Source organism: Pongo pygmaeus, chromosome 13, assembly GCF_028885625.2.
Source record: "Pongo pygmaeus isolate AG05252 chromosome 13, NHGRI_mPonPyg2-v2.0_pri, whole genome shotgun sequence".
In the NCBI taxonomy this organism is placed as follows: Eukaryota; Metazoa; Chordata; class Mammalia; order Primates; family Hominidae; genus Pongo; species Pongo pygmaeus.
In genome coordinates, this window is record NC_072386.2 from 83,322,464 (window position 1) to 83,379,534 (window position 57,071).

Sequence of the window (57,071 nt, forward strand, 5' to 3'; positions counted from 1 at the left end):
GCTCCAGCTCCCAGTAGCTGACAGTTACAGAAATGGGTGTCCGAATGGCCATGGAGGGGCTGCACTGGGCAGGGGGGCCAGAGGGGAGGAACTGATATGGGGCGTGGCAGGGCAGAGTCATTGCCCAGGAGAGCTGTGGGGCATAAGCCCCTCACAGTGCAGCATGCTGGATCCCCCCACATCTGCGCCATGGCCTGGGGTCTCAGCTGGACCGAGAGATGATACAGCTAGGGAGCAGAGAGCCGAGTACTCCCGCAGGCATGGTCTGACAATGCGTGTAAGAGGACTCGGCTCTTTGGGCCTCTAGGATTTTTCTGGGGAGATTTGGGGCCAGCTCCCCCTTCACCTTGCTCCCAAGGCAAGCAGCTGGCCCCAAATCTCCCCAAAATACCCTAGAGGCCCAATTCCCACTAGTACTGGGAACAAAGAAAAGGGACCACCAACCGCTCTGAATTTCCCGGACACACCCAGCTCACTCCCACTGAAGGCCTTAGCACACGCTATTCCCTCTGCCTGGAATGCTTGGCCCTTGCTGGCCACATGGCACATTCCCACACTCACCTTCTCAGCTCAAAAACCAGTAACTTCTGTCCATCAGGACTAGTGAGGTTGTGCTACTGAAACGAACAATCCCCTGAATCTCGGGGGTCAGACCACCAAGTTTATTTCCCGCTTGCACTCTGTGTCCCGGCTGGATCGGCAGGGGCAGGCTCCACTCAGTACAGTCACCAGGGACCCCGGCTGGTGGAGGAGCCCCCATTCCAGCGTGGGAGTCCACAGTCTCGTGGCAGGGGAAGAGGATACAATCCACAGTCTCATGGCCTCTGTGCTAGGCCCAGGATGAAAGAGGATACAAGGGTAGGGGGTGCTTGCACCAGCGATAAAATGCTCTGGCCTGGAGGGAGGACACATCACTTCTGTTCATAATGTGTTGATCAGACTAAGCCACACCACAAAGTCACCAGGGGGTCACTCTCCAGGGGTGGTAAAGGAGTGGGGAAACAGCCATGAGCAACATCCAGGCTATGATGGCATCCTTCTTGTCGCTTCAAGACCACTGAGGCCTGGTTCAGCTGTCTTTCAAATTTGGTGTTGGTGAGACCCGTGTTTTTCAGTTGAGATGAAAGCTAAGTTGTCAAAGAAACATGAGTCAGCCTTAAATACAGGAATAGTGCCATTCTGATAACCAGAAGTGGCTGAAAAGTTAGAGAATTGGCTTAAGGTGTCAAAAGGAGACATCTTTATTCAGTAGAATGTAAGTGATTGGGGAAAAAAAGTCGTGTCTCCTGAACCAATTCCTGAGCAACCTGGTTACTTATGTGTTTCATTTTTCTATTGCTGTATAGTGAATCACTACAAAACTCTGGCTTAAAGCGGCAGCCGCTGCCATGTTATCCTGCTTGCTCCTGATTCTGTGGGCTTGCTTTCTCCTTAGCTAGGTGGTTCTGGCTTGTGCCTCTCACATCCGGTTGCAGTCAGACAGTAGCCAGGGCAGAATCTCCCAGACGCATGTTCACTCACTGGGTTTCAAGAGTAAGCAGCCCAAGAGACAGCAAGTGGGAGCTGCCAGCTCCTTAAGGCCTGGGCCTAACACGATGTTCTATTGGTCAGGCACTCCCAGAGCTCAGATTTGGATGCCCCTAGACATCTCACACTCAGCATGGACAGAGCAGAACTCAGTTTTCCTCCCTCCTTCCCTGCCCCCAGGCCAGAGCCCTTCCGTTTCTCTCAGGCCCCACAGCCAATCCTCCGGCAAGTCCTTTGGCGCATCCTCAAACTTCATCCAGAATCCGCACCTCCTCCCCACCTCAGAGCTGTGGGAGGGAGAAGCACCCTCGCCCCGGTTCAGGCCTCTCACCTGGACCATGAAAGTAGCCTCCTCATGGTCTCCCTGCCTCCAGTCAAGCCCCCGACCAGAGTCAACTTACACACAGCTGCCAGAAGGTTTGTTTTGTAAATTATGGCAAAATACACAAAAAGTTCACCTTTTCCTTTGAGACAGTCTTGCTCTGTCACTCAGGCTGGAGTACAGTGGCATGATCATAGCTCACTGCCACCTTGACCTCCATGGCTCAAGGGATCCCACCTCAGCCTCCCAAGTAGCTAGGACTACAGACAAGTGCCACCATGCCCAGCTAACTTTTTTACTTTTTTTTTTTTTTGGTACACACAGGGTCTCACTATGTTGCCCAGGATGGTCTTGAACTCCTGGCCTCAAGTGATCCTCCTGCTTTGGCCTTGCACAGTGCTGAGGTTACAGGTATGATTACCATTGTAATCATTTTAGGTAAACAGGTCAGTGGCATTAAGTGCATTCGCGTTGCTGTGCAACTGTAACCACCGTCGATCTCTAGAACTTTTTCATCTTCCCAGACTGAAACTCTGTCCCCATGGAACACTAATTCCCCATTCCCTCCTCCCTCCAGTGCCTGGCAGCCACCATCCAGTCTTCTGTTTCTATGAATTTGACTAATTTAGATATCTCACATAGGTGGAGTCCCGCAGTATTTGTCTTTTTGTAACTGGACTATTTCACTTTGCATGATGTCCTCCAGATTCACCCTTGTTGTAGAATGGGTCAGAATTTCCTTCCTTTTTAAGGCTGATTAAGGCCACATTTTGTGTATCCTTTCACCTGTTCTTTTTTTTTTTTTTTTTTTTGAGATGGAGTCTCACTCCATCGCCCAGGCTTGAGTGCAGTGGCATGATCTTGGCTCACTGCAACCTCTGCCTCCCAGGTTCAAGTGATCCTCCTTCCTCAGCCTCCTGAATAGCTGGGACTACAGGCACCTGCCACCACACCTGGCTAGTTTTTGTATTTTTACTAGAGATAGGGTTTCACCATGTTGGCCAGGCTGGTCTCAAACTCCTGACCTCAAGTGATCCACTCACCTCGGCCTCCCAAAGTGCTGGGATTACAGACATGAGCCACTTCGCCCAGCCTATCTGTTCATCTCTTGATGGACACTTGGGTTGTATCCACCTCTTGGCTACTGTGAATCAGTGTACAGATAACCTCTTTTGAGACCTTGCTTTTAGTTATTTTGTGTATACAGAGGGTTGTTAAAATATGTAAATCAGAGCAAATCACCATGTCCTTCCCCCAGCTTACAGCCCCCAAACCATGGGCTCCCAGCCGCCTGGCCTGCATGACCCTGCCTAATATGCCCAGTCACTCCCTGTTATTGTTCCCCTTACTCCACTCCAGCCACAATATCACATTGGCTGTCTCTCAGGCACAGCAAGTTCATTTCTGCCTCGGGGCTCTTGCCTGCCCTGTTTTATCTGGAACACTTCCCCAGCTATCATCTAGCTTCCGCAGTGCAGCAAGGCCTCTGCTCAGATGTCTAGTACATTAGTTATTTATTGCCGTGGAACTGATTACCCCAAAACATGGGAGTTCAAACACAACAATAGTCATTTATTCTCTTTCACTTGGTGGGTCAAGAATTTGGGCTTTGCAGGGTGATTCTGACTCAGGGTTTCTTATGCCACTGCAGTCAGATGTCAGCCAGGGTTGCAGTCTCATCTGAAGTCTCTATTGGGGCTTAGGATCCACTTCCAAGATGATTCACTCTCTCACAGTGAGTCACTGCTGGTTGTTGGCTGGGGGCCTAGTTCCTCTCCACACAGGGCTCTCTGCAAGGCAGGTTGAGCATCCTTACAATATGGTAGCTGATTCGCACCAGAACAAGCTATCTGAAGATGCAAGGCTGAAACCATGATGCCTCTGTGACCCAGCCTCAGAAGTCACACCGTCACCCCTGCCACACTTCACTGGCCACACAGACCAGCCTGATTGACTGTGGGAGGAGACTACACAACGGCATGACCTGGAATGTGAGGATTGCTGGGGCCACCTTGGAGGCTGGCCACCTCACAGGCATCCTCTGCCTCTTTCTTTGCCTGACTCACCTCCCTAGCTCTTACCAGATCAACATGCAGATGTATGTTTGTGTCCTCTTGTAACAGGGAAGCTCCATGGGGGGGGAGGGTGGAGCTTCCAGTCTTCCTTGTGATCCAGCTCTGGGTTGGGCATATGTCTAGGAGATATTTGTTGAACAAATTAATGAGTGACTGAATGGATAAATGATGGCCCCTGGCCACGTGAGAATGTGGGAGGAGAATGTCCTTGCTCCTCGGTGTTCAGGCCCTTCATCACCTACCATCACCTCTTGGCCTGGTTACAGTCAGCTTCAGCCATGAAGGTCTCCCACAGCCCATGGGGGCCTCATGCCTCCTGCCCTGGCCTAGGAACACCCTGTCTTCAGCATCAGCCTCTCGGGGAGGCCACCCCGTCATCTTTATAGCATCTGTCCTTGCCCTCCTATCCTTAATCCTAATCATCAACAGATCTGTGTGCATTCATTAAGTGCCTCCTGCATGCCAGCCTTTGTGGAGTGAACACTGCAGCACAGATGATGGTCAGTGGGGAAGCCATCATAGGGCAAGGCTAGCGCTCTGAAGAACAGAGATGGGGGGTGGGGTGCGGTGGTGAGTGACATGGTCCAGAAGGGCCAGACTCCAAGGGGGGGCAAGGATGCTAGGCACAGAGCTGGGAAGAGCATTCTGGGTGGTCACAGCACACACGAAGATCTGTAAATGGCAGAGGTGGCTGCTGGAGGAACTGGAAGGCTATGAGCCCGGGGTGAGGGAGGAGGACGGTCAGACTTAGTGTTATGACCCCTGTAGCCACTATGTGGGTACTGGGCCGTGGGGACAAGGACGGGGCAGGGAACCAGTGAGACGTGAGAAGGCAGCTGCCACCTTCCAGGCAAGAGATAACAGGGATGGTGGTCACTGAGGTAGGAGCAGGGCTGGGCTTGGAAGGCAGAGCCCACAGGGGCAGGTGAGCAGAGGCCTGAGAAACGGCTGGCCCTATGAAAACCAGGGGGAGGTGCCCCCACCCAACCCAGTGCAAAGAACCCCTGTGGAAATTAGCTTTGCCTGTATAATTTTAAAATTGTGCCTGCTTTCTAATGAGATCAAGCATGTAATGGCAAGAAAATCTGAAAGAAACAAATAGTAAGGTGGAGGCCGTTCAGAGGAGTGGGGGTGTGTGTGTGTCAGGGCCCTGGCTTCTGTGACGTTGACAAAGATTCTCTGCTTGACAAACTTTAGCCAGGGTCCTGAACTTTCTCCTTGGCCCATCTATGAACTTCCTTGTAAAATCCAGTTTCAACAAAGAATCCTCCTAATGAGTTTGGCAAGAACTCCCCACCCTGGATACTTGATCACCCTTGATACCCACATCAGGGTCTTCACCCCCATCTTCCCCTGGGTGAGGTCTCGTCAGCCCAGGCTGTCTTTGCAAGAATTCTGTCAGCCGGAATCCCCTTCACCCCGATGTTTCCTCTTCCTAATTTTCCATCCTCAAAGCCCCCTCCCGTCCCAAGTGTCCTTGCTGTATTTGGAATTGAGCCCAGTTCTCTGCCGATGTCTCTCTTCCCCTATCACAAGAGTCCCGAATAAAAATCTGTTTCTACATCTGTAACCACAGTCCAGCTCTGGTTTTTCTTTGACAGTGTCCAAGGGCGGGGCTTCCTGTCACACCTCAGTTCACTCCTTCTAAGGGCCCCCCCCCACCTTCCCAGGAACTCACTTTCCATCTGGGGTCCAGGCAGCCACAGCTGGCAAGAGCTAGCCAGGAGGAAGGATGCATGTGCTATGCCTGGGGGAGGGGGAATGCCCAGGACCTGCCCTTTGACCATGGGGTGTCCGTGCCTGCTTGCAGCCCCCGTGGTGGGCATACAGGCTGTACAGCCCTGGCTGCACCAGCAGCTGTCCTGCTTTCTGCCGTGGCCTTCCATCCCATAGGGTTGGAGGGCACATCCCAGAGGGCACAGGGCTTTCAGTTCCTGCATGCAGGCTTGGGTTCCTTTAAGTAAATCCTTTTCAAACCCTCAGGTGGCTGAGGAGCAGCGACCTGTACTTGGGAGGCCACATCTGGCTGCTAGACTTTGGGCAAGGGGCTTCATGCTCCAAACCTCAGTTTCCCTGTTCATCACATGGCCAGGGGCAGTCCTGAGGGTGCAGGAGTGGATGTGAAGGTGGGATGCTACCTTTCCCAAAAGGGGCCGGGGTCAGGGTTCCCTGAAGGTGGGCAGTGCCTGGAGCCCCTGCAGTCCCCACTGTGTCCCCCTTCCACTCCGTCACCACCCTTATGGCTCTGACATCACTCAGGGGCAGGAGTGTGTGCAAAATAAACCCAGAGAAGTAAGTACTAGACGCCATAACAGTGTGATGGATGCAGAAGAATTGGGGTCAGGCTGCATCCCACTGGGGCAAAAGAGGCCCTCTGGGGAAGGGCCCTCTGGGGAAGCCCCCTCTGGGTCCTCCAGGGGAGCACCTGGAGCCCAGAGCCAGCCTGGACTCACCCAGGCACACAAGCAGATGATAGGCCTGGAGGGACCCACAGGCTGGGCTACTACCCTCCTGCCCTGGGACTGGCCCTGTACATGGGCCTGGGGCAGGCTGGGTCTGATGGCAGCCTGGCCTCCTGGGGAGCATGGACGGGGCTCACCTTCAGTGTTTGGGGACAGGGGTGGCTGCTGTATAGTGGCCATGACTGGGCCCCAAGAATTTTGAGGTTTCCAGGTGACAACTGCACCCATTCTCCTGATGCCCCCTATGCCGGCCCTGATGGGAGGTCATGGCACAGGGGAGAGCTGAGGCACAGAGACAGACGGCGCATGGACTGCAGGGACCACTGTGCTGTCCGAGAAGGGGACATTGAGTTGGGCCCCCATTCCGGGTCAGGCTCTGGCATCTCAAATTAGAGCTGCTATGGGGGAACGGCCAACACAGGCAGGGAAGGAAACGGGAAGGGAAACTGCTGCTGCTAGCTGGAAGAGTGCTGCTATTCCTCCCTTCACCGGTCTCCACTTCCTGGCTGGGGCCCAATGCATTCACATTATGTGGGGCTAGGGGCTTCTTGTGGTGGGCTCCGGAGCTGGAAAGGCCAGGCCTACGAGAGAGGGAAAGCAGGGGGGAAAGCTGGAGGGAAGTGGAGTCGGCCCAAGGTCACTCATTTTACAGTCCAGGAAACTGAGGCTCAGGCAAGTTAAGCGACCTCTCTAGTTCGGGTCACACTGCCAAGCTAGTGTGTTCTTTTGAAGGTGGGGGGCTGGGGTCCCCCAAGAAGGCGTTGCCCCCCCCCCGCCGCCGAGCGAGGTCACACCGTTGAGTCCTTCTCCCCTGGATTTGGGAAAGCATCACTGGGCACTGCCTCCTTTGGCTGGTCCCTGTGGCGTACTGGACGCCCACCGGCCTTTTGCCCCAGGCCTGGCCCTGTACTCCCCAGGGCCTGACTTTCTGTATGACCTTGGATCAATCACGTCCCCTCTCAGTTTCAGTTTCCTCATCCAAGGGGTGGGGCGCGAGGCCGGGGGCGGGGCGGTGGACTGAGCCGGCCGCCGGGCCACCTGGATCCCGACTCCGCCACTCAACGCGGCAGGGCCCGGAAGGGCGGGCCCAAGACGGGCGGGGCTCCGGGCAGGAGCGGGTGCGTCCAGGGAGGCGCGCGGCCGCCGTAGCTGAGGCCGCCTTGAGGGCGGGACTTGGACGCGGGCAGGGCTCGAGTGAGAGGCGGGGTTTAAGGCCGCTGCGACGGCGTTATAGACGCCGGCGGGACCGGGGCCTAACGAGGGGAGGGACTCCGGGCTCCTCGCGGCGTCTTAACTGACGCTGGGAGGGGCAGGAGTCCGGTGGCGTCCGTCCACGCCCGCAGTGGCAGGGTAGAGCAGGAAGGGGCGGGGCTCAGGGCCCCTGGAGGCGCGGAGGCCGTCGCCGGAGGGGGGCGGGGCTCGAGTAAGGGGCGGGGCCCAGGGCTCCTGGAGGCTCGGAAGCCGACGCCGGAGGAGGCAGGGCCCGAGTGAGGGGCGGGGCCCAGGGTGGTTCCTTGAGGCTCGGAAGCCGTCGTCGGAGGGGGCGGGGTTCAGGTGCAGGGCGGGGCTCAGAACTCCGGGAGGTGCGGAAGCCGACACCGGGGGGGCGGGGCTCGAGTGAGGGGCAAGGCTCAAGGGTCCTCGCAGCGGCCTATCCCAGCACGGCAAGGGGGCGGGACTCGAGTGAGGGGCCGAGTTTAGAGCCCTGGTGGAGCCGTAGCGGGCGCGGCAGGGGCGGGGCCTAGCGGTAGGGGACGGGGCTCGTCGAAGGGCGGGGTTTAGAGCCCCAGAGGCTACACAGCCAAAGTCGGGGGGTTGGCCTACCCAAAAGGGGCGGGCGAGCACGGCCCGCGGGCGGTGTTCGCTGGAGCTGGTGGACCGGGCGGCTGACCGAGGGGCGGGTGCGCGGCGGGGCAGACCGCTGGGGACTGCGGGCGGCGCTGTGTCCGTCGCCATGACAGGTGGGCACGGGGCCGGTTGGGCGGCAGGGATGCGGGCGCCCTGGATGGGTGGCCCGGCCCGGGGGTCCGGCTGCCTTGCGAGTCGCCTGCAGGCCGCGCCTGGGCTGCGAGGGCCGAGTGACCTTGGCCCGTCAGCTGCCGGTGGTGCGCGACTGCACCCCCTCGAAGTGGTGGGTGTCCTGGGGCTTCTACCCGGCGGGGCCGTGCCAGCCGAGGCAGTGCCGGGCACGGTGGGTGGTGGCCAGGTGCGGGGCCCGAAGAGGGCGGGGCCTACAAGGCAGCTCCAGGGTGGGGCTGCACAGCCGCGGTCTGTGCTCGGCCACCGCGGTCTGTGCTCGGACACTGTGTGTCCCGTGGTGGGGAATTTGGTCTGAAAGTGTAGGAGGTGGTAGAAATGACACCGGAGAGAATTCACAGCGGTCCTGCTGTGATTCTGGCCACGGAAACAACGCTCCATCCTTGCAACCACCCCAACGAGGTCACGGGACAGGCGATGCGTTCCTCGGCGGCATGTGATTCCTGTGGGACTCTTGGAGTCTCCCAGACTCCTTCGGTGGTCCACGACGCTCTTGCCCCTGTTTAGTTCTAAGGGAATCAGGGAAAGCGACTGGACCCCCCAAGGTTGTTGTGCTCCACGTTAGTGGCCCCAGCCCAGCCTTCCTCCCCAGGGCCTCTCTGGTCTGGGGACCTGCTCACCATCCTCTTGATCCCAAACAGGGTGACTCTGCTCTGTGGACCTTCCCCTGTTGGAGAAGCCCCATGAGGGTGATGGGCTGGTAAAGGACCCCATGGCAGCCCGGCCAGGGAGTATGGGGGTTCCCAGAAGCTACAGTTCATTCTCACTGTTCTGTTTCATGGAGCAGAATTGGCTCAGGGGCTCAGGGTAGCCCCAGAAGTCGCTAGTCCTCTCTCGGTGCTCGCTCTCTTGAGTCTCAGCCTAGGTCCTGCCCACAAATAGGATCTCATGGGCTGGAAACTGATGACTTCCAGAACACCAGGCCAGAAGAGACCCCAGCTGCCACCTGCTCCCCTTTGTCCTCCCTTCTAACTCTTCTTATTTGTGGCTCTCATTTCTGAGCACTTACTGTGCATTGGACCCTGTGTTGGGTGATTCCTGTCTGAAAATGATCAGATGGGGACACGTGGAATATCTCGTCTGTGTACAGATGGGGAAACAAAGTCTTAAATTGTGCCCTTCCCAGGCTGGGATTCCCTAATTCCCTTAGTGAGTTCATCAGAATGCGTGGGACACAACTCAGAGCTGTGTTGGTCTCCAGGGAGCCCTGTCCCAGGGACTGGGTGTTGGCAGAGCCTGAGGCCTTGCTGTCCATTAAGGAGCCTTCCTGCACAAAGGGACCTTGTCCCTTGCTGCCTGTCAGGGAAGCTTCCTTGCATAAGGGGACCCTGGAGCTGGGAGACCACATCAGGCAGGGGTCCTTGAAGGCTCTGACTGTAGGCCTCACCTTGTCCAGTGTATGCTTCCTACCTGCTATGTCTACTCACTGGGCCTGGAGACATTCCCTCACAACCCTTAGTTTTTGGGATGGGGAACCAAGGCCCATGGAGCACAGCTCTGGGAGGGTCATATGGACAGCCCTGCGAGGCTGCAGACCCATAGTCCCAGGCTCACTGCCTCCGTGCACCAATTGGGGTCCTGCCTTGCGCCAGCCCTCGCTGTGAGCAGCGCATGTGAGCCAGTGCCTGCAGAACGCTGAGGAGGTGTCTGCGTGGGGCAGGTGCTTGACAAGTTATCCCCTGGGCTGTGCCGGGGAGTGAGCAGTTTTAGTTGGGCTGAGCACTGAGAGTAGGGGTTTCCTGGAAGAAATTCAGGAGGGGAGGTTGATGCCCAAGTGTCCGGACTCCAATTGGTTGGGGATGACAGGAACTCAGGAAGGCCTTTTGCATGTAGGACAGCAAGGTGAACATGAATTAACCAGGTGGAAACCAAGGAACAGGTATTCTCAGCCTGGGGCGAAGGTCCCAGACAGGATGGTGCTGTTGGGGACTGCCAGGCAGGAAGTCTTGTGGGCTTAGAGGGCCGGGTGAGAGTGGGTGGGGCCAGCTCCCACGGGGCCTTGAATGCCAGGCTGAGGGCATCAGTCTGGGCTGGTAAGAAGGTTCATATTGGGGTGGTAGAGTGGGGGTCCATAGTCCTGGTGCCAGCCTGGCAAGAAGGAAGGGGATGTAGGGCGTGGTGAAGGCTTGCCGGGTCTGTGCCAGAGCGAGCCATCTTCCTTTGTCTTGTAAAAACAGTTCGGGGACTTGTTTATCGGGAGCTGGCACTGAGATGGTTTCCCTTCTTGTGCCTTTTCTGGCTTCCAAGTGCTGCCTGTTTGTGTGCATAACTCGCAACCACAGGAAGCACAGGGCCCCCAAGCCGCAGAGCCCGGCTTCAGCCCCCGGACCGTGTGGCCTGTGCCAGCTGACTCATGGCTCATGGTGACTCATGGCTCTGCAGCAGCGGAGGCTCCGCCTGGTTAGCGGCTTGCAGGGCAGGAGGAGGCCGCTACACGATGCTGGCCACGGTCCACCTACAGCCCTTGCCCCTGGGCCTTGGACCATACATTGCAGAACTCTTTTTTTTTTTTTTTCTTTTTGAGACATAGTCTCACTCTGTCACCCAGGCTGGAGTGCAGTGGCGCAATCTCGGCTCACTGCAACCTCTGCCTCCCGGGTTCAAGGAATTCTTCTGCCTCAGCCTCCTGAGTAGCCTTCTGAGTAGTTGGGACTACAGGCGTGCACCAGCACGACCAGCTAATTTTTTTTGTATTTTTAGTAGAGATGGGGTTTCACCATGTTGGCCAGTCTGGTCTTGAACTGCTGACCTCATGATCCACCTGCCTCGGCCTCCCAAAGTGCTGGGATTATAGGCTTGAGCCACCGTGTCTGGCCTGCAGAACTCTTTAGTGAGCACCTACTGTGTGCTCAGCCAAGTGGGCAGTGCTGGAGAAGACAGCCCTTGGGCGTGCTCTTGGTCTGGCAGGGAGTAGACTGCTGTAGCTGATTATAGTGAATTTCCATGTTAATTAGAGAGGCAGAACGTCTGAATGTCAAGAGGTGGTTCTCAACACGGCTGTGCGTGGGCCCAGATCTTGATCTGTCACTTCATATCTGGTTGCAGTCTTGGGCAGGTACCTTATCTTCTCACTGTGCCTTAGTTTCCGTATCTGAAAATGGGGCTGGTGGTTGTCCTTAAATGTTGCAGAGCTGTTGGAAGGATGAAGGTTGTAGGTGACGTAGGGCTCCCAGAGTGCCAGACATATGGGATTGCTCTGTGAATTTGGGCCAATTCATCTTAGTTCTTTAACGAGAGGGCTGCAGGCGCTGGACCCAGACTGCCCAGCTGGGCCTGTCCGTGTGGCCTTGGCAGGTCACTTGATGTCCCTGTGCTCAACCTCCTCACCATGATGGGGCTGCTGGCAAGTCCACATAGGCTGCTGGGGGACTCAGTGCAGGTGAGGGCTGAGCCAGCCTTTCCAGCCCCCAGCCATCTGCCTCCCTGCGCGGCCCATGGCGAGTGGCTTCAGCCAGATGATGGAGTGGCTGACGGCCTCAATGTGGGCATCATCAGGGGCCTGTGAACCAGGATGGCCTCCCTATTGTTCTCTGGAGGGCAGGTATCTGGGGGGTTAAGGATACGTTTGTGGGGTTGCTTGGTGAATGCCAGCCCGCACCCCTACACTATGAGCCCCTGGAGGATGGATCTGCCCATCACCGTGGTCCCCAGCCCCGCACAGGGCGAGTGTACTGAGACGGGCTGCCTCACCTGGGCCTCAGTCTGTAGGGTCTGCACAGGGCCTCACGGAGCATGGCTGCTTTTGGGGCGGGTGCACATTCTGGGGTACAGAAAGGCCAGCCAGGAGGAAGTGGCAACTGGAAAGAGACATGACAAAGTAAAACAGTCCGTTGAGTCTGTGCCTCAAGGAGGAAACCCAAGAGGGGGCCCCACTGTGTTCAATATGGTGACACTGTTTTTGTTTTTGGTTTTTTCTTTGAGACAGAGTCTCACTGTTGCCCGGGCTGGAGTGCAGTGGCGCACTCTCGGCTCACTGCGTCCTCCGCCTCCCAGGTTAAACGATTCACCTGCCTTGGCCTCCCAAAGTGCTGGGATGACAGGCGTGAGCCACCGCGCCCAGCCTTCATTTCTTTTTAGCACTGAATAATATTCGTTGTATGGATAAACCAGAGTTTATTTATCCATTTACTTTTTTTTGTGAGAAAATACACAGAAACATAACATTTACCTTCTTACCCATTTTTCAGTGTACACTTCAGTGATACTAAATACACTCACAGTGTTGTGTAGTCATCACCACTGGCCATTTCCAGAACTTCTTTATCATCCCAAACAGAAATTTTATACCCGTTGAACAATAACTCCCCTTTCTCCTTCTGCCCACACCTCCTGGTAATCTCTATTCTATTTTCTGTCTCTATGAATTTGACCCCTCTAAGTACTTCATATAATTGGAATCATATAATATTTGTCCGTTTGTGCCTTGTTTATTGCACTTAGCATAATGTTTTCAAGGTTCATCCGTGTTGTAACATCCATGTATCATAATTTCCTTCCTTTTTAGGGCTGAGTAATATTCCATTGTACATAGGTACCATGTATCATAATTTCCTTCCTTTTTAGGGCTGAGTAATATTCCATTGTACATAGGTAAATACCACATTTTGATAATTCATTCATCTTTTGGTGAACATTTGCACTATTTCCATCTTTTGGCTATTTTGAATAGTGCTGCTATGAAAACCAGTGTGCAAGTATCCATTTGAGTTCCTGCATTTATTTATTTATTTATTTATTTATTTATTTATTTATTTGAGACAGAGTCTCACTTTGTTGCCTAGGCTGGAGTACAGTGGTGTGTTCTTGGCTTAGTGCAACCTCCGCCTCCTGGGTTCAAGTGATTCTCGTGCCTCAGCCCCCTGAGAAGCTGGCACTACCGGCGAGTGCCACCACGCCTGGCTAGCTTTTTGTATTTTTAGTAGAGACAGGGCTTCGCCATGTTGGCCATGCTGGTCTTGAGCTTCTGACCCCAAGCAATCTGCCCACCTTGGCCTCCCAAAGTGCTGGGATGACAGGTGTGAGTCACCACCCCCGACTGAGTTCCTGCTTTTTGTTGTCTAGGGTACATACCTAGAAGTAGAATTTCTGGACCACACGGTAATTCTTTTTTTTTTTTGAGACGGAGTCTCACTGTCGCCCAGGCTGGAGTGCAGTGGCATGATCTTGGCTCACTGCAACCTCTACTGCCCGGGTTGAAGCGATTCTCCTGCCTCAGCCTCCCAAGTAGCTGAGATTACAGGCGCCCGCTATCACGCCTGGCTAATTTTTGTATTTTTAGTAGAGACCGAGTTTCACCATGTTAGCCAGGATGGTTTCGATCTCCTGACTGCATGATCTGCCTGCCTCTGCCTCCCAAAGTGCTGGGATTACAGGTGTGAGCCACTGTGCCTGGCCATCACACAATAATTCTATGTTTAGATTTTTGAGGACCTGCCATACTGTTTTTTTCCACAGTGGCTGCACTATTTTACATTTTCACCACTAATGCCGAAGAGTTTGAATTTCTCCATATCCTCACCAACATTTGTTATATTAATATGTAGCTATCCTAATGAGTATTAAGTGATATCTCATTGTGGTTTTTATTTGAATTTCCTTAATGACTAATGATGAGCATTTTTTCTTTTTTTTTTTTTTTTTTTTTTTTTTATTTGAGACCAAGTCTCAGTCTGTTTCCCAGACTGGAGTGCAGTGGCGTGATCTTGGCTAACTGCAACTTCCACCTCCTGGGTTCAAGCGATTCTCCTGCCTCAGCCTCCCAAGTAGTTGGGATTACAGGCACGCACCACCATGCCCGACTAATTTTTGTATTTTTAGTAGAGACAGGGTTTCTCCATGTTGGCCAGGCTGGTCTCGAACTCCTGACCTTAGGTGACCTCAGGTGATCTGCCCGCCTTAGCCTCCCAAAGTGCTGGGATTACAGGTGTGAGCCACTGTGCCTGGCCTGATGAGCATTTTTTTTGTGTGCTTGATGGCTAGTTGTGTATTTTCTTTAGAGAAATGTCTATTCAAGTTCTTTGCCTATTTTTGAATTGGGTTCTCTGTGTCTTTTGCTGTTCAGTTGTAGGAGTTCTTTATGGAGTATGGATACTAATCCCTTATGAGATATATGCATTGCAAATATTTCTTCCATTTATGTGAACTGTTTTTTCACTCTCTTTTTTTCCACGCTTTTAATTAAAAATAGGGTTTAATTCTAGACTCTTATTCTATGCCAGTGACCCATATGTCTGTCTTTATGATAGTACCACATTGTTTTCATTATTGTATATTTTTACACTAAGTTTGGAAAGCAGGAAATATGAGTCCTCCAACCCTGTTTTGTTTTTTTTTTTTAAGATTTTTGTTGTTGGCTATACAGGTATCTTGAAATTCTATATGAATTTTAGGGTGGGTTTTTCTATTTCTGCAAAAAACACTTAAGATTTTGATAGGGATTGCATTGAATCTGTTGATTGCTTTGGGTAGTGCTTGCAGCAATGTTTTGTGGCTTTTAGTGTACAAGATTTTTGCCTTCTTGATTAAATTTTTTCCTAAGTATTTTATTCTTTTCAATGCTATTATAAATTGAGTCGTTTTCTTAATTTTTGGATTGTTCATTGTTAGTATGTAGAGATGAAATATTTTTGTGTGTTGATTTCATATCTTGCAACCTTGCTGCATGCTTTTAATTAGCTCTAACTTTAAAGAAAAAGATTTTAGGGTTTTCTATATATAAAATCATGTCATCTAGGAACAGAGAAAATTTTATTTCTTCCTTTACAATTTGGATGCCTTTTATTCCCTTTTCCTTTTCTTGCCTAATTGCTCTGGTTACAACTGCTAGTACTATGTTGAATAGAAGTGGTAAGAGCAGACATCTTTATCTTGTTCCTGATCTTAAAGAAGAAGCTTTTGGTCTTTCACCGTTAAGGTATGATGTTAGCTGTGGGCTTTTCATGTAAAAATGTCCTTCAATATATGAGGTGGGATGGTTCCAGGAATCCCCTCAAAATAATCTGAGGATGTTCAAATCCCTTATATAAAGTGCTATAATATTTGCACCTATACACATCCTTCCATATATTTTAAATTGTCTCTAGGTTACTTATAATACCTAACACAATGTAAATGCTATGTAAATCGTTGTTGTACTGTATTTTTAAAACTTGTATTTTTTTGGTTGTATTGTTATTTTGTATTGCTTTTCCCCAAATATTTTATATCTGCTGTTGATTTAATCCCTGGATATGGAAACTGCAGAGACAGAGTGCCAACTCTATGGCCTTTATCATGTTGATGAAATTTCCTTCTGTATTAGTCCATTTTGTGCTGCTATAACAGAACACTTGAAACTGGGGAGTTTATAATGAGCAGAAATTTATAGGCTCATGCTTCTAGAGTTTTGGAAGTCCAAGATTAGGGAGCCAGCATCTGGTGAGGGTCTTCTTGCTGTGTTATCCCATGGTGGAAGGCAGAAGGGCTAGACAGAATGAGAGGGAGCAAGAGAGGAAGAAAACAAATTTGAAACTTCAAGCCCTTTTATAATTGGCATTAATCCCTTCATGACGGTAGAGCCCTCATGACCTACACACCTCCCATTAGGTTCTATCTCTCAGTACTGTTACTTTGGGGATTAGGTTTCCAATACATGCTTGTTGACACATTCAAACCATAGCATCTTCTAGACCTAATTAATTGAATATTTATATCAAGAAAGGATGATGACATTTATCAAATGCTTTTTCTATGTCAACTGAAATGGCCATGTATTTTTTCCTTCATTCTATTAATGTGGTATATTTCATTGATTGATTTTTGATTTGTACATGTTAAACCATCCTTGTATTCCAGGAATAAATCAATGTATACTTCTTTTAATATGCTGCTGAATTTGATTTGCTGGATTTTATTGATTTTTCCATTAATATTCGTAAGGAGTATTGGTCTGTAGTGTTCTTTTCCGTTTTTCTTTTTTCACAGAGACAAGGTCTTGCTGTATTGCCCAAGTGTGGTCTTGAATTCCTGGCATCAAGTGACTCTTCTGCCTCTGTCTCCCAAAGTGGTTTTCTTTTCTTGAAGCGACTTTGTCTGATTTTGTTATCAGGGTAAAGCTGACCTCATAGAATTAGTTATGAAGTGTTCTGTCCTCTTCAGTTTTTTTTGTAAGTTTGAGAAGGATTGGTATTAGTTCTTCTTTAAATGTATGATAGAATTAACCAGCAAAGCTATCTGGTCCTGAGCTTTTCTTTCTTGGGACATTTTTGATTACTGATTTAATCTTACTAGTTATTGGTCAGATTTTCTGTTTCTTCACGGTTTAGTTTTGGTAGATTGTGTTCTTAGGAATGTTTTCATTTTATTTAGGTTATCCAATTTGTTGGTATAAAATGTTCGTAGTATTCTCTTATATTCCTTTTTATTTCTGTAAAGTTCATGGTAATGTCCTCACTTTTATTCCTGATACTAGTAATTTGAGTCTTCTCTTGTTTTTCTTTGTCAGTCTAGCTAGTTTTGTCATTTTTATTGATGTTATCAAAGAATCAACTTTGGTTTTCTTGATTTTTCTCCACTGTTTTTCGATTCTCTATTTTATTTGTCTTCACTCTAATCTTGATTATATCCTTCCTTCTGTGAGCTTTGGGTTTAGTTTGTTCTTCAAGCTCTCTGGTCTTTACTTTTTCCTTTTCTCATTCCTTAAGGTGTAATGTTAGGTTACTGATTTAAGATTTTTTTAATATATGCATTTGCAACTATACTTTTCCCTCTCAGCATTGTTTTTGCTGCATCTCTTAGGTTTTAGCGTGGTGTAGGGGGTTTGTGTGTGTGTGTGTGTGTGTGTGTGTGTGTGTGTGTGTGTGTGTTTCCGCCTTTCTCATGTTACTTCCTAATTTACCTCATGATTTCTCTTTTGACCCACTGGTTTTTTGTTTGTTTGTTTGTTTGAGACAGAGTCTTGCTCTGTCACCCAGGCTGGAGTGCAGTGGCACAAATTCAGCTCACTACAACCTCCACCTCCCAGGTTCAAGGAATTCTCGTGCCTCAGCCTCCCAGGTAGCTGGGATTGCAAGTGTGTGCCAACATGCCCGGCTAAGTTTTGTATTTTTAGTAGAGATGGGGTTTTGCCATGTTGGCCAGGCTGGTCTCAAACTCCTGGCCTCAAGTGATCTGCCTGCCTCAGCTTCCCAAAGTGCTGTGATTATAGGTGTGAGCCACCATGCCTGGCCCCATTGGCTATTTAATTTTCACATATTTGTGAGTTTTTTTAGTTTTCTATTATTGATTTCTGGCTTCATTCTATGTGATCAGAAAATATTTTTTATATGATTTCAACCTTCTTGAATATATTAAAGCTTATTTTGTGGCTAAAAACTTGTTTTGCGGCCTATCTTGGGGAATGTTTCATGTGCACTTGAGAAAAATATCTCTTCTCTATTGTGGGATGGAGTGTTCTGTGTATGTCTGCCAGGTATAATTGGCTTATGGTGTTGTTGAAGTCCTCTGTTTCCTCATTTATCTTCTGTCTGGTGGTTCTATCTCTTACTGAAAGTGGTGTTTTGAAGTCTCCAAATATTATTATAGAGATATCTATTTCTCCCTTCAATTCTGCCAGTGTTTGCTTCATATATTTTGAAGCTCTGATATTTGGTGCATATATGTTTATAACTGTTACATATTCTTGATGAATTTATCCTTTTATTAATACATAATGTACTTTTTAATCTCTTGTAATAGTTTTTGACTTATAGTCTATTTTGTCTGATATTAGTATAGTTACCTCATCTCTCTTTTGTTACTATTTGTATGGGATTTTTTTTACATCCTTTCATTTTCAACTTCTTTGTGTCGTTAGATCTAAAGTGAGTCTTTTGTAGACAGCACTTAGTTGTATCATATTTTAAAAATCCACTCTGCCAATCTATGCCTTTTGATAGGAAAATTTGGCTGGGCACGGTGGCTTACACCTGTATTCCCAGCACTTTGGGAGGCTGAGGCAGGCAGATCACCTGAGGTCAGGAGTTTGACACCAGCCTGGCCAACATAGTGAAACCCCGTCTCTACTGAAGAAAAAAAAAAAAATACAAAAACCAGCTGGGTGTCGTGGCACATGCCTGTAATCCCAGGGAGAATTGCTTGAACCGAGGAGGCGGAGGTTGCAGTGAGCCGAGATTGGGCCACTGCACTCCAGCTTGGGTGACAGAGCAAGACTCTATCTCAAAAAAAAAAAAAAAAAAAAAGAAAGTTTAACCTATTTGCATTTGAAGTAATTGCTGATAAGGAATGTATTACTACTGCCATTTTGCTATTTGTTTCCTGTATGTCTTGTAGCTTTTTTGACCCTCATTTATTCTATTACTGCCTTCTTTTGTGTTTTGTTGATTTTCTATAGTAACACATTTAGAGTCCCTTCTCAGTTTCTTTTGTGTTATATTCTATAAATATTTTCTTTGTGTACATGGGGAAACAGGACAAGCTGCCACAAGTATGTAAGATGATGCACTTGTTCAGTCCCTGTGGGGGTCCTGTGCCCCATCCTCTCCATGCCCTTCCGTCATCACTCCACCGCTCAGCCTTAAACATCTGCCATTCTAAGAAACATTCTTAATGGAAAAGGTGGTACAATGATATTTTAATGGTGATTCTGGAAAAAAAAAAGGCAAATGAAAAGCATTTCTAGCCCTCTGGGAGAACTCACTGGTTTACTGTTGGTAGAAGCTTCTTAAAGCCTTGCAGACACACTGCATCCCATGGTGATCCCAGCACGGGCCACCCTGAGCCCTGTGTCCCTAAGTCTGTGCCACTGTGAAGATCTGCAGAGCCCACATCTGGGCATTCTTGATCTCAAACTCCTGAGCTCAAGTGATCCACCCACCTCGGCCTCCCAAAATGTTGGTATTACAGGTGTGAGCCATCGCACCTGGTCTGAGCCACCGTGCCTGGCCCTGGGCATTCTGAGCCACCTGTGCCACCTGTACCTTCCCCAGACCCCAGCTATTTCCTGATGGCCCTGCAGGTGGCCCATGAAAAGTAGATTCTTTGCCCCTCTGAGTTTGTTTTCTGTGATAAGCTCTGTGAAAGTGGGTTTCCACCACAACCCCTCACTTCCATCTTCTGGAGAGGCAGGTTGGCAGGCCAGGAGCAGCTCTCAGCTGGGCAACGCTCACCACACAGGCTGGGATGGCTGGGATTCTGTGGGTGCACCCTCCTGCTGGGCACCCACCTCGGGAGTGATGCCTTCCTGTGGTCATTGTCAGTACGAGGCTGTCGCCTCTGGTCCCCTTGGGCTGTGCTGGCTCATGCCCCTGTGCTATCTGTTTTAGATCAGACCTATTGTGACCGCCTGGTGCAGGACATGCCTTTCCTGACAGGCCACGGGCGCTTGAGTGAGCAGCAGGTGGACAGGATCATCCTCCAGCTGAACCGTTACTACCCACAGATCCTTACCAACAAGGAGGCGGAAAAGGTGCTGAGGAGGTGAGGGGGGTGCCCGAGACACTGCTCAGTTTCCCTTCCTTTCTGGGCTGGGAGAAGCTGGTGACCAGCCCTGGGTCATTCTCTCATGGGATGACACACTAGGTATGTCAGGATTCAGAGGTGACACATCTGGACCTGGCTACTAAGGCTGCCTGAGCTACAAACTGGCCCTTCGGGGTGAGCCCAAACAGGCCTGGAACATCAGCTCTCTGTGCCTCGGTTTCTTCATATGTCATTGGGTCTGCCTGCTGTCCCCTTCCCGAGTTGCTGGGAGGTTACAGGAGATAACACATGACAATACATGAAGCACACGACGGTATAAGACATGGAGGGAGGCAAGAAAGAGGGCAGGAGGGAGGGGTGAGGAGGGAGGAGGCAGAGGGAGAGCCGAAGTGGGATGGGGAACAGAGGTTGGGCCTGGCCCACCCCAGTGCCACAGGGCTTTGCACTCTCCATCTTCCGAAGGTTCAAAGCGGGCAAACAATTGCTTCCTTTTCTCTAATTTCTATATTACTGTACGAGGCTGGAAAGCCCAGCATGTCACAGGTAGGCAGCCGAGCTTCTAGGAAGGCAGATGCTGACCCACCCCACAGCCGTGCCCCAGTCTGCCCCTCTCAGCAGTGCTGAGCGGGCTGGTCCCCTTGGAACCCCAGCCTCCCCATGTGTGGAGTGGACACCGAGAGCCCCTGCCTGGCAGGTGTGGTGAGGACTGACTGAGCTGAGCTGGGTAAACGCCTGCCCGAGAGCCCTTGTCACCAGATGGCCCTGCAGCCCTGTGGGCAGCCACGCTCATCACCCCATCTCACAGAGGTAGTCCGAAGACTCAAGAGGCAGCCACTTGCCCAGGGCCACTCATTTCAGGAGTGTCAGGCCACATCTTGAGTTCATCCTATTATTTGGGAAAGTGCCCAGGGCCAGTGGCTGTCGCTCTGTCACATGGCCCTGGCCTCTCAGAGCTGGGCACACCAGGGTGGCTCTGCCGGAGATGGCATTTAAGATACAGTTCCTGGGCTCTGTCTTGGGAGGTCTGTTCTGCTCCATCACCCCAGTGCCAGGTGGCCCTGAGGGGACATTGGATGAGAGAGTTAGCCACACCCTGCTGACCCCACCCACACCTGTGGCTCTGGCTCCCCCACTGAGCCACCTGTTCCTTGACAGCCATCACCAAGACCTGAGGGATGGGCAGTGAGTGCCGGAGACCGCTAGGCCTTCGGGGTACAGGTCCTGCCAGCCTCCCTCCCCTCTGGGTGACCCCAATTGAGTCCCTTCTCCTCTTGGAGCTATCGTTTCCTCACTTGGCAAGGGGTCATGATGCCACGTGCAGGGCTATCCTGAGGGTTGGGGCATCTCCTAGAACAATGAGATTGGCCCACAACAGAACAGGAGTCAACACGGGCCCTGCTACTGGCTCAGGTGCTTCTTCCGTTTTGAAGGTGGTACAGTAATTTTAAAAGTTAGGAGCTCAAATCCATCTCTTATTATTGCAATTGAAGTCTAATGCATGTTCACTTTTAAAAAGTTTAGAAAGTTTCAGATGTTTATACAAGAAAAAGCACAGATTCCTTCCTCACAGACACCATAGCTCCTGCCACCCATCTGCCTGCCATTTTTACGCTGCCATGGTTTAACTCCAGTTCCCTGTGGCCATGTAGAATGGTATGCTGCCACCAGGTGGCAGCACCAGGCCACAGACTCCAGGTCCTGGAGGTCAAGGCCCGGTGGCCTGTCCACTGACCTTGAGAACCACACATTTCTCTGTCATACACATCAGAAGAGCCAATACTTTTGTCTTTTTTTTTTTTTTCTTTGAGATGGAGTCTCTGTCGCCCAGGCTGGAGTGCAGTGGTGTGATCTCGGCTCAGTGCAACTTCTGCCTCCCAGTTTCAAGCCATCCTCTGGCCTGAGCCTCCCAAGAAGCTGGGATTAAACATGTACCATCATGCCCAGTTAATTTTTTGTACTTTTAGTAGAGATGGGGTTTCACCATGTTGGCCAGGCTGGTATCAAACTCCTGACCTGGAACTCCTGATCCGCCTGCCTCGGCCTCCCAAAGTGCTGGGATTATAGGCATGAGCCATCATGCCCAGCTTCAACTTACTTTTTTAAAACTTGAATCACATTCTGTAGACTGCAAAGTAACAGAATTAGCACTTATACCATCACTTCATTAATTCCCTGTCACAGCCTACCATGAGGGTTCATTATCCCTTTTTTACAAATGAAGAAACCAAGTCTCAGAGGCGTGGAGTAGCTGGCTAAGGTCACACAGGAAGCCACACTATGTCCCAACACTTGGAATGATGTCACCAGCCCTGTGCTTTCTGTTTTTTGAGACGGAGTCTTGCTCTGTCGCCCAGGCTGGAGTGCAGTGGCACGATCTTAGCTCACTGCAAGCTCCACCTCCCGGGTTCACACCATTCTCGTGCCTCAGCCTCCCGAGTAGCTGGGACTACAGGTGCCCACCACCACACCCGGCTAAGTTTTTTGTATTTTTAGTAGAGTCGGGGTTTCACCGTGTTAGCCAGGTTGGTCTTGATCTCCTGACCTCGTGATCTGCCTGCCTCGGCCTCCCAAAGTGCTGGGATTACAGGCATGAGCCACCGCACCCGGCCAGCCCTGTGCTTTCTTTGTGACCGCTCCCAGCCTGTTTCCCAACCTCCCACCCCACAGGGAGTATTAGGAGTAGCAGTGATGCCTGTGACAGAGGCAATGCCAGGCACTATGTGGTGTGGGTAACAGGCAGGTTGTCACAGGAGCTGCCATCCAGCAGGTGTCCTGACACCCAGTGGGGAAGCTGAGGCTGGGGGCCTGACCTTGGTGCCCTGCCCTGACCCACAGCCAGCCCCCCTGGCCTGATCTTCCCTGGCACCCCCTTGTATCCTCAGTTCCGTAACCCCAAGGCATCCTTGCGTGTGCGGCTCTGTGACCTCCTGAGCCACCTGCAGCGGAGCGGTGAGCGGGACTGCCAGGAGTTCTACCGAGCCCTGTATATCCATGCCCAGCCCCTGCACAGCCGCCTGCCCAGCCGCCACGCTCTGCGTAAGTTCCACGTCCCCAACCATGCATGCTTGGTGCTGGCCCAGGGAGGGCACCCCAGCCTGCTGTTGATGGCATGGATGTCCTCCATGACCACCCAAGTCTGCTGCAGCCCAGGCCTGGCATCCCCTCTCGCCTCAGCCCCTCCCCAGAGGCCACCCACTGGCCCCGAGGGGAGAGTGTGGCAGGCACAGGCAGTGCAGATGTTGGTCTCTGTCTCCCACTTTCTCCCCCTTCCTCCATCTCTCTCTCTCATGGCAGTTTTCACACAGCATGGGGCATCTTGTACGTCCGCTCTTGCCCTTCCTTTTCTAACCTCATTCCACGGGGATCCCTTCATGTCTGTGTGGACAGCAGCCTTGTTCCCACAGCTGCATGGCGCTCCTAGGTGGTCCCAGCTGGAATTACCCAACCCCATGACGGACCCTTTCATTGCAGCGATCTGCACACGTGTGGGTGTTTCCATAGGGCATTGTCAGGCACGGATGGCTGGTCCGAAGCACGTGCATTTCAGTTTTGAGGCTCCTGTCCTCAGGCAGTGTGCACTCAGGCCCTGGGAGTCATGTGGATGCCAGTAGCCTGGGCCCACAGAGCTGCTGGGATGTGGGAGGCACATCAAGTTGAAGATGGCAACTCTGATCTGACACCTCTGTGCTCAGGGCCCCTGGAGGAGGGGCTACTGCCCCTTGGCCCTTAGACAACAGGACAGAGACCAGAGGGACTGGGCGGCTTGTCCCAGGCTACTGGGCTGGGGTCTCTGACCCCCTGGAGGCCTCCCCAGGCCTCACAGAACACAGTGCAGACAGGCGGAGAGAGCTCGAGGGGAGGCCCAGCCCTGCAGGTGGGACTGGCTCTCCCTCCCCAGCCACGAGTATGCCACAGGGGGCTTTCAAAACCAGGCAGGGCCAAGCCTTGGCCCCACTGGAGGTAGAGCACCTTCTGTGGCTCCCGGGTGCCTTTAGGCCCATCCAGGAGCTGGACCAGAGGAGAAGACCCAGACTGTGCATAGTTCCCTGAGGAGGGCTAGCCTCAGGTGCCACGGCCTGGTTCGGCCTAGCGGCCCCAGGAGGCAGCAACAACCTTGGGTTTCCTGCGGGGTGATTACCTTGCTCTCCGGCCCTGCCCGTTGACTAACCATGCTCTGTGGTTTTGTTTCCAGAGAACTCAGATTGCACAGAGCTAGACTCGGGCAGCCAGAGCGGCGAGCTGAGTAACAGGGGTAACACCTCCCTGCTGCCCCTCCCTCTCTCTCCCTCTCTTTCCCTCTCTCTTTACCCTCCCCAGGGCTCCATCTCCACCTCAGGGGCTTCTCCACCCCAAGTCTGGCTCCATTCCTGGCCTTCTGTTGATGACAGACCCCCTAAGGTGCTTGTTTGGGGGCTCTTCAGGCAGCACCTCAGCCTGGCACCCCCACTCCCCTGCGCAGCCCCCGGGCCTCAGGACCCCACCCCTCTGAGGCCCAGGGGAGCCCTGTTCACGCTGGTTTCTCCCCAGGACCCATGAGCTTCCTGGCTGGCCTGGGCCTTGCTGTGGGACTGGCCCTGCTCCTGTACTGCTATCCGCCAGGTGGGTGCAAGCGGATCCTCATGGGGCTGGGCCTGCTTCCCCTCTGCCACCAAGCCAGGGCCCCAGACCCTGCCCAATTTGGGACCCCTTGGCCTCTCCATACCTCGGTGTCCACACTTGTGCAGTGGGATGGTGTCATCTTGCAGGGCTCCTGAGAAAGGGGATGTGAGGAGGCTCGCAGCGTCCACTGGCCCCTGCCACCCTTGGGAACCAGAGAACGATGACCTCTAGCGGGAGGAGGGGTGCAGCCAGGACTCTGGGTGTTACAAAGCCCTGCCACATCTGTGACCTTGAACCACGTGGGGCCCTTGAGCAGGTCACGTGCCCCAGGGCCTTGGGTCTCTCCAGCAGCCACAGGCCTGATGCACAGGAACCTTCCAGGGCCCCTCTACTGGCACCCAGCCTGGCCTGCCCCATCTCCCTTTTCTGTGATGCCTGAGTTTGTCGTGCTGGGAGGCTTACTGGGTGCGGGGACACAGGCACACATGGCGGGACTCAAAGGCCCGTGGGTCACTCGGGTGGGAGCTGGGGGCTCTGGAATCTGCCCCAATTCTTGTCTTTTCAACTCAAGCCGAGACCATGACCGGGGGGGAGCACCCTGTCCCAGTGCCCACTCCCACCCACCCCCGCAGGAGGGATGGAAACACAGAATTCACCTCTGGGACTGGTTCTTGAGCTTTTGCCTCCCGTTTTGTCTTCTAGACCCCAAGGGCCTGCCAGGGACCAGGCGCGTCCTCGGTTTCTCGCCTGTCATCATCGACAGACATGTCAGCCGCTACCTGCTGGCCTTCCTGGCAGATGACCTAGGGGTGCTCTGACAGACCCCGGACCCAGGGCCTCCCCTGCCACTCAACCAAAGAGTCCTCCAGCCGGCCCGCCAAGGGGACTGCTGCTTCTTTTTCTAAATGCGTATTTTTCATTATTTATAATTTGTGTAAAAAACACACCTTCACCTTACAAGGTGCTGACCGTATTAAATGTTCGAGTTCTCTCAGCCTGCCTCGTTCCTCCGTCTCAGGGGTGTTTCAGAGATGACTGCAGCTATGGCTGCTGCAGCTGGGGCTGGCCCTGGTATTCCCGGCATCCCCACATCCAGCTGCTGGCACAGACCCCCAGACAGGACGCCCTCCACATGGACTCACCTGCCTCGGATAAGCCCCCAGGCACTGCCTCCCCACCTCAGATGTCCCCCACACTGCCCCCTCCTCACACCTCATGTGCCTCTCTCTCTCACACACACACACACACACACACACACACACACACACACCCTCCGGCTGCTGAGCCTGGGCCGGAGACCTGATTCCCTCCCCTTGTCAGCTCCTCCCCCAAGCCTTTTTGTGGGGAAATGAGAATGTTTGTCAACCCACAGAATCATCATGAGTTTGCATTTTCCAGGGGGTTTCTGGAGGCACCCAGGCTTTGCCCCAGAAGGTGGTGGGAACCCCTAATGCTGTGGCGATGCCACTGGCAGGGCGAGGCTATGGGTGCGGCTCCTGTAGGGACCCCACTCAGTCGCAGGGTCCCAGCGCACATGACAGTGGGAACCAGGCTGCCGGTGGAGTATGGAGCTCCAGGACATGACGTCCCATTACCATGCGACCCTGCTGCTTGGGTCATCACAGTGCCTGCCCCTTCAGGGAACTGAGGGCCAGGGGCAAGGAAAGCCAGCGCCTCAGAGCCCTCCCACCTGCCAGGCTGCCACGTGCCCACTGAGTGGGGTGGCCGGGGGACAGCCCTAGCTGCCCTCTCCTTCCTCCACCTTGAGCCGTGGGGCCAGGGCCTGTGCTCCAGTCTCAGCCCCTTTGCCCACCTGTGAAATGGGATCCCTCCCTCGGGACTCCTCCTTGAGCCTGGGCTCTGTCACAGTACCCCCTCCCCCTCAGAAATCCTTTTAGGAATTTACCACCTTGCTCTAGATGCCTCTAATGCCTGGGTAAAGGAGACACACACTTAGTGAAGGTGACTGGTGTCTGGGTGAAGGGTGTAGACAGTTGTGACTTGCCCCTGGAGGGTGAAGGAGGGGTCTCCAGGGACAGTAACATTCTATGACTGCGTCAGCTGAAGGCAGAAAACCTCCGAGGCAGGCAGGGCACAGGCCAGTGTGTGGCCTGGGCAAGTCCTAGGTGGCCCCGCCTGAGGCCGTGGAGGACACACCCACCTCCTCAGGGCTGCCTGAGACGACCTGAGGCCCTGACTCCCCAGGCCGTGTGGGCAGGGTGTCACTCCTCAGTGAGGGGCTGCCTGGCCCGAGGACTGCTGACTCCCCTGTCCATCTGTGTGCACCCCCCGCCCTGTCCTGAGGCCCACATCAGCCAGGTCCTGAGCCCCACTGTCCTTGGACTGCCCTCCCAGCGCCCAGCTACCCCCAGCTCCATCCCTGAGCAACTGGACTCAAGCCTGGGGCTGGGTCTGTGACATCCTCGACCACCAGCCAGGCCCACTCTTGCATCTGCCGCCTTCCACCTGGTGGTTGCCCCACCCTTTGAGGCTGGAACCTGGGGAGGGAGAATGATAGGCGCCCATGTCTGGGCCTCAGCCGCCCATCAGGCCCAGCTCTGCTAACCACCGGGCGAACCAGTTCCTGTGACCAGCAGTGAACTAGGTCCCCAGGGGAGGGGAAGGCACCCTTGGGCACATGAGGCCCTCCTGGCTGCCCTGAGTCCCTGCTTCCACACTACACCCACAGATGGCCATGTCCTGCGCCTCCACACCTGTGCTGCAGGTGTTCAGGCAAAAACTGTGCTGCTCCCTCAGCCTGGGACTCCTTACCAGCCCCTCCCATCAACTCATCCTTCAGGAATGCCACTTCCTCCAGGAAGCCCTCATGATACCCCAGTAAGAAGAGCAGTTTCCTCCAAGCTACCACACCTGAACCTGGGATGTTGTTCTCACATCCAGAACTGTGCAGGAGCTGGTAGGAGATGCTGGGGTCAAGGGAACTCCCATTACCAAAGCTTTGGTGTGAGGGAAGGGTTGTGGGAGAGCTGGAGGTGAAATGCAGAGGGTTGTGAGGGAGAGTGAGTGAAGGAAAGAGGGGTAGTGAGGAAGGGGGTGTGGATGAGGGAGGGAGATGAAGGAGGGGAATGAGGGGGTGTGTGAGGTAGGTGAGGAAGGAGATAAGGGAGGGGGTGAGGTAGGGGTGAGGGAGGGGGTGAGGGAGGGGTGAGGGAGGGGTGAGGGAGGGGGTGAGGGAGGGGTGAGGGAGGGGTGAGGGGGTGAAGGAGATAGGTGAAAGGGGGTGAGGGAGAGGTGAGGGAAAGAGTTGGGGGGAGGGAGGGGTGAGAGGGAGCGAGGGAGAAGGTGAGGAGGGGTGAGAGAGGGTTAGGGAGAGGTAAGGGAGGGGTAAGGGAGGGGGTGAGGGAGGAGGTAAGGGAGGTGATGAGGGAGGAGTGAGGGATGGGATGAGGGAGGAGTGAGGGAGGGGATAGGGAGGGGTGAGAGGGGGTGAAGGAGGGGTGAGGGAGGGGTAAGGGAGGGGGTGAGGGAGGGGTGAGGGAGGGGTGAGAGACGGGTGAAGTAGGGAGGTGGAAGTCGGTGAGGGAGAGGTGAGGGAAGGAGTTGGGGGGAGGGAGGGGTGAGAGAGGGAGCGAGGGAGAAGGTGAGGAGGGGTGAGAGAGGGTTAGGGAGAGGTAAGGGAGGGGTAAGGGAGGGGGTGAGGGAGGAGGTAAGGGAGGTGATGAGGGAGGAGTGAGGGAGGGGATGAGGGAGGAGTGAGGGAGGGGATGAGGGAGGAGTGAGGGAGGGGATGAGGGAGGGGTGAGAGGGGGTGAAGGAGGGGTGAGGGAGGGGGTGAGGGAGGGGTGAGGGAGGGGTGAGGGAGGGGGTGAGGGATGGGTGAGGGAGGGGGTGAGGGAGGGGTGAGGGAGGGGGTGAGGGAGGGGTGAGGGAGGGGATGAGGGAGGGGTGAGGGAGGGGTGAGGGAGGGGGTGAGGGAGGGGTGAGGGAGGGGTGAGGGGTGAGGGAGGGGTGAGGGAGGGGGTGAGGGAGGAGTGGGGGGGTGAGAGACAGGTGAGGGAGAGGTGAGGGAGGGGTGAGAGACGGGTGAGGGAGGGGTGAGGGAGGGGTGAGAGACGGGTGAAGGAGGGAGGTGGAAGTCGGTGAGGGAGGGGTGAGGGAGGGGTGAGGGAGGGGGTGAGGGAGGGGTGAGGGAGGGGTGAGGGAGGGGTGAGGGGGGGTGAGAGACGGGTGAAGGAGGGAGGTGGAAGTTGGTGAGGGAGGGGTGAGGGAGGGGTGAGGGAGGGGTGAGGGAGGGGGTGAGGGAGGGGTGAGGGGGTGAGGGAGGGGTGAGAGGGGGTGAGGGAGGGGGTGAGGGAGGGGTGAGAGACGGGTGAGGGGGGTGAGGGAGGGGTGAGGGAGGGATGAGGGAGGGGTGAGAGACGGGTGAAGGAGGGAGGTGGAAGTCGGTGAGGGAGAGGTGAGGGAAGGAGTTGAGGGAGGAGAGAGAGAGTGAAGGAGAGGGTGAAGGAGGGCATGGGGGGGTGAGGGAGGGGTGAAGGAGGGAGGTGAAAGGGGGTGAGGGAGAGGTGAGGGAATGAACTGAGGGAGGAGGGAGGGAGTGAGGGAGGGGTGAGGGTGGGGGTGAGGGAGGTGAAAGGGGTTGAGGGAGAGGTGAGGGAATGAACTGAGGGAGGAGGGAGGGAGTGAGGGAGGGGTGAGGGTGGGGGTGAGGAAGGGGTGAGGGAGGGGTGTTGGGGGGCCTAGTATGGAACCCAGGAGTATATTTGTCACAGGTCAGCAAGGACACAGGGCACTTGAGCTCAGAGCCCGGAAGTATAGCTGGTCTTGCACAATCCATGGTAGCGGTCTGGGAGAAATGACCCTGCTGACTACAAACACAGGCTGGGTTTTGGGGGTGCTGACGCAGCTTTGTTGTGCTGCTGCTTCCAGTTCTGCCGGCTCAGTGCCTTGTGACCGGGGCCAGCGGCTCCTCCATAGAGGGCTCACAGGGGTCCTGCCCACTCAGTGCCTCTCACACCTCTGCACGAACCCTGGGTCTCAGCACCCGCAGGGTTCTGGCCTTCCTTGGGTGAGCCCTGGACACCCACCCTCATGCAGACAGGTTCAGAATCTGGGAGGGGGTCCAGCCTCCTGTGCTCCCTACTGTCCCCCACACCTGAGGAGCACTCGGGAGAGGGAGTACTGGGGGCATGCTGTTGTCACCACGGCCTGCTGGGGTTATGTCATGGTCATGCTGGGTCATGCTGGGACCAAGGACCCAGCATGAGCCTTGGTCATGCTGGGACCAAGGCTCAGAGCCTTGGTCCCCCCAGCTGTAACGTTAGCATGAGAATGGGGACTCTGGCAGGCGAGGAACACCCACCCTCCCGCAGCCTGGCTGGGCAAGTGCTGGATGGGGGTCGCAGTGGGACCCCAAATCTTGATCAGATCTGGGGAGGGGATCCTAGCACTACCTTGCAGGGGGGCGAGGGACCAGGGGTGGGTCTCCACAGACCAGACTGCAGCCACAGGTGTGGAGGGAGTGGGCTACACTGGCCTAAAACTGGCCTGAAGACAGCTGGTGGGAGAACCCGGCTGTTCACTGGCTGCAAGGACGAGGACGTGCTGGGCTGGGGGCCACAGAGGCTGCAGCTGGTGGGGCAGCTTCCTGCGGTCACAACAGATCAACAGCACCTGGAGTTAGTGTTTCCTCTAAAGTAAAGTATTTGAGAGAAAGAGAAGAAAAATATGAAAGCATTCGGACCTCTAATTTATTATTATTATTTTTTGAGATGGAGTCTGGCTCTTGTCAGCCAGGCTGGAGTACAGTGGCGCGATCTTGGCTCATGCAAGCTCCACCTCCCGGGTTCATGCCATTCTCCTGCCTCAGCCTCCCGAGTAGCTGGGACTACAGGCACCTGCCACCACGGCCAGCTAATTTTTTTTGTTTTTTTTTGTATTTTTAGTAAAGAAGGGGTTTCACCGTGTTAGCCAGGGATGGTCTCGATCTCCTGACCTGACCTAGTGATCTGCCCATCTCGGCCTCCCAAAATGGTGGGATTACAGGCATGAGCCACCACGCCTGGCCTTTTTTTTTTTTTTTTTTTTTTGAGTCTCACCCTGTCTCCCAGGCTGGAGTGCAGTGGTGCAATCTTGGCTCACTGCAACCTCCGCCTCCCAGGTTCAAATGATTCTCCTGCCTCAGCTTCCTGAGTAGCTGGGATTACAGGCGCCCACCACCACACCTGGCTTATTTTTGTATTTTAATAGAGACGGGGTTTCACCATGTTGGCCAGGCTGGTCTCGAACTCCTGACCTCGTGATCCATCCACCTTGGCCCAAAGTGCTGGGATTACAGGCATGAGCCACCGTGCCTGACTTTATTTATTTATTTTTTTTTGATACAGAAATCTCTCACTCTGCAGTGCCAAGGCTGCACTGCAGTGGTGCGATCTCAGCTTGCTGCAACCTGCACCTCCCAGGTTCAAGCAATTCTCGTGCCTCAGCCTCCTGAGTAGCTGGGATTACAGGCATGTGCCACCATGCCCAGCTAATTTTTTTGTATTTTTAGTAGAGACAGGGTTTTGCCATGTTGTCCAGGCTGGTCATGAACTCCTGAGCTCAGGTGATCCACCTGTCTTGGCATCCCAAAGTGCTAGGATTACAGGCGTGAGCCACCACGCTGGGCCCAGTCCTCTGATTGTTAAGAGTAATGCAGTGCCAAAAAAAAAAAAAAAGAAAAAGAAAAAGAATAATGCAGTGAAGAAACAGGCACTCCACTCTGATTGAACACAGGTGGAAGAGGAGGCCCTAAGAAATGGAGGGGCGGGCTGGGCATAAGGTGTGGCATGGGTTCTGTCACAAATGGCCAATACACCCAGAATCAGATGCTCCTCCCTGCCTGGCCCTACCAGGCCTGGGCCCAGCACCTTGCATGGAGGCCTAGTTGCCTCCCCACTCATCTGACATGAGCTGCCCTCGTCCTTCCTCTGCACATGTGGAATGAATGGGCCAGGTCCTTCAAGGATGAACCAGACAGAAAGCACTGCCCTGGGAGAGGGAGCCTGTAGATCTAACAAGACTTAGAAGACACCTCCAGTGCTTTTAGGTGGGCAGGAATAAGCAGTGTCAAGGACACGCACAGGGCACCTAAGCCATGAAGAGACCTGAGCAAGGGATCCCTGTAAGGGAGTGAGGGGCCGAGACTGGGCTTCGGGCTGGCACAGCGGTACCTCTTCACCTTGGAACAACCCACTGAGATCTATGCCTGCCTACATATCTATCTTCTATCCATCATCTATCAAGCTATCCATATGTCATCTATTTCTCATCTATCATCCGTCTATCAATCTTTTCATCTTTTACTCTTTTCCATCAAATACAACAGCTTCTATCAATCATCTCTAATTATCTAATCTATCTGACCATCCAGCATCTATCATCTATATCTATCTATCTATCTATCTATCATCTATCTAATCATCTATCTGACCATCCATCATTTATCTATCTAATCATCTGTCTAATCTATCTGACCATCCATCATCCATCCATCCATCCATCCATCCATCCATCCACCCATCCATCCACGTATCTACCATCAATCTATCTAATAATCTCTCTGTTACAGGAAAGAGGTTAGGAAACCCTCCCATCGCACTCTGCCCAGTTGGTCATCTCCAGCTCTATGTGACTGCCCCTACCTGCCCCCGCACCTCACTGCTTCCCCAACACCAGCCCAGCTCACAGGACTTGTGCACAGGCTTCCTTGCCCTCAAACCTTCTTCCCAGACTTCCACATGGCCCCTCGCCATCATCCCAGGTCACCTGCTGACCTCCCTGCCCATTCCTCCTGAGCTCCCTCTGTGTCCCTCCATGTCCCCACCACCACCCAACTTCGTGGGTGCATCTTGTTCACTTTCCAGGTCCCCCGTGAGAACAGAGCTGAATCCATGGGCAGGACTGGCTGGAGTGGATACATCAGGTCCCAGGACCCCAAAGGCGCTGTCAAACCTTCCCAGAAGGTAGCTTGGCTCTGAGCAGCTCCTGGGCCTGTTTTTTGTCTGTCCCTTGGCTGCTGTGACACGTGCATAGGGCCTAGCACATACAGGCAGATGAGTGGGTTCTGCCCCAGACATTTACTGAGCACCTACTATATGCTGGACAGTGCTGAGGACACAGGCTGCAGATAGGTGATGGCATCTGGTAGGAGAGCCAGGTCAGACAAAGGATCCTTAAGTAGGAGAAGCACAGACAGGGATGCGAGTGCCAAGCCGTGCCCCCAGCTCCAGCAGAGCCCCTTGGCCCTCAGGAGACCCAGCGGGCAGAACACTCATTCTCGGAATGCCCGCCCTGGACTTGGGCTGGACTGACTCCAGCTCCAGGAGAGAGTCCACCTGGCCGCACTGTCTCTGGCAACATGGACAGTGACTCTATCCCAAGGTACCAAAGCATAAATTGCAATGGGGCCAAGACAGTGATCAGGGAGGGGCGGCATCAGACTGGTCAGGACGGCCTCCGGAGTAACCTTAGAGCTAAGCCCTGGCCAGCCTACGGGGGCCTGGAAGGATGCCCTTCAGGGGGCAGCAGCACAGGCTGAGGACTGAGATGGGAACCCCAGAAGTCAGGGTCAGAGCTGGTGGAGTGGTTGGTGAATAAGCCTGGGAGTTGGTGGGCAGGGAGGTTGGGGGCGGCCAGCATGGGCGTCTGAGTAGGGAAGGCCACCTGGGCATGGGGACCGCAGGGGGTCAGGGCACACACATCCAACTGGGGATGGCCCAGGGCCCAGCACAGTCATCTGGGTTCACCCCTCCGCCTCGGTCCCAGTGAACTTCCTCTCCTGGCCAAAGGAGGAGCTACATGTGTTGGCCAACATCCGGCTGCTGGTGTGTGAGGCCAGGCACACAGGGGGCCCTTCCTCCTGCCTGGCTGCCAGCCAGCCCACGCTGCAGGCCATGGCCAAATCAGGGACGAAGTGCTGGGCAGCATGCATCTGAGTCAGCCCTGGCCACGCAACCTGCAGCCAATGCTACATCGCCTCCTCTCAGGAGCACATTTCGCACCCACCATATACCTTCGCAGCTTCCTTTTCAACTCAGCACATCTCAGAATTCATTCCCGTTATCAACTACTTTTCAAACCCTCTATGGGACAAACACAAAAAAGGAGAGAGCAGTGCCACGAGCTCAGCTTCTCGGCATCCATGCGATCCACCTACTCAGTAGTTGCTGTTGTTTTCCCCCGGGAGTGCTTTAGAGCAGAGCCCAGTTAGACCCCTTCACTCAGGAGTGCTTCTGCTTTCTGTCACTTCAGCAATGGGGCTGTGCAGACCTGATGTCAGCCCAGATACAGGACTGCAGGGTGGGGGCCACTCATCCATCCAAGGAACCGGGAGCTGGAGCCACCCCAAGTCACGGGGCTCAGCCCAGATGGGGACAGAAGAAAAGTGATGAGGAAGTAAGTGGGGGCCTCGGCAGTGCTGGAGGCCTCGCCCCCTCCCCTGTACCCCTGAAAGGCTGCTTGGAGGAGGAAAGGGCAGAGGCTGGCAGGAGATGCACAGGTACCTCACCTGGAGGGGCCAGGTTGGGGGACCCGCAGCGGGGACGCAGAGGCAGTGTGGGATGGAGGATGGGGCAGGTTGGCCCCACTCCCACCTCAGGCCACCAGATGCTCCACATCCAGGGAGATGAGGGGCTGGGGCTGGGAGGGGCGGTGGGGAGAACAGAATGGGTAGTGGGGGGTTGGGGAAGGATGGGGGACCAAGGAGAAGAGAGTGAAGCACCAGACACTGGCGGCCCGGGAGCCAGATTTCCACTGGGTGAGGGGTCCTGTGGGGCAGGTGGGCCCTGAGAGTCCAGGGCCTGGTCCTGGCATGGCTCCCAGCTCCCCTCTGCCCAGAGAATGTCCCCGCTGACCACAGGCATCACTGGACACCAGTGCGGGGAAGCAGCAACTTCAAACTTGGTAGAGGAGAGACTCAGGGGCAGCACCTCAAGGTCTGTCCGCAGGCGGGCAGGAAACAGTGCTGGAAACATGTGAGGGGGAAATCGACGCCGCTCCCCACCTGACCCTGCCTGGGTCAGAGGTCACTAGGGGCTGCTGATGCCAATGACCTCAGACTTCCACCTCTGTGCCTCCAAACCTCACCCCAGGAGATGTCAGGAGCCAAAGAGCTCCCCAAGCCAAGATTCTGGAGAAGGCGGCCCTGGCCAGAACCGTGTGCTTTTGACGCCCCTGCAGGGCAGCTGGAAAGGGGACAGGGAGGCCAAGGCCGGTCCAGCTCCAGGAACAGGGAGATGGCATGTGAAGCCCGACAAAGAGCATGGGCTTTATTGGTCATTCATGATTAGAAAAGTGGGTGCTGGGACCCCCATGGAGGGGGCTGGGCTCTGCCCAGTCACTGCTGGTGCAGGGTATATACAAGGTCTACGGCCCTCACAGGCCTGACTGGCTCCCTCTTGATGGCCACCAAGCCCAGGCACTTAAAACCAGAGCCAGTGGCCATCAGTAGGGTCAAAGGCAGTTCTGGCTGTGCAGGGTCCCTGGGTTAGGAAGTAGATAGAGGCTGGGGTCACCAGGGCAACCCGGACAGGGCCCACGGGAGGCGGGGACGCTGGTGCTTCGGGAGAGGGAGGGACATCTCCTTGTCCTTCTGGAATGTCCTGAGACAGAGGCTGGCCCTGGTCCCTCATCCAGCCCATCCACGGACCTGCTGTGTGTCCTTGAGTGGGTCGAGACCCTTCTCTAGGCACAGGTCTCTGCGGCTGTCCAGTTCTGACCCTCTGGGCTATTGTGGCCAGCCCCCATGTGCCAGGAGGGAGCTGCCTCCTGGGAACAGCTGCTGAGAGACAAGAGTGGCCTCCTGCATGGTGCTTGGTCACAGTCAGAGCAAGGGCTGGCCCGGGGACATGGTGCAGATGAGGCCAGCCTGGGCTCTGGCAGTCTGGGTAGTGCCATGTGCAGGGAGGTGGACACCTCACAGGTACGGCGGCTCCTGGGGTCGGGCAGCTGAGTTGCAGGGCAGGCAGCATCCAGGGTCCTGGAAAGGAGACAGAGGAGAGGCTCTGAGCCTGGAAGGAGGGAGAGGAGAGGCTCTGAGCCTGGGAAGGAGGGAGAGGAGAGGCTCTGAGCCTGGGAAGGAGGGAGAGGAGAGGCTCTGAGCCCGGAAGGAGGGAGAGGAGAGGCTCTGAGCCCGGAAGGCTGGAGAGGAGAGGCTCTGAGCCTGGGAAGGAGGGAGAGGAGAGGGTCTGAGCCCGGAAGGAGGGAGAGGAGAGGCTCTGAGCCTGGGAAGGAGGGAGAGGAGAGGGTCTGAGCCTGGGAAGGAGGGAGAGGAGAGGCTCTGAGCCTGGGAAGGAGGGAGAGGAGAGGGTCTGAGCCCGGAAGGAGAGGAGAGGCTCTGAGCCCGGAAGGAGGGAGAGGAGAGGGTCTGAGCCTGGGAAGGAGGGAGAGGAGAGGCTCTGAGCCCGGAAGGAGGGAGAGGAGAGGGTCGGAGCCTGGGAAGGAGGGAGAGGAGAGGGTCTGAGCCCGGAAGGAGGGAGAGGAGAGGCTCTGAGCCTGGGAAGGAGGGAGAGGAGAGGCTCTGAGCCTGGGAAGGAGGGAGAGGAGAGGGTCTGAGCCCGGAAGGAGGGAGAGGAGAGGCTCTGAGCCCGGAAGGAGGGAGAGGAGAGGGTCTGAGCCTGGGAAGGAGGGAGAGGAGAGGGTCTGAGCCCGGAAGGAGGGAGAGGAGAGGGTCTGAGCCCGGAAGGAGGGAGAGGAGAGGGTCTGAGCCTGGGAAGGAGGGAGAGGAGAGGCTCTGAGCCTGGGAAGGAGGGAGAGGAGAGGCTCTGAGCCTCGGAAGGAGGGAGAGGAGAGGGTCTGAGCCTGGGAAGGAGGGAGAGGAGAGGCTCTGAGCCCGGAAGGCTGGAGAGGAGAGGCTCTGAGCCTGGGAAGGAGGGAGAGGAGAGGCTCTGAGCCTGGGAAGGAGGGAGAGGAGAGGGTCTGAGCCTGGGAAGGAGGGAGAGGAGAGGCTCTGAGCCTGGGAAGGAGGGAGAGGAGAGGCTCTGAGCCCGGAAGGCTGGAGAGGAGAGGGTCTGAGCCCGGAAGGAGGGAGAGGAGAGGCTCTGAGCCTGGAAGGAGGGAGAGGAGAGGGTCTGAGCCTGGGAAGGAGGGAGAGGAGAGGGTCTGAGCCTGGGAAGGAGGGAGAGGAGAGGGTCTGAGCCCGGAAGGAGGGAGAGGAGAGGCTCTGAGCCCGGAAGGAGGGAGAGGAGAGGCTCTGAGCCTGGGAAGGAGGGAGAGGAGAGGCTCTGAGCCTGGGAAGGAGGGAGAGGAGAGGCTCTGAGCCTGGGAAGGAGGGAGAGGAGAGGCTCTGAGCCTGGGAAGGAGGGAGAGGAGAGGGTCTGAGCCTGGGAAGGAGGGAGAGGAGAGGGTCTGAGCCTGGGAAGGAGGGAGAGGAGAGGGTCTGAGCCTGGGAAGGAGGGAGAGGAGAGGCTCTGAGCCCAGAAGGAGGGAGAGGAGAGGCTCTGAGCCTGGGAAGGAGGGAGAGGAGAGGGTCTGAGCCTGGGAAGGAGGGAGAGGAGAGGCTCTGAGCCCGGAAGGCTGGAGAGGAGAGGCTCTGAGCCTGGGAAGGAGGGAGAGGAGAGGCTCTGAGCCTGGGAAGGAGGGAGAGGAGAGGGTCTGAGCCTGGGAAGGAGGGAGAGGAGAGGCTCTGAGCCTGGGAAGGAGGGAGAGGAGAGGCTCTGAGCCCGGAAGGCTGGAGAGGAGAGGGTCTGAGCCCGGAAGGAGGGAGAGGAGAGGCTCTGAGCCCGGAAGGAGGGAGAGGAGAGGGTCTGAGCCTGGGAAGGAGGGAGAGGAGAGGGTCTGAGCCTGGGAAGGAGGGAGAGGAGAGGGTCTGAGCCCGGAAGGAGGGAGAGGAGAGGCTCTGAGCCTGGGAAGGAGGGAGAGGAGAGGCTCTGAGCCTGGGAAGGAGGGAGAGGAGAGGCTCTGAGCCCGGAAGGCTGGAGAGGAGAGGCTCTGAGCCTGGGAAGGAGGGAGAGGAGAGGCTCTGAGCCTGGGAAGGAGGGAGAGGAGAGGCTCTGAGCCCGGAAGGCTGGAGAGGAGAGGCTGTGAGCCTGGGAAGGAGGGAGAGGAGAGGGTCTGAGCCCGGAAGGAGGGAGAGGAGAGGCTCTGAGCCCGGAAGGAGGGAGAGGAGAGGGTCTGAGCCTGGGAAGGAGGGAGAGGAGAGGCTCTGAGCCTGGGAAGGAGGGAGAGGAGAGGCTCTGAGCCTGGGAAGGAGGGAGAGGAGAGGCTCTGAGCCCGGAAGGAGGGAGAGGAGAGGGTCTGAGCCCGGAAGGAGGGAGAGGAGAGGCTCTGAGCCTGGAAGGAGGGAGAGGAGAGGGTCTGAGCCTGGGAAGGAGGGAGAGGAGAGGGTCTGAGCCCGGAAGGAGGGAGAGGAGAGGCTCTGAGCCCGGAAGGAGGGAGAGGAGAGGGTCTGAGCCTGGGAAGGAGGGAGAGGAGAGGCTCTGAGCCTGGGAAGGAGGGAGAGGAGAGGCTCTGAGCCTGGGAAGGAGGGAGAGGAGAGGGTCTGAGCCCGGAAGGAGGGAGAGGAGAGGGTCTGAGCCCGGAAGGAGGGAGAGGAGAGGCTCTGAGCCCGGAAGCAGGGAGAGGAGAGGCTCTGAGCCTGGGAAGGAGGGAGAGGAGAGGGTCTGAGCCCGGAAGGAGGGAGAGGAGAGGCTCTGAGCCAGGCTGTGACAAGTCCCGAGTGTCGAGGCCATTTGCACACCCGGACTCAGGAAGGAGAAGAGCCTGATTCTGACATGAGAGGTGTCAAGGTACTCCATGCCTCAGTTTCCCCTCTGAAAATGGAATGAATATAGCATGGCTGGGTTACTGCCAGGACTTAAAGGCCTGGCCCAGCATGGGGGGCTCAGGTTGGGCAGCTGTGACCATAGCCACCCACGAAGCCTGAGACCTCTCTAGCTGCTCCACGCAGGACACACAGCAGCTTTGGCCTCGAGCCTCTGAGGACAGCCTTAAGGTCCACTGCTGGGTCCCCACGTGGCCCACAGACACAGCACCCTCTTCCCGGCAGGCAGATAACTCATGCTTGGGAAAGTTAGGGACTGCATTCAGCACACACAGCAGGTGATTAATAAATGGCCTGGCCACACGCCCCAAGCCTGGGAGCAGCTGACATCTAGGTGTTCTGGAAAAGGATAACTTAACTGCAAACTGGAGGCAGCATCTGGACAGTGACTCAGACCCCACATGGGGCCGCCCAGATCCGGGCCCTTTCAGAAGGGTGACTTCAGGCTCCACGACTGGGACATTGGGGGCTAGCGTGATCCCACTGGGGGAATGGCCATGGGTGTGGTGGGGGAGCTTGAGAGGCCATGGGCCACTGTGAGCAGCGGTCACTCCTAGTTGGCCCCTGTGTGGGGAGGGGCGAGGCTGGGTGGATGCAGGGTGCTCCCAACCCAGCTGCTGGCCCCAGCGCCCCACCTCATCCTCACTATGACCTCTTGGGGAGTTTTTTTTTTTTTTTTCCCAAGACGGAGTCTCACACTGTCGCCCAGGCTGGAGTGCAATGGCGTGATCTCAGTTCACTGCAATCTCCACCTTCCAGGTTCAAGCGATTCTCCTGCCTCACCCTCCTGAGTAGCTGGGATTACAGGCATGTGCCATCACGCCTGGCTAATTTTGTATTTTTAGCAGAGACAGGGTTTCTCCATGTTGGTCAGGCTGGTCTCAAGCTCCCGACCTCAGGTGATCCGCTTGCCCCAGCCTCCCAAAGTGCTGGGATTACAGGCATGAGCCACCGCGCCTGGCCTGGGGAAATTTTTATATATCCTTGACACACAGGCGCTCTGCCCCAAGAGCACTGCTCCTGTCTACTCTGCCTTGGGCCACCACTGGTGGAGAGATGGCCACCTGCCAGGAGTGTCCACCCCTCCCTTAGCAACTCACCTCCACCTCTGCTACAAACCGGAGGGGTGACCCCTAGGCCCGAGGTCGTGGGGACTGTGGTGTGTGGCCCTGGCCTGGCTGCATGGACTGTAGTGTGTGCACCATGTGGCCCTGGCCATGGCTGCATCCCAGGCCTTCCTGTGGATCCTGCTCCCAGGCTGTGTCACTGGGCAGACGCTCACCCTCTCTGAGCAAGGACACAGGGAGAGGCTGTGTGTGGTGTGGGAAGTCTTCCTACACTGGGTGCCTCGTCCTGTAGGGACAGCCTCAGTCTGCATCCTGCACACAGCCAGGGTCCAGCCTAAGGCAGGCAGCTAACAGACTCTGCGAGGCCCGGCAAGGGGCAGACTTGAAGAGTCACAGGGGCTCCATGCGACAAGATCCTGAATCCCACCGTCCTGGTCAGAGTGGCACAGTGAGGTGGGCATGTCAGGCAGGCGGTCATACCAAGGTCCCTTTTTCTCAGATGAGGGCTGGGAGGAAGCTTCACCTGCTAAGTGGAGCTGATAAGGGGTGCAGAGCCCCTGACTTATCAAGAGAAGCCGGAAATCTTTGGGTTTTGGGTGTTTTTTGAGACAGAGTCTCACTCTGTCGCTCAGGCTGGAGTGCAGTAGTACGATCTTAGCTCACTGCAACCTCTGCCTCCTGGGTTCAAGAGATTCTCCTGCCTCAGCCTCCTGAGTAGCTGGGACTACAGGGATGTGCCACCATGCCTGGCCACTTTTTGTATTTTTAGTAGAGACGGGGTTTCACCCTGTTGGCGAGGCTGGTCTCAAACTCCTGACCTCAAGTGATCTGCCCGCCTCAGCCTCCCAAAGTGCTGGGATTACAGGCATGAGCCACCGCGCCTGATCCAGAAATCTTTTTTTTTTTCGGACAGACATTCTGAATGTATATAAATCTTATGTTTAAGTGAGTTCTCCAGGATGTTCAAATGGTGGCTCCTACACACATTCCGTCTAAACACTGTGACCACAGGACCCCAGGTGGCCAGCACCAGTGGCAGGGCTGGCCTCAAGGCAGTGGCCAGGCATTGGCCTTGTAGGTGTGGATGAGGATGCCCATGGCCTAGGAAGGTGTCCAAGGCTGGCCGGCCAGGGACTCACCACACTGCAAGAGCCACCAATAGCAAGCAACCCCAGGACTGCAGGCCTCGCGCCCCACCTCCCAGCTCACCTGGGTGCCCTACTGCTGGGGTGCCATGTCCATCAAGGGCTTCTGGACCCCGAAGGCCGTGATGAAGATGTTGACTACCACGATGATGAACACCAGGCCTGTAGCCAGGTTGTTGAGGAAGTCCAGCTTGGCGTGCTTGGCCGGGTTGTTAAGGTCGTACTTGACTGTGGGCGAGAGAGGAGTGGATGGTGCCAAGGGCAGCCCAGACGCAGCGCCCCAGCCTGGGACAGTGGAAGGGGACCCACCCCAGTGGTCAAGCTGTCCTGGGACATTACAGGGCCCTCAGTCGCATTTAGGATGAGTTTTGTTGCCCAGAGAAAAATACATCTGTTTTGCTGAAACACTGACAACAGCGCCCCTGGCTTGGGCAGCCCCACAGTCTATGACCCCACCTCCTGTAGCCCCCACATTTTCCTTATAGGAATTGAAGCTATGGACGTCAACCAAAGGCCAGGTTTGGGCAAATGCACTGAGCCCTTTGCGTGCCTTAATCTAGTGATTCCTGCTACAAGCTGCAGTTCTATTATGATGCCTGTTTTGTAAGTGAGGCCCGGGAGGTTCAGCCACTTGCCCAAAGTTATGCAGCCATGAGGAGGACCCTGGGCCCAGGAGGTGAGGACTGGCATGGCTGAGGCCATCTCATGGCATGGGTCAACAAGAACCCAGTGAAACACCTGCCCTAATGCCCACAGGCCAGGCCCTGACCCCACTCTGTGCTCTTTCAAAGTGCAGGGTGGGGCCAGGCACAGTGGTTCATACCTGTAATTCCAGCACTTTGGGAGGCCGAGACAGGAGGGTCACGTGAGCCCAGGAGTTTGAAACCAGCCTGAGCAGCATAGCAAGACCCCATGTCTACCAAAAATAAAAAAATTAGCTGGCATGATGGCATATAGCTGTGGTCCAGGATACCTGGGAGGCTGAGGCAGAAGGCTCGCTTGAGCCTGGGAGGTTGAGACTGCAGTGATCTGTGTTCAAGACACAGGAAGACCCGGTTTCAAAAACAAAACAAAACAAAACAAAACACAAAACAAAACAAAACAAGGCCGAGCATGGTGACTCATGCCTGTAATCCCGGTATTTTGGGAGACTGAGGCTGTTGGATCACTTGAGCTCAAAAATTCGACCAGGCAACATGGCGTAACCTCATCTCTACAAAAAATACAAAAATTAGCCGGGCATGGTGGTGAGCGCCTGTAATCCCAGTTACTTTGGGGTTTGAGGTGGGAGGATCGCTTGAGCCCAGGAGATGGAGTTTGCAGTGAGCCGAGACTGCGCCACTGCATTCTAGCCTGGGTGACAGAGGGGGACCTTGTTTCAAAAAACAAAACCAAACCAAAACAAAAACCAAAGTGCAGGGTTGGGGGCAGGGGGGTGCCACTTCCTGGACTGCATGTCTGGGTGATGAGGGCCAGGAACTCAGCAGCTCCTTGAGATCCAAGTGTGCAAGGTGGTGGGCTCGTGTCCCAGGGGATGCGAGCAGATGCCAGCAAGGTGAGCAGGTGGCCCGGCTGCCCCCTCCCGGGGACCTACCAAGGAAGATGAGCAGCACCCCCACGCCGATCTGCAGTGCAAGGGAGATGGAGATGAGGACCACCAGGGGCACATAGAAGGCGAAGCTGGGGCCCTGTTCCACGACGGCCTTCAGCTGGGACGCGTTGGCCATCAGCAGCGCGATGTCCAGCATGCTCTCGGCTGCGCTCTTCTTGTTGGCGTAATGGTTCACGTTGATGGGCCCGTGCCTCCAGCCCCAGCGGGCCGGCTGCAGAGAAGGGAATGGTCAGCAAGGCGGGTGGGGGGCGCGGGGGAAGGGCTGTGCCTGAGTTGGGCTCTGGGGGTCACCGGGCCCTGCAGGTGAGGGCTTCCCTTGCCTCCACCCCTGGTAAGTGCTCAGACAGAAGTGCTTATTACCCTAAGGAGAGGCTGCGAGAATGTGCTCAGCCTTTATAAAACCTCCCCTAGGAATACGGTCCTGGAGAGAAAGGAAACAACATAGCAACCTCAGCACAGGCACTCTGATTTTCCACTGGAAAGCATTGCCCCATCCTCCCCCTCCTGCCATAGGCGGGGCTGCTCCTCCCTGCCTGCCCCTACCCGTCTGTGCCCCCCGCCTCCTCTCCCCCCTCCCCTCAGAGTCTGAGCTCCTGATGCCAGGAAAGGAAGTGACGTGTGGGCGGACAGATCTGTGCACACTGGCCCAGGCAAGAAACAAGTCTTCCTGGGCCAGACCTAAGGGCTGAGATCGCCCCTGCCACCTCCCAACCTCCCAGCCTTGGGGCTGGACAGGCTACTCAGCCTCCAGGCCTCAGCACAGGCCTTGCAGAACTATCCGGCCATTAGCAGCAAGCCCTCACTGAGGTGGGCCACCCAGAGCCCGGCCCCCACACAGCAGAGGCTCAATAGATGCCTCAGCATATGACATACAGTGGAGCTTAGCTTCCGCATTACTTCCCAGAGTAATAAAATGGGAATGCAAGTTCTGATGGAATCCTCTTTGCCTTAGAGGCCCATCTGGTCAGGGCCCCCTGCAGTTCTCTCGAAGCCCCCAGTGCCTTTCCCTGGTGCCAGACACTCTCAAGTTCCAAGGCCCCACACAGAGGCCACTGCTTCCAGGAAGCCTCCCAGGACTTCCCCTGGCAGGATATGGCCCTCTCTCCTGCCACAGGAAGGTCCTCCCTAGGGCTGGCCCTTCATTCCAAGCTAAGTACCAAACTTCCTCTTTCTCTGGAGCAAGAGTCTGCCCCTCTCAAGCTGCCCTGGTGGAGCCCCTCTTCAGTCACTCAGGACAAACCTGCCAGCCCCTTGGCCAGGCCCTTTGTCCACAGGTGCCCCTGAGCTGCCAGGCCCTAGACCACAGCCTCCCAGGACTGGTCACCTGCTTGGAGGCAGTTGTGAGAACCCACTGCTGGCAGCCAACCTCCTGGGGCCCTCTCTGGGAGATCCTGTTTCCAGACTCATGAAAGATGCAGGCCGGGAGGCCGGGGTGCCGCAGGGCCACAGGGAGGGGCGGACACTGGTATCCACCCAGGCCTCGACTTTCTGCAGGCTGGAAACATGCACAATGAAAAATACATGAGGCAGCCAATACAGAACCAGCAGAGGGCAGGGGCCTTGCTTTCATGCTGCGTGTTTTTCCGTGTCATCTAAAATTATATGCCCAGGAGGAAGAGAGAGTGGGCATCAGGGGACACCGGCAGGCTCTGCTGCTTACACCTGGGCCTAGGAATTCCAACAACCTGCCTTCAGCATCAGCTGCTCTCTAAGTAGCAAGTTCACGTGGACACATGTGCGCACAGGGACAGCCGCCTTTACCTGGGCCACCCAGCAGCCCTGTCCCTGGGGCCCTGGTGTGCTCTCAGGCCACTCCATGCATACCCTGAAGCCTCTATGGGGTGTCTACTTTGCATCTCCCACCCTGGGCCTGACGCTGCACTCCCTGGGATTCCCCCAGGCCCCAGCACAGCCAGGGCACTCACCAAGTGAGAGGCTGTGTTCCTCTCCCATTCTACAGACCAGCAGATTGCAGCTCGGAGGAGGTTTGCGCAGAGCCACCTCCCAGGACTGTGTGTCCCTGTCCCACCACTGTCTACTTAGGGGCTTCCTCCCAGGCTGCCCAGGGTCTGGGTGAGGACAGCCCGGACATAAGGGCCTGTGCCTGGCACTGAGGTCGTCTCCAGCTCTGCTCTTGCGAAGCCACTCAGTGGGCCACACCCCATCACACGTGTGCTCCGCAAGGTGCAGTGTCCCAGGGGCTGCTGGCCACAGTGGGCATGTGCTCCTAAGTTTCACAAACCTCAAGTGCCAAAGTGCCTTCCTTCAAGGCCACTCTTATGCTCATCTGGGTCTCCATCCCAGGACTTGGTGCTGGGAGAAGAAGGCCAAGTGCAGACCCTGTGAGGATTTCCACTTTCCGGGGGCATCTACACATATATGTGCATGTTCCTAGTCACAAAGCCACAGAAACACACATCCCCCAGAAAGACACACATAGACATGTGAGACACACATGTGCACACAATACAGCACACGCAAATACACATGCACATACATACATATGCACACGTACATAAACAGACACACATGCCCAGGCTAACTGTGTTGGCCTCTGGGCAGGAGGAAGAATTCTCTTTTTTTCTGAGCTCTGCAGAACCATTTAAATATTTCACAGCCATGCAGTCACGAGGAACATTCAGATCCATTAAAAAGCACCATCCGCACAGAGCCTCCAGCTCTCCAAGCCTCAGCTCTCAGCACCCCCAGCCACGAGGCTCCTGTGCCCCTGCTGTCCTCATGCCCACTTAAGGTGGGTAAACTGAGGCCCAGCAAAGGCGATTCCTTACCCAAAGCCACATAGCAAGTGAGGGCTTGGCTAGGATTTGAACCCAGGCCCCGGGGCTCAGAAGCTCTGATAGCTGACGCCATTGTCCCCTTAGGGGCTGAACTCTCAATGGCTCACTGCTTCAGGCTCCAGCTGTGCAACTTTAGGACAACTAGCCCCACTTTGTGCCTCAGTCTCCCATGTGCACCACGAGGCTGTGGAGCAGATGCCCCAGGATGGCCTCTGAGCCCCGAGTGGCCAGCAAATGCCCTCACCATGCACCCCTGCTGGTGAAAGGCACTTCCAGTCCATCCAGCCGTCTGCTTCCTGTCCAACCCGCAGGTAGGGAAGCTTCTGCATGCAGGTCAAGCCCTGGCTCACCACAGCCCAGCCCGTGGCCCTGATGCAAGCTCCCCCTCCATTGGCCTCAGTCTCCCCCTCCGTATATCTAGGGTTGCACCTGGGAAACTCCCCCTCACCAAGGGAGAGGCTGTGTTCCTCTCCCATTCTACAGACCAGCAGATTACAGCTCGGAGGAGGTTTTCCCAGAGCCACCTCCCAGGACTGTGTGTCCCAAAGCGTAGGGATGCCCCAGGATACAGCACAGCTGACAACCACCCCAGGCAGCAGGCCACATTGGGAGCGTCATGTGGAGGGGAGGGCAGCAGGGCCAGTCTGCTTCCCTGTCCCTAACCTTGGTGCTCTGGGCCTTGGAGCCCTGGAGCTGACCACCGCACAGGAGACTCCCAGGGAGGATGATCCCACTCTCCCCCAGTCCTGGGCACTTGCCTCTATCTTGGAATGGGCCTTAGGGTGGCCGGGGGACCCAGCTACCACAGGTGAGGGAGCCCTGTGGTCCTGACCAGCCAGCAGAAGCTGTCAGGAACTAAGCTCTGCTGAGACCAGTGCCCATGGCTTGGGCAAGGCAGGGAATAAACACTCTGGTTAATATATTCCCAGAACCTCAGCAACACCTGGGGCCTGGGGCCAGGCCAGATATTTTTCCTCTGAAAGCTAGGAAGGAGGCTTGGTGAGGAGGTCAGCTCTGTGTAGGGGCGTGGCTGGCTCCTCATGCAACCTTCTGTGGACGGTCGGCCTCCCCACTGCAGGCTGCACGTGTTGGAGCTGGGCCACACAGTCGGTCCTAGGGCCACTTCAGTGAGCATCCTCAGTTCAGGCAGGAGGGGCTGGCACAGAAGTGGGATATGAACCAAGCTTGCTGCATCCACCGGCCTGGCTCTGGCCATAGCATAATGGGTGCTCTGGCTCACCCAGGGCTTAGATGGGTGGAGACAGGGTCGGGGGCTGTGGGCCCACAAATGTGGTGATGCATATCAGCCGCCCTTTCCAAGGGCCTGTGAGGAGCAGGGCTGGAAGCTGCCACAGCACCTCCTTTACCTCCCCAGTCCTGCCTCAACACTGACCACTCTATGCCTCAGTTTCCTCATCTGTAAAATGGGTAGACAAGGATGTGGAGGGGACTGAATGGGGTGGTCTCAGATGCCCCGTGGCTGGTGGAGCACATGGCAGTGGGTGGCAGGGCTGTTCTTCCCTGATGCCTGGCTCTCACTATTTTGAAAGACTCTGCCTCCCCGACCAACTCCACTGACTCAAAAGCAGCTGAACAGGCTCACAGAACAGTCACACAGCAAAGAAAGGACAGCCTGGGGCACAGGTTCTCCTGTGCTGAGCAGGACCCAGGGGGACAACAGGGACGAGGTGCCTGCCCTGGGTGCCTGGGGGGTCCCAGTCTAGACCTTGGCTGCTCGCAGCCTGTCCTGCTCACTGGCCCTAACCCTTGGACTCAGCAGGCATTGGCAGATGGTGGGGCGATCTGAAAATCAGGCACCCCTCTTCTCCCCCACCATATGCTAGGACCTGCCTGGGGCCTCCGGCATCCCTTGTCTGACCCACCAGTGTGGGCATGAGCTGCTGTGCCCATTCCCCCGATGCCACACAGACAGGCGGGGCCTGGCACTGGAGCCCTACACCGTCTCCTACCGGCCAGCCCAGGAAGCAGGCCCTGAGAGGGTCTCTCAGCTCCATGTCTGTGTTCCTGGCAGGAAACCCCAGCAAGACAGCAGGAAGTGCTGGGAGGCGGGGTTCCCACTGCAGCTGGGCCAGGCAGACCCACTTCCCGCGGACTCAGCACTGGCCAGGAGTGGCCCTGAGACCATGTTAGGGTTGCCTTTTAGAACTTGGCCTAGACCCTGCCAGCCTCAGGATCTGCCAGGAAAGCAAAAATGAGGAAATGAGTAAACCTCCTCCTGGGCAGCTGAGGCCATGCACGGCCCAGACGGCAGGTGTACAGGGCACAGCTACCTACCTCCAAGGACCATGCCTTTCGGCCCAAATGTGGCCCCAGGAACCTTCAACCTGTGGGCTGTGAGGGGCAGGAGGGTGTGGCTGGCACCAGATGGCCATGTCCTAACCCCATCCCCACTACCTCCCTGCCTTGAGACACCCTGGGGATAACAGATTCAGGCCATTTTCACATTAAAATTGTTGTTTACTATTCCTTCTGCTGACAGCCACAAGTGAGCTGACTCAATCCCTGGACACTGATGGGGGCCCTCACATGAAGGGCCACAGGGGCGCAGGGCACACAGGGTGGGGGAGACCTGAGAGCTTCCCACGGCCGTGGCCCAACAGAGCCCACCCAGGCTGGAGTTCCATGTGTGGCTCCTCCCTGAGCCTCGTCCACCCTGGGAGGTGAGCAGTTGTGCCCCATTTTACAGAAAAGGAAACTGAGACTCTCCTTGGGCCCCACACTGGGCAAAGCGCTGCCCTCTCCAAACCACTGCCAGGGGTCACCAGTGGGAGAGGGTCTCCATGGCAGGCAGAAGGATGAGGGCGCTGAGTGCTGGCCTGGCTCTAAGCACTTCATATACATCAGCCACTGAGTCCTCACCACCCTCTGCGGCAGGCGCTGCGATCACACCCATTTCACAGATGAGAAACTGAGGCACAGAGTGCTGACATGATGTGCCCAAGAAATGGAGAAGCAAGGTCTCGAGGGTGGGAAGAGGAACAGGTGTGTTGGGTGGTCCTGGGCCCCCAGGCTGGGTGAGTACAGCGGCCCTCGAAGTTTTCTACCCCTCAAGCGGAAAAGTGCTCATCCTCACACTGGCTCATAGCCTTTCCACAGCTCCCTGGACACCAGACCGTGATCAGGCCTGCAAGGCCCCTCCCATCAGCCTGGCTTCCCATCCCCCCACCTCCTACCCGGCCCTCATGTGCTCTGTGGTCCAGCCTCTGAGCCTTTGCTCCCGCTGTTCCCTCTGCCTAGATGCCCTTCCACACATCTCAGAGAGCCAGATCTGCTCACCCGCCTTCCCCGCCCTCCAGGGCTCAGCGCCAATGTCCCCACCTCCACAGAAAGCCTTCCCTGACCACCATGCCCCGCCCCCCACAATGGGCTCCCCGCCCCCTACAATGGGCTCCCAGCCCCTAGGGAACCCCATGCTTTGCCCTGCCCTCTCCTGCCCTGTCTGGGCTGGGCTGCTCTCCAACCGCGGCTTGGTGGGGCGGGGCTGTGTCTCCCTCCCTCTGGTGCCCAGAGCCAAGACAGTGACCCGGGAACAAATCCAACCCAATCTCCTCTGGGCCTGGGATGCACCCATCTCAGGAGGCACAGCCTATCCTGCCGCCCGCAGAGGTGAGTAGAGACTGCTCTGAGTGGAGGGCATTGCCCGGGCAAGGTCAAGGGTGGGGGAGGAGCAGTATCCCTCCCTTTCCAAGGCGCTTCCGAGCCACTGCCCTGTTTATTAACTGACTTGCTTTCCCCACTTCCCTGAAGGCAGGAGGGACCCGCTGTTCTCTCTTTATAAGACCATGTCTAAAAGGCCCAGCGAGGTGTGGCAACTTCCCAAGGACACACAGCCGGAGGAGCCCCCGCCTATTGCTCCAAAGTACTCACACACCGGGGCAGGGCCAGGTCGCTGGGGTCCCGCACACCGGTCAAGTCCTGCAGTGCGACAGCTCCTCTCTAACCTAGGGACAAGTGTCCATGCAGCCCCAGGGCCATCCTATCCCGTGGCTCATGGGGCCCCACCTCCCCGAACATGGCCTGTCCCTACAGCACCGGCCTAGGACTGTTCACCAGCGAGTGGGCAGAGTGTCTTTGCCCCAGTCTGGTCCACGCCATGGAGAGGCCTGGAAAAACCCAACAGGCTGCTGTTCCCTGCCCGCATCCCTGAGGGGGTTAGAAAAGGAAAGAATGTTCAAAGTAAACAAGTCACCAGAGGGCCATGCCAGGACCTTGCAACAAACACAAGGTGCTCAGTAAGTGCTGAGTCCTGGGATGAAGAATTCTGAAGCGGGACCACTACCAGGGCCTGCCCCCTGCCCACAGCCCTCCCAGACCGGACAGGGCAAGCTCTGGAGGGCCTGTGGGGGCATACACTGAAGGTTGTGTGACGTTTCTATTTCTCAAGGCAGGTGAGTGGAATAGGGACCACAGCGGGCCCCAAGTTCCCCCATCAAGGCACGCATCAGATTGTGTGGTCAGCGTGGGGTGACGTAACTGTCTGCATGCCGCTGGTCTGGAGCCCGGAGGCTGTGACTCCCCTCCGCCCGCCCCCGGGCAAAGCGCGCGGAGGAGCCGGCACCGCGAGGCTGAAGTTAGAGAGGCCCGCGCGAGAGTGGGGGGAGGTCGGGAAAGCCGGGCGCCGGCAGTCCTTAGCCCGAGGAGCTGCGCCCAGGCCCCCTCCGCCGCGCAGCCAAGCGCGGGCGCTGCTTAGTGGGGCTGGGAACGCCAGTCCGCCCTGCGCCCCCACGCCCCCACGTCCCGCCCAATTGCCGGGGGTGGCTGGAGCTCCCGGGGGCATCGTTCTGAGCCTGATGGGGCGGGAGGGACTTGACCTAGAGCGGGACGTCCCCCACCACTCTGCAGTGCGGACGCGGCGCGCACTCGGCCCGGCGCCCACAGGTGCCCAGGGAGCCGCGGCGCCCCGAAAGGACAAGGCCCGGCAAGATCACGCAGCGGTGGGGGGAAGGACTTACCGAGGCGTCCGGGGAGCCGGGTGTGCCCGGAGGCAGGCCGCCGTTGAGCTCGTACTCCTCGGTTCCCGAGTCCATGGTGCAGCCGCCCAGGCCGCCAGGATCCGGGACTCAGCGCGCCCGAGCCTCCGCCGCAGGCTCCAGCTGCGCGCCCGCCCCCGGCCCGCCCCCGGCCCGCCCCCGGCCCGCCCCCGGCCCGCCCCGCGGCGAGCGGCGGCCCCAGACTCCTCCTCCACCCGGGGCGGGCCCGGGGCCTGGAGGCCGTACGCTGAGAGCGCGCAGTTTGGGGCGACCCCAACCTCTCGGGCCTGAGACGCTGCCGCGGGGCCCCGCAAGGGAGAGGGCGCTACGCCGATGGCCCCAGAGGACCCTGCGCTGCGTCTTGCTCTGAACCTCCGTCGCGGACACTTTTAATCCACAAAATGAGGCCAAGAACAGACCTTTCCCTGGCCACCAGGCAAACTGCAGGAAAGCGAGCGGGCGTTGCCGCTGGCGCCCACGTTAGGTTTTTCCCAGGCGGGGTTCGCCCTGGGAACCGCAGATCGCTCCAGCACAGCGCCTGCTTCCTAGTAACAGCGTCAGAGAGTCCGGGATTCCCCTGACTGCGGGCCACGCTAGCACAGGGCTTCCCACTCCCTGACCTTAGGTTTTCCTGCCTGGGAAATGGGGGTTATGAGGGCACAGACTCCTGGAGGGGCGGGGGGAGGCACAGAGGGGATGAACGTGGGCTGACTCATGGGCCCATCTGTGCCACCTGTGGCAGGGGGTGGGCTGGGGGCAGCACAGTGCCCAGAGCCCTGGCCAGATGCTAGGCGGGCCCCCACCTGTTGTATGATTGAAGTGGTTGTTTGGCCTCTGTTTCTCCATCTGCTCATTCCTCAGCACTTTGCCCACCTGGGGGCCTGGAGGTCGAGAGCATGTGGCGGCCACCCTGGGAGGCCAGGGGAGTTCATCCTGACCACAGCATAGTCAGCTTGCGGCAGCGTGGCCACTCTATTTCCAGAAGGGCAGTGGTAGGAAGGCCAGCTCAGACCTCAGGCTCTGTCCAGCCAGGCTGCCACCGGGACAGGAGGTAGGAGGGAGTGGGCATGGGCAGGGCAGCAGGATTGCGCTTGCCCGGATTCTCCAAACGGGGTCATCCCATGAAGGAGGAGCTGTCGTTCGCCCACTTCACAGCAGAGAAACTGAGGCTCAGGCTGTCACTGCCCCAGCTCTGCCTCGGAGGGGATCTCCAGGACAGGGTCTGGCACGGTGGCCCACGACGGGGATGGTTGCTGTTGTCCTCGCATAATCAGGGCACTGTTGGCACACCTGAGTGTTCACCAGCAGCTGGAAATCCAGCACCATCCACACAAAAAACTCTCTCACAGTATGGGACAAATTCCTATTCTGGGGGATAGTTCCGGCCCTCGAGGGCTCAATTCCCGGAGGGGCAGGAGGTGGGGGACCACAGAGAAAATACGTCACACCCAGAAAGGGCCCTGGGAGCTGCAGTGGAGACCTGAGACCTCGGAAGGCCAAGGGCGCGTAGAGAGGCCCCGAGGTGGGAGGGGTTGCCAGGTGGAGACCCCGTCCTGAGAGTATTCTTTCGTTTGTGCCATGCGGCAGCTCCTGCAGTGTGGTTCATCATTCCCATTTCCCATCCTTTTTTTTTTTTTTTTTTGAGACGGAGTCTTGCTCTGTCGCCCAGGCTAGAGTGCAGTGGTGCGATCTCAGCTCACTGCAAGCTCCACCTCCCGGGTTCACACCATTCTCCTGCCTCAGCCTCCTGAGTAACTGAGACTACAGGCACCCGCCACCGCGCCCCGCTAATTTTTTGTATTTTTGGTAGAGACGGGGTTTCACCGTGTTAGCCAGGATGGTCTCGATCTCCTGACCTCGTGATCCACCCGCCTCAGCCTCCCAAAGTGCTGGGATTACAGGCATGAGCCACCGCGCCCAGTCTCATATATATATATATATATATATATATATATATATATGGAGTCTTGCTCTGTCACCAGGCTAGAGTGCAGTGGCACAATGTCGGTTCACTGCAACGTCCACCTACCAGGTTCAAGCCATCCTCCTGCCTCAGCCTCCCGAGTAGCTGGGACTACAGGTGTGTGCCACCACGCCCGGCTAATTTTTGTATTTTTAGTAGAGACAGAATTTCACCATGTTGGCCAGATCACCTCCTGACCTCAGGTGATCTGCCCACCTCAGCCTCCTAAAGTGCTGGGATTACGGGCATGAGCCACCGTGCCTGGCCCCATTCCCACCTTCTAAGAGGAAGCCGGGAGGATCGCATCACCAGTGACAGTTGGGAAATCAGCCTCCGGGTTTGTAAACCTGCTCTGTGCTGGCCGTCTGAGACCCTCCCCCAGCCTCAGTTTCCTCAGCTCCTGGGGCTGCTGGGAGGACGTGTGAGTGTCAGGGCTCAGGCAGGCTGCAGCGCTGGAGTTCCCTCGTCTGCTCCGTCATCCTCATTTGAGTATGTAGTGTCTGTTTTCCCCACTGGGCTTAGTGCTGTTTACCCAACTGTTCTCTGCTGGATCCAACCCAGGACAAGTCTTAAAGGCACAGTGTACCCCCGTGTCACCTCCATCTACCTTTTTTCTTTCTTTTCTTTGAGATGGAGTCTCATTCTATCTCTCAGGCTGGAGTGCAGTGGCGCGATCTTGGCTCACTGCAAGCTCCGCCTCCCAGGTTCAAGCGATTCTCCTGCCTCAGCCTCCCGAGTAGCTGGGACTACAGGTGCCCACCACCACGCCTGGCTAATTTTTTGTATTTTTAGTAGAGACGGAGTTTCACCATGTTAGCCAGGATGGTCTCAATCTCCTGACCTTGTGATCTGCCTGCCTCAGCCTCCCAAAGTGCTAGGATTACAGGCGTGAGCCACTGCACCGAGCCCAACCACCTACTTTCAAGTTCTCCTGGAGACCATGAGTGCATGAGCTGTCCAAGACCAGTTTCTAGAAGCTGACCCTGAGCTGAGGGACATGTCCCCAGGAGAGACACAGAGGAGGGTGTGGCTGGGAGGAACGGGATGGCAGGTGCCCCAGCAGAGCAGCCCTATGTGTGGGTGGGCGTGCACACACAAACACTGTATATGTATGAGGGCCCCAGGCCTCTGTGGAGGAGACCACAGGATGCCTCTCTGGTGCCCGGGGAGGCTTGGTGCATCCCTCTCCCCCATCAAAGACTCTAGTGGATTCTTCTGGGGCTGGCATTGTGTTGAGTTCAGATCTGCCCCTTCTGGCTTGGGATGCGCTTCCTCATATGTAAAGTGGGTATATGGCAAGATGGCATGTGAGGACCACGGAGGCGTCACCCCAGTCCGCTCCTCACAGTGCCACCTCAAGCAGGTGGCTCCATCCCGCTGACCAAGAATGAGACCCCAGTGGGGCAGAGAACAGGCACACCGGAGGCCTTGACCTCCCACTCACCCACTGTCCTAGGAGCTGGGACTAAGCACGGTCTAAGCGACCCCCACCGCGTACTATGGGGAGTACAGTTGTGTCTCTCAGACCTGGGGGAACATGCGGTGAAAGCACCAAGCTGTTGAAAGGTCCGTGGGTCAGATGGACCATGTTTTCACCCACAGAAAGCCTTCAGAAGCAGCCAGTCCCTGGCCTCCTCCACCTCGGAGAGGCTTGCAGGCAGGGATGCCATTTCTACATCACCAAGGGAGAAAGCAAGTTTGGCAAGGTGGCGCAGCATGTCTGAGGCGACCCAGCTCTGCATGCCCACCTGCCCGCCTGCACATGCTCTTGCTAACATGAGCGGGAGGAGGACAGGGCTGGCAGTCGGCCCAGGGCAATGGCAACTCCCTGGAAGCCTGTGGTATTGCCAGCACCAGGCGTGGCCCATCCACTCCCCACCCACCTGAAGGAGCTGTTACCTGGCATCAGGGTAGGCCCAGGAGCCTGCATTTCTATCAGGCGGTCCCCAGGGACCACAGCTCCCACCGAGTCAGTGTACAGAGCAGGGAGGTAAGGGAGGCGGGTGTGTAGCGTGGCCACCCCATTTCCAAAAGGACAGAGGAAGGAAGCCCAGGCCTGTGAGGAGGTGCCACGCCATCATCCCCACACTAAAGATGGGATGGCAGAGGCTCAGAGAGCCGAGGGACTCGCCAAGGTCACCAGGCAGGGCTCAGTGGGAGGGGAGGCACAGCCAGGTCAAGGATGATAAGGGGCCAGGTGATGGGAGATGAGCACCATGGAGGTATGAGAGCCTCTCGTGCTGTCCACCACAGAGGAGCAATGTGTCCAGGCTGCACAGCGAGGCACAGCTGGCCCTAGAAGGCCACAGAACAACAGAAACAGTGGATGTCCACCACAAGGGAGTGGCTAAGTGGATAATGGCCATCTGCATTTGGGAGTGGGATGCTATCGTCTACAGAGCAAGCAAAGCCAGGCCAGCAGATGTGGAGGGGTCCAGCCGCACTGTGGGCAGAGAACAGGCAGGAGCAGGAGGCTGGCCCTGCTTCCTCTGCTGCACCCTGACACACTGCTCTGTTCCTGCCTGTTTGTGCATCCGTCTCTCCCACTGGGGCTCCCAGGGGCCAGGCTGGGGCTAATGCCATTTTGCATTTATGGACATCTGTGCCCAGCAAAGCTCTTGTCCCCAGCTACCACAGCAAAGTGGCAGGGAGTGTAGTCATCCCCCACTATCTGTTCTCTTCTTCCCCCTCAGTCACAGGCTGCTGACTTTGAGCTGTACCAGTGGCTTCCCAGAATCAGAGCTGCATTTCTCTCTCCCATGCAGCTACAGGTACCCTTATGGCAACATTCTGGCAATGAAAGTGTTGTGTGCAACATCAGGGAAGGAACCCTAAACAGAAAGCGTGTGCCATTCTTTATTACTTCCTCTAGCCTGCTGGCTGGAAAGTGGATGTAATGGCTGGAGCTCCAACAGCCATGTTGGACCGTGAGGAGACCTTGGCCATGGGAGCCTCAAATAGTGGAGCTGAAGACAGAAGCAACCTGCATCCACAATGCTTGCAGTACAGGCCTCCCTGGGCTGCCCACTTCCAGACTTCTTAGGTGTGAGTAAGGAAAAACAAACAAACAACTATCCTGTTCAGAGGCTGCTATAATTTAGTTTTCTACTTTTTTTTTTTTTTTTGAGACAGAGTCTTACTCTGTCGCCCAGGCTGGAGTGCAGTGGCGTGATCTCGGCTCGCTGCAAGCTCCGCCTCCCGGGGGTCAAGCCATTCTCCTGCCTCAGCCTCCCGAGTAGCTGGGACTACAGGCACCCACCACCTCGCCCAGCTAATTTTTTGTATTTTTAGTAGAGACAGGGTTTCACCGTGTTAGCCAGGATGGTCTCGGTCTCCTGACCTCGTGATCTGCCCGCCTCGGCCTCCCAAAGTGTTAGGATTACAGGCGTGAGCCACCACGCCCGGCCAATTTAGTTTTTTTCTAATAGAGCTGATGTCAATTCTACTTTGGAAAAGTGAGTTAGATTATGTCAATGAAGAGCTTAAATCTCCCTGAAGGCTCCCCGTGACCATCCTCACTCCTGGCCCCTGCATACCTGAGCCCCCACGTCGCCCCACCCCTTGCCCTCCCCTCACCCACTTCATGCTGTCCATTCCCTTCTTTTGTTCTGTCGACTTTTCTCTACCTCAGGGTCTTTGTCCTCCCCATTTCCTCCACCTGAATATCCTGCGCCAGATAGCCACATGACTGGCTCCTTCCCATCGTCACCTGAGTGCAGACCACGTGTCAGCATCTGGGTCAGTGCCAGTGTTTGTGTGAGTGTTGTCTGCCCTTCTCCCCAAAAGGCCAGCATCTCAGTGGCAGTGGACCCAGAGGGAGGGAAATCTACTTCAAAGCCCTCAGGCGCTGCCGACTGTCTGCCCACCACCCAGATGGTTGCCCGGGGCATGGCCTGGCCACGTTCTCTTTGCCAGCCTCCAGACGCAGTTCCCAGGCGTCCCTCTGTCCAGCCTGCTCGGCCCAGCCCATGCCCAGCAAACCACTAATGACAGGGGCCGCCCGGGCTTCTTATTCTTGGTCCTGACATCAACCACTGACTCAGGCCACAAAGCCACGGGGCCAGAGAGGGTGGGAGCAACGATGGGCCTCTGGCGGGGCAGGTGGTCTGTGGTTTGGCGAACAGACATCCACCTGCGAGTCAGATTCAGCCTGGGTACCTCCCCCTTCCTCTCCCAAGAGCCCAGGCTGAGCTCCGAGCGCAGCCTCATCTGCTGGCCTTCGCCCGTCCAGGGAGCCAGCTGGGCTGAAGGCCCAACCCTGGGGCTACAATTAGGTAACATCTCCTTAGTCAACTGGGTCTCAAAGCTCAGTACCTGGCCCAGGGCTCAGTGCACAGCCATTAACGGGCCAGTGTGAGCTCGCATCAGATGGTGGTGGGGCTTGTGCACCCAGCCAGCAGGCCCCATCTCTCCTGCCTCCTCTGCCCAGGACCAAAGTCCTCCTTCTCCAAGTCTGGGGCACCTCCTCCAAGAAACCCCCAGATGCCCCTGAAGGCATCCTCTCTGCACACACATGCCTCCTCTCTAGGTCCTCTGGGGCCCACAGGTTTCCCTTCCCACCCTCAGCCCCCTCGACGGAACCCAGGAGGTTCAGAGGGCTGAATGGGAGCTGCTTCCCTCTGTTAGCACCTGACAGCCTCCAAGACATTTTCCCACCCGTCTCAGGCTGTTGGGCTGTCCAGAGCTATGAGTTATGGCTGTTTTCCTAAAAAATTTGAGGGCCGGGCACGGTGGCTCATGCCTGTAATCCCAGCACTTTGGGAGGCCGAGGTAGGCGAATCACTTGATGTCAGGAGTTGGAGACCAGCCTGGCCAACATGGCGAAACCCTGTCTCTACTAAAAATACAAAAACTAGCTAGGTATAGTGGCTGGTGCCTGTAATTCCAGCTACTTGGAGGCTGAGGCAGGATAATCGCCTGAACCCGGAAGACAAAGGTTGCAGTGAGGCAAGATCGCACCACTACACGCTAGCCTGGGCAACACAGTGAGACTCCATCTCAAAAAAAAAAAAAAAGTTTTGAAAAAGTGGTGACACCACCACCACTGAGAGGCTGAGTATGGAAGTGTTACCAAAACACCAGGGTTCTGTCTAGGTCCTGCTTCTCACCGCACACAAAGCTAGTCACTGAGACAAGCATTGCCAAGGAAGAAATTTTAATCAGGTGCTGCAGCTGAGGAGACAGGAGCTCAGTCTCAAGTCCATCTCCCTGACTGACTAGAACTAGGGGTTTATAGAGCAGGGAAAAAAAAAGTAAC

The 57,071-nt window shown here is 56.1% G+C and overlaps 2 protein-coding genes and 1 long non-coding RNA gene across 5 annotated transcripts; 1 reads left to right on the forward strand and 2 right to left on the reverse strand.

Moving 5' to 3' along the window:
- Window positions 1-3,402: 3,402 nt before the first annotated feature.
- Window positions 3,403-7,414, reverse strand: LOC129043649 (uncharacterized). The gene is made up of 3 exons (XR_008504493.1): window positions 7,181-7,414; window positions 3,931-4,043; window positions 3,403-3,639 (listed from the first exon to the last, which is right to left on the reverse strand). It is a non-coding gene; the product is annotated as an uncharacterized LOC129043649 (long non-coding RNA).
- A 754-nt stretch (window positions 7,415-8,168) lies between these two features.
- Window positions 8,169-25,473, forward strand: CARD19 (caspase recruitment domain family member 19). 2 transcript variants are annotated; one of them, XM_054500431.2, is made up of 6 exons: window positions 8,191-8,347; window positions 19,724-19,866; window positions 22,763-22,916; window positions 24,073-24,132; window positions 24,408-24,479; window positions 25,182-25,473. In XM_054500431.2, exons 1-6 carry the CDS (start codon window positions 8,341-8,343, stop codon window positions 25,295-25,297), a joined length of 552 nt encoding a protein of 183 aa, XP_054356406.1. In that variant the 5' UTR covers window positions 8,191-8,340; the 3' UTR covers window positions 25,298-25,473. The 2 variants fall into 2 exon arrangements, with proteins under 2 accessions (XP_054356407.1, XP_054356406.1); XM_054500432.1 differs by lacking the exon at window positions 24,073-24,132 and having other exon boundaries at window positions 8,169-8,347.
- A 9,249-nt stretch (window positions 25,474-34,722) lies between these two features.
- NINJ1 (ninjurin 1) lies at window positions 34,723-49,996 on the reverse strand. 2 transcript variants are annotated; one of them, XM_054500433.2, is made up of 3 exons: window positions 49,834-49,996; window positions 42,045-42,273; window positions 34,723-35,457 (listed from the first exon to the last, which is right to left on the reverse strand). In XM_054500433.2, the coding sequence occupies exons 1-3, from the start codon at window positions 49,906-49,908 to the stop codon at window positions 34,901-34,903; spliced, it is 861 nt and encodes a 286-aa protein (XP_054356408.1). In that variant the 5' UTR covers window positions 49,909-49,996; the 3' UTR covers window positions 34,723-34,900. The 2 variants fall into 2 exon arrangements, with proteins under 2 accessions (XP_054356408.1, XP_054356409.1); XM_054500434.2 differs by lacking the exon at window positions 34,723-35,457 and adding an exon at window positions 40,519-40,678 and having other exon boundaries at window positions 49,834-49,992.
- Between the last annotated feature and the right edge of the window lie 7,075 nt (window positions 49,997-57,071).

Excerpts from the sequence above, each read along its gene's own strand:
- CARD19 (XM_054500431.2), top strand. Across the intron at positions 22,917-24,072 it reads GCCCAGCCGCCACGCTCTGC|AGAACTCAGATTGCACAGAG; the intron begins GTAAGTTCCACG and ends TTTTGTTTCCAG. Across the intron at positions 24,133-24,407 it reads CGGCGAGCTGAGTAACAGGG|GACCCATGAGCTTCCTGGCT; the intron begins GTAACACCTCCC and ends GTTTCTCCCCAG.
- NINJ1 (XM_054500433.2), bottom strand. The coding sequence starts at position 49,908 with ATGGACTCGGGAACCGAGGAGTACGAGCTCAACGGCGGCCTGCCTCCG. Across the intron at positions 42,274-49,833 it reads CCGGCTCCCCGGACGCCTCG|CCGGCCCGCTGGGGCTGGAG; the intron begins GTAAGTCCTTCC and ends CCTTCTCTGCAG. Across the intron at positions 35,458-42,044 it reads GGTGCTGCTCATCTTCCTTG|GACCCTGGATGCTGCCTGCC; the intron begins GTAGGTCCCCGG and ends TCTCCTTTCCAG.